Raw genomic sequence first — 72,089 nt, forward strand, 5'->3', positions numbered from 1 at the left:
TCAATTATTGAAAATTACCCATGAGCTATATAATTTTCTATAGCCTAGAGAAATAATACTTCACATCAGGTAAGTAAGAAATTCCATATACAAAGAGTAGATTTCACCATAAAGTATAGTCAAATTTGGATTCTAATAGAACTTGAAAATGCTAACATTCTATCATTGAGACTTTCTTTTCATGAATAACTTCATCCTACCAATTATTTTAGTAATATCATTATAAGTGCTTCTCTATAATTATTGGTACATTGTTTATAAATATGCACACGATTTTCTCTAAATACTTGAAATACTTAAGACATACTAAATATAATCTTTATGACATTACTTTTGTTTTTTTGTGTTTTTTGGGGCGCTGAACTCCGGGCCTAGGCTCTGTCTGTCAACTCTTCAGCTCAAGGTGAGTGCTCTACCACTTAAGCCACAGTGCCACTTCCACCTTTTTTTTTTTTGTTGTTCTGCTTATGTGTGCTGAGGAATCGAACCCAGGGCCTCATGCATACAAGGCAAGCACTGAGCCACCTTCCCAGCCCTATAACATTACTTTTAAATGATTTGTGAATAAAAATGTTTAGTAATAAAACTATTACTTATTCCACACGAAATCATTTTTATTAGTTAATTTATCTGTATTTTGTAATTACTACTCTTATTTGAAAACAATTTGTATATCTTTTGCTTCAATACATTTTTTATGTTATTAATTTTCTAACAATATGTCACCAGCCAGAATCCCTAAAAATGTATCTATTTTCAGAATTGAAGGTAAAATCATGTGACCTTTGACTCACCCTTAGGTACACTTTTAAAGGTAAAACAATTTCTTCTTCTAGTATTTGTCTTTGTTTATTTATTTATTTATTATTTTTATTTTTTTGTTGGTCATGGGGCCTGAACTCTGGGCCTAGGTGCTGTCCCTCAGCTCTTCAGCTCAAGGCTAGCAGTCTACCACATGAGTCACAGCACCACTTCCAGCTTTTTCTGCTTATGTGGTGCTGAGGAATTGAACCCAAGGCCTCATGCATGCAAGGCAAGCACTCTACCGCTGAGCCACCTTCCCAGCCCCATGTCTTTGTCATTGTTTATTTGTAAACCAGAGGAAGATCTTGAATTTATTATAACTTCTGTAGTTATGGAAACTATTTCTCTTTTCTTGGAAAGCAGTACATTGTGTTACGGCACATAAAGCAAATTTGCTGACAATATAGCACCCTAAAGTATATAACAATTTGGAATACAACATGCAAATTTTGTTTGTTGAAACTGCATTGTGTATTAGGAGATTAAAGTTTTCCACATTAAAGAAAATAGTTTGGGGCTGGGTATGTGGCTTATTGTCTAATATACATAAAGCTCTGGGTTTGATTCCTAAGTACCACATAATCAGAAAAAGCCCAAGCCAGAAGTGGTGCGGTGGCTTAAATGGTAGAACACTAGCCTCGAGCATAGAGAGGCTCAGGGACAGAGCCCAAGCCCTGAGTACAAGCCCCAGTACTGGCCAAAAAAAAAAAAAAAAGTTTGGGTTAATCATTCAATATTGTATAAACTGCTTATAAAGTTCATATGTTAAAATTTTAGTCAACATAAAATTGTATGAAACTGCTTAATTATGTATACAGCATTATGCACTGACATATTACCATGTTTCATTTTTTCTTAAGCATTTTTGTATATTGTTTTCCTGTGACTGTAAGTTTTATCTAAATTTTCAAATGGTTTGATGTACATTTATTATCATATATTTATGTATTTTTCTTTATCTAAGAACCCACTTTGAAAATTTTCTTTTTCATTACTTAAAAATATTACCAATTTTGTTTATGTGATAATCAACATTAGTTTTATTAGTCTGCTCTCTGTATATCTGTTTGCTACATACCTCCTGTCATAGCATTTTCTGTCTTCCCACTATTTTTGTGTTTAATTGGTTCATCATTTTCTAGTTTCACATAAATAATAGACAATACTACAACATACACACACTCATATATATATATAAATATATATACATATATATATATGGTGGCGTATATTTTGAATCTAAAGGTAACTAAGCTTCACCCTATAGTAGTTGATAAGACTGTGATTCTATTATCTTTGTACTTTTTGTGTAATCTTTTCTCTATCCTATAGACTAGAGAATTGGTATAAATGTAGGAATTGTTGTTGGTGTCATGTTTCCATTTGTGTTAGTAGAAAATATACCTAATTATACTATATTCTCTTTTTGTAACATAGATACATATATGTATATTTCCAAATACACATATGAAAAATGGTACACTTTCTTATCAATTAAATGTAACAAAAGAAAAATTAAAACCATACCATGTGTTATGAAATTAAGCCAAATATCAATGAAAAACATCTTTGAAAAGGGAAAGTAGTAATTTGATTATAACATGTCATTGCTTATTATCATAAATTCAAGTATTTTTGAAGTTGTGATTAGGATACAATAATATCTTCAGTATTGGTATACTGTAGCTTTTTTGTTTTATGTTCCAAACATCACATTTCTATTTTTAGTATTTTGATAATACTAACCCTCATTATACTAAGTAGGTATGTGCTATATTCTGCTTCTAATATTAACTGTAGTTTATTCTGCTACTCATCCATCTGCTATAACCCTAACCTTACTGTCTCAAGGTTCAGCATAGTCTCAGAATCTGTGGTATTATCACCAGTGCAAACCTATTGATTTCTCTACATATCATTATTCTAAACACATGGGACTAAATTTAATTCATATCATATTTTACCTCATTTGTTCACATGAACTTTCAGAATAGACAGGCATGTAACCTACTAATTAAGGTTATAATGTATATAAACATGCTGTTCATCACAGACATCTCTGTTTGTTAAACCAAATTTTCTGAGCTCTTGTACCATATAAAGTGCTAGGCACAGGCAGATAAGTTTATAAAAGATATAACTTTTGGATCCTGGCTCAGTGATAGAGTGCTTTGCCTTGCATGCATGAGGCCCTGGGTTCAATTCTTCAGCACCACATAAGCAGAAAAAGCTGGCAGTGGCTCAAATGGTAGAGCACTCGCTTTGAGCTGAAAAGCTGAGGGACAGCACCCAGCCCCATGACCAACAAAAAAATACATATATGTATATACATATATATTTTATTTTATAGATATAATTACATAGAAGGTTATTTTTTGCTTCTCTATAATAGTGAGTGTTAAATCCTCAATGTTAATTAGAAATTGTTGGGAAAAAATAGAAAATGCTTCAAAAGAAGAAATGCTCAATGTGTGTAGAAACCAGAATCAAATTATGTAATCCAAAGGAAAGTGTGTTATTGGTAGGGAAATAAAATTGAATAAACAAACTATTGTCTAAAGGAAGGAAAAATTCATTTTATTCTTCATTAATTTTTTTCATTGCTTGCAGCAAGGGGGTTACACAAAAGAGGGAGAGTATGAATTTACCAGTCTGATTGGCAATCTCATTCTCTGGACCAGGGATGCTATCAAAACAACAGGCAGGCATTTGATCCAGCATTACAACTCTGGATTACAACTCTCCAATTAATCACCAAAAGAGCTGGAAGTGGAATAGCAGTTCAAGTGATAGAGTGCTAGCCTTGAGAAAAATTGCTCAGGGACAGCACCCAGGTGTTGAGTTCAAGATCCAGGATCAGTACATACACACAAAGCATATTTAAATTGACATGTGAATATTTAAATGCAACACTTGAGGGCATTGCCTCAGGATGCAGTTGGGTAGAAAACTCACATGATGATGTTGGTTATTTAATGTTAATTATGTTTATATGATTAGGTCAAACTTACCCCTGGAATTCCTGTGGCCCACTGTATCATGTCCTCAGATGTGGAGAATTGTTGACCAGGGGGAACATGTGGGGAAAGCTGCCCTACTTTCACTCTAAGTCTAAGACCTTCTGGAAAATTAAAAAAGTTGAGAATGTGGTACTCTGTTCTCCTGCAGGAGTGTCAAATTGGATGTTCTTCAGAAAAGGATGCATTTAAAAGACATATCATCTAGTGATGAACTGAGCTCCAATATAAAGATGTAAATCCGAATAATTTATCATCCAGGTTTTTTTTTGGGGGGGGGGAGTCCAGTTGTGGGGCCTGAACTCTGGGCATGGGCGCTGTCCCTCAGCTCTTCAGCTCAAGGCTAGCGCTCTACCACTTGAGCCACAGCACCACTTCCGGCTTTTTTTCTTTTTGCTTATGTGGTGCTGGGGAATCAAACCCAGGGCCTCATGCATGCAAGGCAAGCACTCTACCACTGAGCCACCTTCTCAGCTGCTCCTCCAGGTTTTTTGTTTTTTTGTTTTTGTTTTTGCCAGTCCTGGGGCTTGAACTCAGGGCCTGGGCACTGTCTCTGGTGTTATTTTGCTCAAGGCTAGTACTCTACCACTTGAGCCACAGCACCACTTCTGGCTTTTTCTGTTTATGTGGCACTGAGCAATCGAACCCAGGGCTTCATACATGTGAGGCAAGCACTCTACCCCTAAGCCACATTCCCAGCTCCTCATCCTAGGTTTATAATGTGAGTTTAATATAGATGTCCAGTGAAATAGAAGGAATGAATGCCTATGGAGAAATAAAATATTGTGTTCTAATTTGCCAATTTCAAATGGAAATCCTGAAACTCACCTTATTATAAAGTATGTATGTGGGAGTTAGAGTGAATTTAACTATGGAGTCAAAGTTTTCCATATCTGTTTTTCCCATGATTGTTTCTAGAGCATTTTTCCATCAAATCAGGGAATTCACAGCAAATGTGACTGCAGAATTAATTGTCATCATTCATATAGCTATTGAGCTATATGAACAACTACAACTCTTGGGTTTTTTGCTTTAGAAACTTCCCAGGGGAAATATAACTATTTTCTACAGATAACATTATTTAAGCAGGAAGTATATTTTGTTTGAAATACAAAACATTTATCTTCAATAATATCTAGTTTCATAAATGCAAATGGCATCTTACTTCTGTAACAATTTCTATACCTGTCCAGATTTACCTCCTTAGTAAAGAAACTATTACAAAATGCCTTTTGCCATTGGAGAAAGGATTCTAAACTTATTGTATAACACTGGAACCCCTTAAGAAAGTCACCTTGGCAATAAATGCCATTCAATGAAAGGTCATTACCTGCCAGGGAGAAATCACCATTTTTTTTTCTATTTCCCACTGATTGTATTTGTATTTGTTGAAGAAGAAGCTCATGTAGGCTGTGGGCCAAAGTACATACAACTTGTAAATATTATGACTCTCATCCATTATGGCCCTGTCCAAACGATTCCCAGGCAAGGATGCCAGAGAAGCATTGGGTGGACAGTTTTTCAATTGACAGTCAGGATGTGAGAATGAGCAATAGAAAAATATGAACCAAAACACAGAGAGGTAAGTGTCTTCTGGGTACTTAGAGGGATTGACTGTGTTGATAAAACTTTTGAAAGCCCTTCATGATGGTTTGAAAAAAATGAGAATCCCTTCGAAGGAATCAAGTAGGAAATGTTTCCTTCCAGTGGAGGGATGGCATTGTAAATTTGTGAGCGGGACTTTACTTGTCACTAAACATTTCCTTATTTGAAAAGTTCTAGATGATATGGTATCACTATCAGTGTAGATGATAAAAAACATTTGCTGTTGATAGTTCTCTGGTCCCTTCAAGATATGGATTCAGCTTATGTGAATTGAATGTTGTTGAGATCATTGTCACAAATGCTACACAGACCCTGCTTCTGTCCATTACTTTTCTTAAATTTGACAGAAATTGAATTGAGAGGAGGAAACAGGCTCTTGTCACTCAGGATGGGGTTAAAAATACCAAAGGTAAGCTAAGAGAAAAGGAATTTGGAAGCAAGGTAAGGATGATAACTGATACAGAGCTAAGTCTCAGATCTGAACTGTTTAAAGTGACAGTGTAGTAGTAGAAGAAGTTTCTTTATCCCATATTTCCAATAATTTTACTTGGAATGAGCTTTGAAGCAAGTAGACCATCAAGTTCAGAATACAAGGAAACTGTCCTTTTTATCTCTCCCTCCTATGTTGCAAACATAGTAATGCACCACATCTGTGGATGTACCACTGGTGATTAGACACTTTTTTTGTGTGTCATTTGTGGGGCTTGAACTCTGGGCCTAGGAACTGTCCCTCAGCTCTTCAGCTCAAGGCTAGCACTCTACCACAGCATCATGGTTTTCTGGTGACTTATTGGAGATAAAGAGTCTCGCAGACTTTCCTGCATAGGGTAGCTTTGAACCATGATCCTCAGATCTCAGCCTCCTGAATAGCTAGGATTACAGGTATAAGCCACCGACGCCGGGCCATTATACACTTTTATGTACTGAAATAAAGAGCGTCTTACTTTCAGTCTCTTTAGTGACACAAGATTGGCCTAAGTGGAAACAGGAATTCAGTTCTCATCCTATCCCCTCACCTGTGAAAACTTGTAGAGTTCCAGCAGTGTTGCAATCTAAACAAAAGTTGACCAAGATGTTCCAGTTAGTGCTACTATAGACTTGCTCTCTCCCCTTCAGGTGTAATTAGGTATTTCCTCCTGCCCTGTGAGCAAAAGGGGAGAACTGTCCCAAGTTCCCCATTGACTGTGCCAGACATTATGGACTCATATCCAGAGAGATACATTTGGTAAGAGATGAAGGTCCCTTGGCTGGGAATGTGGCCTAGTGGTAGTGTGCTTGCCTAAGCACGCATGAAGCGCCGGGTTTGATTACTCAGTACCACATACACAGAAAAAGCTGGAAGTGGTGCTGTGACTCAAGTGATAGAGTGCTAGCTTTGAGCTGAAGGGCTCAGGGACAGTGCCCAAGCCTAGAGTTCAAGCCCAACAACTGACAAAAAAGAAGAGAGAGAAAAGGGTTTCTGTTGATCTCTTCAATGGCAAAAATGAAGGCCAGAATATACTGATAGGTATTGTTTTTTAACCTGCATAGATAGCAAAGAAAGTCTTAGAAAAGTTACAAAATTCCTAAGTACCTTAAAAATCTTTTGAGGCTGGGTGCTAGTGGCTCATGCTTGTTAATTTTAGCATCTCAGGAAAATAGCAGTTTGAAGCCACACTGGGTAAGAAAGTCTGTGAGACTCTTATCTCCAATTAATCACCAAAATGCAAATGATAGAGTGCTAGTCCTAAGTTTAAGATCTCAGGGACAGTGCAAAGGCTCTGAGTTCAAGCGCGCGCGCGCACACACACACACACACACACACACAAGTCCCTTGAAACCTATGAATGCTTATGTTCACACCGTATTTTGATATTTAAAACCATATAATTTGGTGTGGTAGCTTCAAATCATTTGAAGGAGATAATTAGTATGGGAATAGGTTACAGTGGTAGATTTCTCATTAAAAATTAGGTTAGTGTATTCATTAGAGAGCAGAGAGTGCTTACATTGAAGAGCTAAAGTAACTCCATTTTAAGATCAACCCCCCTGAGCTGTGCTGCCCTCAGAGTAACCCCTAAAGAGAAAAATAGTTCTCAGAGAAACCGCAGGTTGCCACCAACCCTGCCCACCCTTAAGGAACAGAACAGTTGCCTAAGTGTTCTATCAGAAAAGGGGAAGTGCGGTCAGGTGGACTTAAACCCCCTGAACTTGTAAACTTGCTTGTGTAAAAACCCCCTGAACTTGTGAACTTGTTTAATACTATAAAAACTGTGCTGATTTTGTGCTCGGGGCCTCTTAGCGTCACTGGTTACCGAGTGCGCGGAGGACCAAGCTCAAGCTTGCAATAAACGACTCTTTGCTGTTTGCATTGATGGTGGTCTCTGGTGGTCTGTGAGGGGGCACCTGAAAACTGGGTACTTCAACATCATGTTTTTGACAGGTGAGAACAAACATACATGACTATCATTTCTAAAGAATGAAACAGGTGTTCTTTTAATCTTTTTAGTCTTCTTAACTGTAGCCAGGTTGTGATACATTTTATTTTTATGTCTTATCCATAGCTAAGACCATATAAAGGAAATAACCCAGTCAATGTGGTCCATCTTTTTTTGTTTTTGTTTTTGGTCGTGGGGCTTGAACTCTGGGCCTGGGCGCTGTCCCTCAGCTCTTCAGCTCAAGGCTAGCGCTCTACCACTTGAGCCACAGCACCAATTCTGGCTTTTTTTTTGTCGGTCATGGGGCTTGAATTTGGGTACTATCCCTGTGCTCTTCAGCTCAGGCGAGCACTCTACCACTTGAGCCACAGTGCCACTTCCAGTTTTCTGGTGGTTTATTGGAGATGAGTCTCATGGACTTTCCTGTCTGGGCTGGCTTTGAATGGTGATCCTCAGATCTCAGGCTCCTGAGTAGCTAGGGTTACAGGCGTGAGCCACTGGCACCTGGCTCCACTTCTGGCTTTTTCTGTGTATGTGGTGCTGAAGAATTGAACCCTGGGCTGAAAATTCATGCATGCAAGACAAGCGCTCTAGTGAGCCACCTTCCCAGCCCCAGTGTGGTCCATCTAGCTTCTGCTAGGTGCTAGAATTAATATGTGTAGCAAATAATATGAAAGAGTCGAGTAAGAATTTAGACTAGTAGACTTAGTTCCCAGATTTTAAAAAAACGTAGAATGGCAAATTGGTTAAAAAAAAAAAAAAAAAAAGACCCAAACACCTGTTGTTTTCAAGAAACACACCTGTCTGACAAGCAAACAAACCGATTAGGATGAAAGATAAAAAAAGTATATATCAAGGAAATGGACCCCTATCCTTAGATGTGATAATATAGACTTCAAAGTAAAATTAGTCAGAAAAGCAAAGGTCACTTCATATTGATAAAAGAACTTTACATCAAGAAGACTTAACAGGCCTAACTACACTATTTATGCACTGTGCCTTAATGTGAACAAACACTATTGGACTTAAAAACAAAAACTCCAACACAATGAAAGTAGAAGACTGAACCACCCCACTTTCACCATTACATAGGATATCCAGGAAAAACAACAACAACAACACAAAAAAACCAAACCAACAAATTGTAGAAACAACCAAACCAACAAAATGTCCTTGAAATTTCATAGATGGAAATTTGGAGTAGCTGGGAACATAGTTACAGAACTTTAAGGATGTCAATTGGCTCAAGAATCAAGCAGTGCAACTACCATACATTCCTGCTATTTTATTCCAGTGTATATATTAGAGCAGTATTTTCCTTTGAGGGATGTAATCCACTAATCTGTTTAGTAGTTGAGAATAGTTCTTTTTCTTTTTTCTTCCTTTTTTTTTGAAGGAAGTTACTAGCCAGGCGCCGGTAGCTCACCCCTGTAATTCTAACTACTCAGGAGGCTGAGATCTGAGGATCGTGTTAAAAAAAAAAGACGTGGACCGATGGGCTCCATTACACTGTTAGAATTTAAAAACAAGATTATCTACTGTTTTGCTCCTATTAACATTTTTTTGATTGTTCTCACAATACTCCCAGAAGTAAACCAGGATTTCCAAGACGTAGGACTCCTCACTTCCCGAAGAGGGGGAGAAAAAGGTCCCCAAGCAGCCGCAACCGATCTAGCTTATCGATCCAGCGGCCAGTTGGACCCCAGACCCCTGAAGCAAGCCCATTTTCCTCTCGGAGGACGCAGCGACTTCTGGGAAATGTAGTCTTCCGGAACAAAAACCTTCGGATGGACTCTTCCGGGTCCGCACGCAGCGCGCCTTCCCGCCTATTCTTGGAGTTTCCCGCCAGGAATCATACTGGTTCCTGGGGCTTTGACACGCTGCTGGAGAGTTTTTTGTCCTGCAGTTGGCGATGAGGGTGACACCCCCGCTTCTGCTCGGTGTACCTTGGGAGCTAAAACGTAAGTGGATCACCGGCTTGGGAACCGGTGGGAGGGTGCGAACTGAGACGTGGGTGAGGGCACAGGAACCGGTGGGCGGGTGCGAACTGAGACATGGGCGAGGGCACAGGTGCTTGCGTTTTGTGGGTTCCTCTGGTCTGGGGTATTGGGGCTGAGGTTCCTGATTTCTCAGAGTTGATGCTACCAGAAGCCAACATGCCTCCACGTGCAACTCCCAGGCTCTGCCACCAGAAGCCAGTGTGCCTCCACGTGCAACTCATTGGTTCCAGAAGCTCCACAGGTGGGCTGGGTAATTCTCCAGACTAGGAGATAGGAGAGCCAAGGAGGCATGAGGTTTATATGCCACGACGGAGAGATTGTCCTGTTAACTAACCTACGTGACACCACTCACTTTGCCCCACTGTAAGATTGAGTACAGTGACATCTCTAGTGAAATTAAAGTCTGACGGAAGAAGGTTCTGGGAAGATAAATCTTAGTTTTCTAGACTTTCAGATTAGAGTTACTGAGGGGAACTTGTGTAAAAACCCAGTTTTAGATATAGCTTTAAAAAGCCATCTTAGACTCACAGCCCTTTCCCCAAATTAGAAGATGTAGCACGTGGTAAATCCCACCTCTGGCCCTTGAAACTGCAAGTACCTCTAAGCTCCAGCGGCATCGTTGGAATGCTGTCCACCTGGATCTGATAACAACTTTTGACTCCCCTGGGGTTATGTATTATCATCTCTGATGTCCAGAGGCCGCTGCCAAAGGGCCTCTTGCTCCTAATGGCTCCAGGACGTGACCTCATGAAATTGTTTACGAAAATTGCTTATGAAATTGCTTATAAGGCTAACTGCAAAATTCATTTCTGTGAATCAGCTTGTTGCTTGTGAAACCGTCTCACCACCTGTGTATAGTTTTTTGCCTTTATAAATCCTAACTTACTAGGGGTCGAGGCTACTCTGTTTTGAGACCCTGGGGTCCAGGACAGGATTGCCCTGGCCGGCTAATAAACTACTTTGTCATCTTTAACCGTGCCTTTGTGCACTACTTGACTCACGGGGTATTTCACTTGTAGGATCAGAGAAGATACAGGAATTTTAGTTAGTAAATTCTTTCTTTGGGAATTGGTGTCAGTGAATCATAAACACTGCTTTACAATACCTTACTTTAAACATGCTGATCTGATTTTTTTTTCTTTTTTTGGGGGGGGGGGGGTTGGTCCGGTCGTGGGGCCTGAACTCTGGGCCTGGGCGCTGTCCCTAAGCTCTTCAGCTCAAAGCTAGCACTCTACCACTTGAGCCACAGTGCCACTTGCGGCTTTTTTCTTTTGTGGTACTGAGGAATCCAACCCAGGGCCTGTAGCATGCAAGGGAAGTGCTCTACCACTGAGCCACCTTCCCAGCCGCTGATCTGATTTTTATCATCATTTCCTGTGGCTTTTTGTGACTTCGAAGTATTCCTAACATGGATGTTTTCCACTTTATTAATCTGTTTTAGAAAAATTACAATTCTGTAATACAATAGCGAACCTATTTTACATTACTTAAAATGGGTAAGACTGCATATACTAATCTAAACAAATTTCAAAAAATATAAATTAAATACAGTATAATATCCCTTTTGAACTATAGATTTTTATTTCTTTTTTAATTTTTAATTTTTATTTATATATTTTTATTGTGAAAATACTGTATAGAGGGGTTACAATTACATGGGTAAGATAATGAGCACATTTCTTATCAAGCATTGTAGCCTCCTTCTTTGTTTCCCCTTCCCATCCCTTCATATCCTCCCCACGCCCCTCCCCCCACCAAAGTTGTAAAGTTCGTTTTTCGACATAAGACTTGTACATCTCATTGTTGCAATGGGTCCTTCCTGTTAGATTTTTATTTCTAATAAAAAAATCTGAGCCAGGTGCTGGTTGCTCACACTTGTAATCCCAGCTACTCAAGAGGCTGAGATCTGAGGATCACGGTTCAAAGCCAGCCCAGGCAGGAAAGTCCAGGAGACTCTTATCTCCAATAAACCACTAGAAAGCCAGAAGTGGTGCTGTGGCTAGAGTGCTCGCCTTGAGCTGAAGAGCTCAGGCCCAGAGTTCAAGCCCCACGACCTACAAAAAAAAAAAAAAAATCTGAAACTAAAGATTTTAGAGTAAGGATGGTCAGCCATTAATCTCTGTGAAGACAGTTAAAATCCCAAACAAAACAACTGCCCTCACGATGTCTATTCTAAGCATTATGGAGGAGGGACACCCAGACTACAACAAATTTATTTTATGTTTTGTTAAGCTAAGAAAACATTCTTTTGATGTTAAAAAACTTAAAACTATGTGCAAACATTGCTTTTTAATAGTTCATATGGTCTTTACTAGCACCTGCAACCTGTAATCTTGCTGAAGTCCACACAGTTGATGTTCCTGATCATTTTCATTATTTGTACATGTGGCTATAAAGCTCACTTTATTGTATATTAAGAGTTTCTATCCTACATAATTTTGTTACGTAAACATAGAGCAGTAGATTATACCAAAAGCATATTACCATTTTATTTGCTTAAATTTTTTAGACCTACATTTTGGGGTGGGCTCAGCTAGGAATTTTGCATTGATATTGTTTCTTTTGTTGTTTTTTGTTGTTTTGTTTTGGTTTTTTTGTGGCCTTGGCACTGTCCCACGGCATTTCAGCTCAAGGCTAGTGCTCTACCACTTGAGTCACAGCGCCACTTCTGGTTTTCTGAATGGTTTATTGGAGATAAGAGTCTCAGGGCCTTTCCTGCCTGGGTTGGCTCTGAACCTTGATCCTCAGATGTCAGCCTCTAGAGTAGCTAGGATTACAGGCCTGAGCCTCCAGCACCGGACTTGATATTGTTTAATAACAAATAAAGCTTTAATCATTTGGTTAACGGACAGAGGAGAGTTGGTTTAGGATGGTGTCACTCATAAGACCTAGTATTGGTTTATATTATTCAATTATGCTTTAAAGGAATATTTATATTACTAATTCTGTATGTAATATTAATGGAGAAATGAACTGAGTTTTTAATCTCTACCAACTTATTGACTCTGTGGATTCATCTTCACTGGGGACTCATGTCTCTGATTGAGAGATAAAAGTTCTTGTATAGGAAGACTTTTTTTTTTTTTTTTGCAGCATAGGTGTAGTGATTTGATCAGGAACATCTGGAACAAAGCCAGACAGGGTTTTTCCTGACTCCATTTGCCTTCTCTCCCAGAAATAATTCCAGAATCTTCTGTTCATATGTTTTGTTGACCAACAGCAATAGCAAAATGGATGGATCTCTGGTGAGTTGCTTTTTATTTCTCACTTTGTTTCACATTGATTTTATGAACTTAAGAGTGTCCATGAATTAAAATGGAAGTGTCATTCATGGGAAAACTTGACAGATATTTGCTCAATAATAAAGTTTGATCTCTCAGGAACTTTGCTTCTAGCCAACATGTGTGACAGCATCTTCTTAGGAATCTACTGGGAATAAGTAAGACACATTGAACAGTAGTTAATGAGATCATATGCAAAGAATAAAAATGAGATGAGCACATTATACTAATTTGTATCTTTGGATATGTATATTTATGGTTGGTGCTATACGTAGTTTGTGTTTCCAGGTAAAACTGATTTAGCATGTTCTCAAACACATTTTTTTATTGCAACAGATTACTTAAAATCAATAAGATAAGCGAGTACATATATCATTTATATTTCTGACAAAACTCACACAATCCTAGGCTGGCTGGTAATCCTGCCTGAGCATAGGTGTGTTCCACCATTAATGATTCTTTGAGTGTGTGAGTGAGTGTGTACCTGGTGGTTGGGGGGTGGGGGGGGGGGAGAGGGAGTGTGTGAACTCATGTTCTGGGTGCTATCCCTGAGCTTTTTTTCTCAAAGCTAGTGCTCTACCACTTGAACCACAGTTCTACTTCCAGCTTTTTTGGTGTTTAATTGTATGTAAGTGTCTCACAGACTTATCTGCCCTGTCTGGCTTCTATCACAATCCTAAGTTCTCAGCCTCCTGAATAGTTAGGATTATAGATGTGAGCACCCAGTACCCAGATGACCATTGTTAAATGTATAGTTTACTGATATTACCTATGGTCCAATTGTTGTGTGACCATCTATCCCTTCCATCCATCTACAGCACTTTTTCTTTCATGTATGAAGCTGTATAATCATTAAATATATAGCTCCTATTTCTCTCTATCCGTCTCTGTAACTATCATTTGGCTTTTTGTGTCTATGAGTTTGTTGATCCTCAGCAGATCATACTAGGGTTGAACAGTCCTGGTTTATTTTATGTGACTTTTAAAAAAAATTATCTTATTGTGGGGCTGGGAAGGTGGCTCAGTGGTAGAGTGCTTGCCTTGCATGCATAAAGCCCTGGGTTCAATTCCTTAGCACCACATAAGCAGAAAAAGCCAGAAGTGGTGCTGTGGCTCAAGTGGTAGAGTGCTCACCTTGAGCTGAAGAGCTGAGGGACAGCGCCCAGGCCAAGACTGACAAAAAAAACAAAATCAAAAAAATAAATTTACCTTATTGTATTCAAGGTTCATCTATGTTTCAAAATGCATTAGAAATGCTTCTATCTTACAGTTATTTTGAGTAGTTGCTATGAAATGATTCTCTAAATACCTGTGCTTATTGCTTTCTCTTCTTCTGGGTACAAACCTAGAAGAACTGCTGAACTATATTCTTGTGAATTCTATATTTACTTCTTTTTAGAATACACAAGGTTTAACTTGTATGCAGGTAAATCTTGTCTACTTTTGAACATGTGCTTTTGGTGTCTTATCCAAGAAGTAATTATTAGGTCTAAAGTCATGATGCTTTCCTCCTGCCTCCTCTCTTCCCTGCCTTTCCCTCCCTTTCTCACTCCTTTCTTAAGAAAGGAAACCTTTTCTCATTTTTTCCATTGTTTTAATAGTCCCATTTTGGTGTTTTTTTTTTTTTTTTCCGGTGGGTCTTGAACTCTGGGCCTGGGCGCTGCCCCTCAGCGTTTCAGCTCAAGGCTAGAGCTCTACCACTTGAGCCACAGCATCACTTCCAGTTTTCTTTCTTTCTTTCTTTTTTTTTTTTTGTTGATCGTGGAGCCTGAACTCTGGGCCTGGGTGCAATTCAGCTCAAGGCAAGTGCTCTACCACGTGAGCCAGAATGTCACTTCTGGCTTTTTCTGCTTATGTGGTGCTGAGGAATCCAACCCAGGGCCTCTACATGCAAGGCGAGCACTGCCACCTTCCCAGCCCACTTCTGAGTGGTTTATTGGAGATAAGAATCTCACAGACTTTTGTGCTCCTGCTAGCTTTGAACCACGATCCTCAGATCTCAGCCTCCTGAGTAGCTAGGATTACAGGCATGAGCCTGTAATGAGCTTGGCTAGTCCCATTTTTTTTTTTACCCTGCCACTTTGCTCCCCTTCCTTACTTTCCCTACCTACTTCCTCCATCTTCTTTTCTCTTTTATTCTGAATTGGGGACTTGCTGTGTTACCCCAGTTGGTCTCTAACTCATAAGCTCAAGTGGTAATAGACCTTCTACCAGGCCTGATTCTTTCTTCTTTCTTGTACTAGTACTGGGGTCACATTTGGTCAGTTTGCTTACTCACTATCTCTTGTGTCATGGTTCTAGCTTATTAGCTGGTTAATTGGAGTTATTTGCCTAGGCTGGCTTCCAGATTTCAGCTACCTCAGCAGCCTAGACTAGGATACCAGTCTGGAGCGACAGTGCTGATATCCCATATTTTTTTCTTATCTGAACATTTAATGTTCATAGTAAGTTGGATACTATAATAAAATAAGATTATTTTTACTTATGTAGACATTAATATTCAACCTAAACTTAAATAATTAATGTCTCAAATTAAGAGTGTATTTCATCTCTAATAACTTTATAATTAATAGCTTTATTTTTCTTGTTGATTTCCACTTCTTTGTTCAGAGAATATACATTAAGTTTTGTCTTAAGATTCATTTTTAGTGTCAGTATGTCTGCCTTGGTCAGTGTAACATAGTGTTTAACAAGATATTGTCATCTGTGTGTGTGTGCACATGTGTGTATGTATGTGTATGTGTGTATGAGTGTGTGTTTCTGCTGACTTTTTGTCTGTTTGTTCTATCAGCTATTAAGAGGAGTATTGATTGTCCACTTGTAAAGGTGGATATTAAAAAATCCCATTTTGATTCTGTGGCTCTTTTAAACTTATCTTCGGAGGGGCTGGGAAGGTGGCTCAGTGGTAGAGCGCTTGCCTTGCATGCCTAAGGCCCGGGTTCGATTCCTCAGCACCATATAAACAAAAAAAGAAAAAAGCCGGAAATGACGCTGTGGCTCAAGTGGTAGAGTGCTAGCCTTGAGCTGAAGAGCTGAGGGACAGCGCCCACACCCAGAGTTCAGGCCCACGACCGGACCCAAAAAATAAAAAAATAAAAAAATAAACTTATCTTCGGAGCCTTTGTTTTTTTTTTTTTTTTTTGTCGGCCGTGGGGCTTGAACTCTGGGCCTGGGCGCTGTCCCTCAGCTCTTCAGCTCAAGGCGAGCACTCTACCACTTGAGCTACAGCGCCACTTCCGGTTTTCTGGTGGTTTATTGGAGATAGGAGTCTCACGGTCTCTCCTGCCCGGGCTAGCTTTGAACTGCGATCCTCAGATCTCAGCCTCCTGAGTAGCTAGGATTACAGGCGTGAGCCACCTGAGCCACCAGCGCCCGGCTGGAGCCTTTGTTTTTAAGCACATGATAACTTGTTTTATCTTGATTTGTCTGTTGCTATCAGTGGTCTCTCTGTGGTCATACAGTTTGTAATGATGTTTATATTTTTCTCATAGCTTTTCATTATAAGTTTTTGTTTATGGTATTTTTGTATTTATTTATTGTGTATTTATGTTTGGAGTATATCTCTTTGGATAGTGTATTACTGGGGGTGTTTTTTGGTGAAGTAAGACAGTATTACGTATTTACTCCATTTACGTTAAAATAGTAATTGGTTTAATTAGTTAATTAATTTTTTGTGGTTTAATTTTTGACTGCCATTTTGCTACTTATTTTCTGTTTGTCTCATCTGATATTTTTTTTCTATTTCCTTTATTTGGATTAAACAGATATTTCTACCCTACTCATTTGTAGATATCCACAAGGGATAATTCCAAAACCATTACGGATACCAAAATTTGTAGGTGCTCTAGTTACTCATACAAAATGGTTTTGTTTGGAAATAACCTGCACATATCCTTCTGTATACTTTAAATCACCTTGTAATGACCTCTGATACCTACTACAATTTAAATCCTGTGTAAATAGTTCTTATACTGCCTTGTTTAGAGGATATTGTCAGTTGTCTTTTTCTGTAGAGTGGCCATTTAAAAAATTAGTTTGGGCCAGAGCCGATGGCTCATGCCTGAAATCCTAGCTACTCAGGAGGCTGAGAGCTGAGGATCATGGTTCAAAGCCACCATAGGCAGGAAAGTCCTTGAGACTCTTGTCTCCAGTTAACCACTGGAAAACTGGAAATAGCACTGTGGCTCAAGTGGTAGTGTGCTCCCCTTGAGCTGAAGAGCTGAGAGCAGTGCCCTGGCCCAGAGGTCAAGCCTCACAACTGACAATAAATAAATAAACAAACAAATAAATAAGTAGTTTGGATTCATGATTGGTTGAATCTGTGAGACTCACAATACACAAGTCCTATTGTATTCCTTTGAAAAGTTATGTATGAGCCCTAATTTACTCTATTAGTCTGACTCTTTTACTCATCAACAATGAACTGAGGATTTTACACAGACTAATGAATGTTCAGATGGAAACAGTGAGAAGAAGCCAAACCTGTTCTTATGCTTTCATCTCTAGAACTACAAGAAGATATAGTTTCCATCAAGCCTGATTCTTTGTTATGACAGTTGTAGGAAATTACATACTATTAGCAATTCTTTGCATTATTATTAGGGCACTGTCTTACTGCATAATAAAATATAAGTATCTTTCAATTGAATAATTCCATGTATATTTTTAATCTATTATTTGTTTATGTATGTATTTTTGTGCAATTAGGGCTTTGAATTCAGTGTCACACTCTTGCAAGGCAAATGCATTACTGTTTCATCCCTATCCCTAGTTACATTTTTAATACATTTTAATAATAATATTTACATATTGAATCTTTACATTATGAATCATCTATATGGCATTGCAATTTTTGCTTTTAGCTATTATTTTAAATAATATTCTCTTTTTTTTGTCGATTGTGGGGCCTCAACTCAGGGCCTGGGCACTGTCCCTCAGCACTTCAGCTCTTCAGCTCAAGGCTAGCGCTCTCCCAGTTGAGCCACAATGCCACTTCTGGCTTTTTCTGCTTATGTGGTGCTGACGAATCGAACCCAGGGCTTCATGCATGCAAGGCAAGCACTCTACCACTGAGCCACCTTCCCAGCCCTTTAACTAATGTTCTATACATTCTTTTTTTTTTTTTTTTGTCAGTCATGTGGCTTGAACTTTGAGTCTGGGCGCTGTCCCTCAGCTCTTCAGCTCAAGGCTAGCACTCTACCACTTGAGCCACAGTGCCACTTCCAGTTTTCTGGTGGTTAATTAGAGATAAGAATCTCACGGACTTTCCTTCCCAAGGGTGGCTTTGAACAGTGATCCTCAGATCTCAGCCTCCTGAGTAGCCAGGATTACAGGCGTGAGCTACTAGCCTCTTGCTACATTATTTTATACTTAGCTGTACACTATTTTTTAAAATTTTATTTTCTTGTAAAGAGGTTGTACAGAGGTTACAGTTACATCAGAAAGGTAATGAGTATATTTCTTGTTGGGCATTGTTACTCCTCTCGTTTTTCTCCCACTATCCCTTCCCTCTCCTACCTCCCCCACTCCCTGCACACTTAGAATTTCTAAGATCTTGTTTCTATTTGTACTTCTAAGTTTGCATCTTTTGGAAGTGGCACTGTAGCTCAAATGGTAGAGTGCTAGCCTTGAGCTGAATTGCTCAGGGTCAGTGCCCAGGCCCAGAGTTCAAGCCCTAAGACTGCCAAAAAAAAAAAAAAAAATCCAATCTAAGTTTGCATCTTTTGTTATTCTCTTGAGGCAGGATAATTTTTTCTAGCCTCTTAAAATGCAGGTGTGTTGTTAATGAACTCTTTATCTGAAAATACCTTCAATCTACACTATAGAAGAGTTCTCTTGAATCATACATTGTGAATTGAAGGTTATTTTCTTAGGAAACCTGGCATACATAATTCATTTTGTGTCTTGGGGAAGCCAGCATTCATCTTTGGTATTGCCAAGCAGGGAGGCGTGGGGTGGGGCGCTTGAACATTATTCATAGTCATAAATTATTCATTAGTCATAAATTTTCCCGTTCCCTCTGAAGACAGATTCATTCATATTCTGTTCAAAGTTTTTAAATTTTCTTCCATGTTTTTTGTATCACTTCCCTGTTCTTTATTATTACTCTTTCTGTGTCCTGCTGGTGGTGGTGACATCTCACATAATTTTCTTATCCTTGACTGTCTTTTAAGCCTCTTTTCACTTACCTTTTATCCTTCTATAAGGGAGACTGTTAAAGTACAAGTCTAGTCAAGAAATACTTTATTCCCTGCTGATGTATATTTTGATATATAGGCGGGTGGTAATGTTCACAAAAGTTTATGCTAGCAATTCCTTTGTGTTCAGGGAGACATAAAAGAGTACCTATAAACATACTTTAACTTATAGTAATTTAATGACAAAAATGAGCACAAATACTTTATTGGGGGAACTAAGTTAAGCCTTATAAATGACAATCAGTCTATAGTCAGTTTCTTGATTCCTTTTAACAATCTCCTGTACACTGTGCTTCTTTTTGGATCTGCTCATGTGATATGTATTCCTTACAGTCTGTTGAGTGGGTTCTTGCTGTTTATGAGAACACATTTCTATAAAAGATCTAAATAGACTTTGTAGGAATGCACAATATGAAAGTGATTTATTCTAAATTTATATTACAACAAGCTCAGTACACTTTTACAGGTATATACCGGTAGTGTTGTTATGCTAGATCATAGTCCCTCAAAATTTTTTTATCACATCGCTATCACTAGCACCAGTGACATTTTCTGATCTATTTGAGAAACTTAATATTAGTAATTAACAAGTCAGTATAATAACAGGTATTTCTACTTTGATTTGTTTTTCTCTTACTCTGTAGATAACAGAATAATCTCTAACTATCTTATATAAAACAAAAGCATACATATAGAAGAATGAAATTCCAGACTTGGTATTTTCAGGGTTAACTACTTGTTGGAAATATGCCATTACAGAGGATGGTGTCATTTGAGGATGTGGCCATTGATTTCAGCTGGGAAGAGTGGGAATACCTGGATGATGATCAGAAAACAATGTATAGAGATGTAATGCTGGAGACCTATAGCAACCTGGTGTCCTTGGGTGAGCAAAAGTCACATTAACTCACAGGGTCAAGTGCTTTATTTTAGTCAGTATTTGATTTTGTTTTTTTTTGTTTTTTTTTTTTTTTTTGGGTCCGGTTGTGGGGCCTGAACTCTGGGCCTGGGCGCTGTCCCTCAGCTCTTCAGCTCAAGGCTAGCGCTCTACCACTTGAGCCACAGCGCTACTTCCGGCTTTTTTCTTTTTGCTTATATGGTGCTGAGGAATCAAACCCAGGGCCTCAGGCTTGCAAGGCAAGCGCTCTACCACTGAGCCACCTTCCCAGCCCCTTTAGTCAGTATCTGAATACTTGTCAGATTCAGTGCTCTTTAGGTGTGAGATTCTAGTCCATTGGGAGTGTCACCTCTTTCTAAGGAGAATTTCACATTGGCTGTTTGCTTCCTGAAGCTGTTTTATTGTCATCCTTTAAGGAGTTGAGTTAGTGGTCTGGCAGAAGTTCTATGTTACATTCCATTAACAGGGTACTACTGCCTAAAGCTGAAGCCATTATAGGGGAATATGCAATCTAGAATACAGTGTACCTCACTATCGGAGATGTAGTCTTGAAATCAGTAAAGGTGGTACTAGAAAATCCAAAGCTGGTATTTACAGGAAAGGTTAACCACAGAGCTGGTGAGAAATGAGAAAATAGATTTAGGAGAAGCCATGTATTCCAGGATGTCAGCGATCCTCATACCAAAGATGACCCATTGAGTACAAAACTTCTACACTATTTCTTGTTAATAGGGCACTATGTTCCTAAATCTAAAGTGATTGTCAAGCTGGAGCAAGGTGCAGAGCCATGGATGAGAGAAGCCCCGGACAAAAAATTAACAGGTGCGTCTATGCTTTTTTGGCAGTGATGTTTTAAAGAGCAGAGCACAGTTGGTGTGGCTATGATAAGCAATAATGTTCCCAGCTCCTTGTGCCCTTGGTGTGGCAGAGATGTAGGTGGTCCTTAGTCCATGGGAATCAAGATGTAGAGGCATGCTGAGTTCTGTGTGGTAGGAAATTTAAAATTGGCAGTTCTCCTTTTTCTTTGTGGAAATCATTTTATTTTATTTATTTATTTTTATTGTGAAAATACTGTACAGAGGAGTTACAATTACATGGGCAAGATAATGAGTACATTTCTTATCAAGCATTGTAGTCTCCTCCTTTGTTTCCTCTTCCCATCCCTTTCCATCCTCCCCTGCCCGCTGGAAATCATTTTAAAGCAAAAAAGAAAACAAGAAATGTATGGAATATCTCATTTTTTTTATGGAACTGGAACCCTGCACATACCAGGAACTAAGGAGGACCCTAGGGTTGCTGTCCTCAAAAAGCAAAAAGAGGCTTCTCAATAGTGGTGGGCAGTGCCTGGGATTTATATCCAAAGTCTTAGTTTAGGAAGGATGGTGACCAGGAAGGTGGACTGGTGTCTCTTGTCTTCTATTGTTCTGAGGGGCAGGGGATTCAGAAAAGGAATTTTAGATGACACTTTGCCTAAAATGGAGAAGAATGCACTGATGCCTATTTTTAATTATATCTACAGCAGTTTTAGTGAGAAGTTAGAGCTGAACAAATGCAGGTATAAATTCTCACCTTCAGGAGCCACTCCTGCTTAGGTAAAAAGCAAAGAGACCTATTGTAAGGAAACTGAGTCATGAGGGTATCAGAGTAAACAAAGGGCAGAAAGCAAACTCAGTACACTTTATTCAGGAGTGAAGTTTGGGAAGGGTGACCACATCTCCTTTAGCATAGCTGAGGGGGAAATTGCTCACCCCTCTTACAACTAGGACTCTTTAGATATTAAGCAGAAAGAGTGAAGTTGGGGGGGGCAGTCAGAAATGGGGTGAGATGGAGGGGGGTGTGGATGAGCAGTATTTTGGCTCAGGACTTTCAAGGTCTCAATAGCATCTGAATTAAGTCAGGGGCTTCAACATCAGATGTGGCCTTGGTCTCAAGCTCTCTTCCAAGACTGTTGGTGCATTTGTTCATGGGCAGCAAAAGACAGTTCTAAGATATAGTTATCAGGGGGTATGGTGAGTGCTTTAGGTCAAGTTACTTTCCATCATCCTTGACTCTGGAAGAGCATAAGAAACAAGGAGGAGAAAGGGGTGCTGTCTTGTCTGGCTACTTTCTGCTGATGTGAGGTGGTGAGGGGAGTAGGAGTCTTATGCTTTCAGACTCAGGTCTCATTGAGCAGAAAAGATGGCTTTGACATGCTCCTGGGTTGCTGCCTGAGATATATCTGTTATGCAATGGGTCTGGAACTTTTATGTGGATTTTACTTGAATGTTATAGAGGATTAAACTTGCAGTGACAAAAGACTTATGAGTAGTTATCTCAGAAGTTTGAAATAACAACTTTTTAAACAATGTAATTATTTTTATTGCAAACTGATTAAGATTGTCACCTTTGTATATACCACTAGATATTTTGGTTACAATGAATAACATATGGATCCAGGCTTGCTTGGTGTTTTTTCCCAGCTTTGTATCCAAGGCAGTTTATATACTTAGAGAACAGAGATATTAGTAACAATCCTTTCACATCAGTGTATTAATTTTGATCTTAGGAAAAATCTTAGATCAGTTTTTAAATTATAGGCAATGACATGTCAATTTTGTCATTTCATAAGCTCTGTCTTATGAAACTCAACACGTATACCATCTGCTACTTACTTGAATATTCTGTGGTTTATCTTCATTTTTCCCTTTTTCCCTTTTGGAACAAACATTTAAGACAATTCTTTCTTCCCAAATTCTTCCTTATCTAAAGGAAATCATTTTTCTAGTTCCTCAATTCCCTTTCCAAAGTCTTTCTTCATACTGTTTTATAAGCTCTGTTTTATAAAACTCAAGACATACATCTTTTCATTTTCACTTCCTTATCTCATTACTGATTTTTCCTTTAATTTGTATTTGAAAACCTTTCAGAAAACTTAACTGAAAAACATAGTTTTAGAAAATACTCTGTATTTATGGCACCAACAAGCAGAATTTCCACTTTTAAACATGTACAGGAACAGAATAAAACAACTTAGTTATTAGCAAGAGTTTCTGGCTAATACAGCAACTCAGTACAGCCGGTGATAAATCTCATGGTTGTCAGCGACCTTGAGTCAAGTTTGTGATAAACTGCAAAGCTGCCAGCTTTGTAGACTTGAGTGAAGGAGAGATTTTTGCTTTTACTTGAAGTGAGACACTGAGGCTAATGGAGAAATGGAGGTTGTTAGCAAATTAAGATTAATTAGACTTTGCCAGAGAACCACGCAGACATCCAGGTACAGAGAACAAAGAACGGTTTATTGCCGGGAAAGGGGGTCGGCAAGACTCCTTCTCACAAGGGAGGAATGAGAAGAAGCACCGGCTATTGTTTGGGGTGACCTATATAACCTAGGAGGCTTAGGAGGGGCTAGAAGGGGCTAGAAGGCCGAGACCCTGGGGTGGATTTGTGGGCCAGGGGCTTCATCATGGTGGACTAGGTTTTATAGCTCCCATCCAAGTAGTAGATTAGGGTCCTGCAGCTGCCCAGTCCTGAAGGTCACTCTAAAGGACTCTTGTTGCCATATATGGTGGTAGCTTCCCCAGAGACGTGCCAAGATAAAAGGGGCCAAAGTTGATTATTTACTGCCTTTAGTACATGGGCCTAGTGTTGCCTAGGAAGGGAGCATGCATGTGGAAAAGAGAAGGAATGGACTAAGCTATGGGAAGGGATTCATTTCACTAACAAGTAAATTCCAGAAATCTGTAAATTTGACCTTTCAGTAAAAGAGAGACTAGCCCCAGAGTGGACTAGAAAGGATATTTGTTGTCCAGTCACTGTCCAAGTGATCCTAGGTTCCTTACTTAGATATACTACTGGTGAAGACCTTGGTGGGGTCAAAGACTCCAGACTGCTCTATTCTAGTAGATGAGGGCAGGGTAAATCTGGATATGGCTGTACTATGGACAAGGGCTTCACTCCCAGGGGCAGTTAATTTTCCAGTGTCCCTGGCATCACAAAACGGGCAAGGCTGAGAGAAGGGCCTTGGGCTTGGGCAAACTCTTGTCCAATGTCGCTCTTTGCTACAATGGAAATAGGTAAAAAGAAGAGCTAACTGTTGAAGGTTTTTTTTTTTTTTTTTGCAGATGTCTGGAGTGGATTGGTGATAAATTTAATGGGAATAAAAAAATTATCCCTTCAGGGAGGTGGGAGCAGTGGGGAGAGTAGGGAGAATAGGAAGGCTATCAGCAAAGAGAATCTGGAATGCTAAAGCAAGGTAAAGAGAGGAAGTTTACTTAGAATGGACAGTTTCAGCTGAAAGACTATGGACTGCTGAAATAGAAGAATATAGTCAGGAATGAAGAGGGAAAAAGCCTGGGGTATAGGGAACTTACTGTTTTGTTCTGTCTTGAGGCATAGTTTATCCAACTGGTCTTGGGGCCAAATGAGGGCAGAGAGGCTGTAATTATTTTCAAGGCTTTTAGATTTTTGATGAGCCAGCTCAGGGGAGAATCCAAAGAGCCAAACTGTTCTTTAGAGTGTGACCCAATCATAGGATTCAGTTAAGACAAAAGCTAGAATCCTTTGGCAACAAGGGGACATCTCCATTTTATTTCCAAAGGGGAACTTCCACAGGCCCAGACCATCCCTCAGCCAAGGGCATTATCAGATCAACCTCAAGACAGTGGATGGGGTACTGCCCAGTGTGCTCAACTGGGATGACTGGGAACTCTTACTTATTCTAATGAAGGTGAGATGGTCAGTGGAACTCTTACCTACTCTAATGAGGGTGAGATGGTCAGTGGTGTGTGCAAGAGACAAAATAGTGAGAAGCTTTTACCTGGAATTCGTGATGGGAAGGTCAGGTAGTAGAAGGAAGAGTAGAACAATGGTCTTAATGGAGAATAGTTTCTGATCTAGAGGTCTGGAGAAGAGTTTAGTCAGAGTGGGGGAAGAGAAAGAGAAGTTCCCAGTGGTCTTACAACTGCATTTACCAGTCAGGTCCATATAGGTCGTATGGCAGTGAGGCAGTAAGAGCCTAGGGCCCTGGGTCATCATGTCCTAGCCACCATTTAGCCAAAGTAAACATGAGGACTGACTGGCTTTCAGAAAGCCACTGGGGAGGAAGGAAAAAAAAAAGAGCATACAAAGAATGACAGAGGAGGTAGACAGAGTCCTCTATGGGACAGGAGTCCTCTGGGGAACTCCATCCTGGGTTTTGTAAGGAAAATGAGTCATGAAAGTATTAGAATAAAGAAAGGGCAGAAAGTTAGCTCAACAGATAATATTTGGGAGTGAAGCCTGGGAAGGGAGACCAAGTCTCCTTCAGCATAGTTGAAAGGGAAATGGTGCAACCATCTTACGCCTAGATCTCTAAATATTAGGCAGAAAGAGTGAAGTTGGGGTGGGGCAGTTGGAAGTGGGGAGGGATGGAGGTGGGGTTGGTGAGCAATGTAATGTTGACAAGAATTTCAGGGTCTCAACAACATCTGTGTTAAGCCAGAGGTGCCAACATCAGATGTGGCCTTGATCTCAGACTTGCTTCCAAGACTGCTGGTGCATATGTTTAGGGCACAGGGAAGGGAGATGATTCAGCAGAGTTGGCAGTACGAACAGTTCTAAAATATGGTTGTCAGGGGTATGTGAATGCCTTAGGTTAAGTCACTTTCCATCAACTTAAATCCTCTTATAGTCTATGGTACTGGACAATATTTCTGTCTTCTGACCTAATGGTTGAAAAGCAGCACAAAATATAAATTATTTCAAGAATACAAACCAATTGTCCTCCCCATTAAAACACAACAAAATGAAAACAGAACACCAAAGGAATAGTAATGACATAGGGTAAGTACTCAGGTTAAAACTTTAGGCAGTATGAGTTGAGCATTTTGACTAAATGCTTTCTCTGACATTAAAAGAGGAAAAAAAAGATTAAAGAATCACAGAAAAAATATATTTGAATTATAAAAATATCAGTATTAATTTCTTAACTCATTAGGGAAAAAAACATTCTCATAAATCAATTCTTAGTATTGATACTTTAAAATCTTTAGCAGTTAGGATGGAAGGAAATTTCTTTACCCAGAAATGCTTAGATCTCATTCATGTTTTTTTCTTCTTTTCTGTGAATCATTTTAGATGTCCAGGAAATGGATGATGTGATTGTGACATGCCAGGAAAGTCCAGATGAACATCTATGGGAAGTCGCTGTCCCCAATAGCAACACAGTGGAGGAAAGTATTAGATTAGGAAGGACTTTTAATTTGAGGTCAAACTCTATGTCAGAGCTCATTAGGAATAATGGGAACTACTTAGGGATGAGGACTGAGGAGTTCACTGTGTGTCAGAACATACTTCTCCATAGTAAGTCTGCTGAAACCAGGCCTCATGTCTCTTGTATAGTTGAAAAATCCCTCAGACATTTGAAGCATTTTAGTCAACATTATGAGAGTCCAAATGAGCAGAAGTATTTTGAATATGGTGGAGAAGGGAAGGCATTAACCTCAGAGACCACATTCTTTACACAAAATTGGTTTTTTGTGGGTGATCCCTCCTATAAGCATGATAAATATAGGAAAGACTATGAAAAATCTGCTCTCATTGGCCAGGGAATACCTCATATAGGGAGGGAAACACCTGAATGTACTATATGTGGGAAAACATTCTACATAAGTCCTACACTCACTGCACATCAGAAAATACTCACAGGAGAGAATCCCTGCATATGTAGTGAATGTGAGAAATCCTTCAGTGAGGAAATACACCTTTCAAAACATCAAAGCAAATATCCAGAGAAGTCCTTTAAGTATACCAAATATGCCGAATCTATCTTTCAGAAGTCAGACTTGACTTTACAGCCTCAAACTTACAGAGAAGAGAAACGCTGTGAATGTGATGAATGTAAGAAATCTTTTACCCAGATTTCTGCTCTCAGCTGGCATCAGAGAACTCTCACAGAGGAGAAAACTTATGCATGTAACAAATGTGGAACATCTTTCACCCAGAAGCTAGACCTTAGTGTTCATCAGGGAATACACACAGGAGAGAAACCTCATGAATATAACAAATGTGGGAATCATTTCAAACAAATATCAAGTCTCAATGAATATCAGAAATCTTACCTAGGTAGGAACCGTTATGTTTGCAACATATGCAAAAAGTTTTTTAGGCGGATGTCCTATCTCAGATTGCATCAAAGAAGACACACAGGAGAGAGGCCTTATGCATGTAACACATGCGGAAAGGCTTTCACGCGTCGGACAAGTCTCTCATTACATCAGAGAAGACACACAGGAGAGAAGCCTTATGAATGTAACACGTGTGGAAAGGCTTTCATGCAAGAATCAATCCTCAGTGCTCATCAGAGAATACACACAGGAGAGAAACCTTACGCATGTAACACATGTGGAAAGGCTTTCACACGAAAGTCACAACTCAGTGTGCATCAAGCAGCACACACAGGAGAGAAACCATATGAATGTAACAAATGTGGAAGGTCTTTTATGCAAAACTGTGTCCTCAGAGTGCATCAGAGAACACACACAGGAGAGAAGCCTTATGAATGTAACACCTGTGGAAAGGCTTTCATGCAGCGGACAAGTCTCTGTCTGCATCAAAAAAGACACACAGGAGAGAAGCCTTATGAATGTAACACCTGTGGAAAGGCTTTTGTGCAGCGGACAAGTCTCTGTTTGCATCAAAAAAGACACACAGGAGAGAAGCCTTATGAATGTAACACCTGTGGAAAGGCTTTCGTGCTGAAATCAATCCTCAATACTCATCAGAGAACACACACAGGAGAGGAACCTTATGAATGTAAAAAATGCGGAAAGTCTTTTAAGTGGAGCTCATGTCTCAGAACTCATCAAAGAATACACACAGGAGAGAGACCTTACGAATGTAACAAATGTGGAAAGACCTTCAAGCGAAAGTCACATCTCAATGTGCATCAAAGGACACACACAGGAGAGAAACCTTATGAATGTAACACATGTGGAAAGGCTTTTAAGCAAAAATCACATCTCAGTGTGCACCAAACAACACACACAGGAAAGAAACCTTATGAATGTAACACATGTGGAAAGGCATTCACGCGAAAGTCTTATCTCAGCAAGCATCAAAGAACACACTCAGGAGAGAAAGTTTATGAATGTAACACTTGTGGAAAGGCTTTCAAGCAAAAATCACATCTCAGTGTGCACCAAACAACACATACGGGAAAGAAACCTTATGAATGTAACACATGTGGAAAGGCATTTGAGCAAAAGTCATATCTCAGCAAGCATCAGAGAACACACTCAGGAGAGAAAGTTTATGAATGTAACACATGTGGAAAGGCTTTCAAGCAAAAGTCACATCTCAATGTGCACCAAACAACACACACAGGAAAGAAACCTTATGAATGTAATACATGTGGAAAGGCTTTCAAGCGAAAGTCATATCTCAGGAAGCATCAGAGAACACACACACGAGAGAAACCTTATGAATGTAATAAGTGAAAAGGCTTCCAAACAAAAGTCATGTCTTAGTGTGCATCAGAGAAGACACAGGAGTGAAATCTTATGACATTAACAAATGTGGAAAGGCATTTAACCAGAAATTAAATCTAAATATGTATCATACATGCACAAACAAACACATGTAACAAATGTGGCCTTTTAATCATTGAATCAGTCCTCAGTATGCATTAGAGAATGTAAGCAGGAGAGAAACCCTATGAATGTAATAAATGTAGGAAACAGCCAGAAGTCATACCTCTACAGTTATCAGAACTTGACTCATGCCAGAGACTCTGGAAGGTGAACAATATAGAACATCATTCGACCAGAACCCAACCTTCAGTACACTTTAAGAGTACTTATGGAGAGAAACTCTACATAGAAAAATCTTTTTTTTTGTTTTTGGTCCGGTCGTGGGGCCTGAACTCTGGGCCTGGGCACTTTCCCTCAGCTCTTCAGCTCAAGGCTAGCACTCTACCACTTGAGCCACAGCGCCACTTCCGGCTTTTTTCTTTTTGCCTACATGGTGCTGAGGAATCGAACCCAGGGCCTCAGGCATGCAAAGCAAGCACTCTACCACTGAGCCACCTTCCCAGCCCCTAGGAAAATCTTTTGTTACAATCTCTGAAATTATACACAGAAATCCCACAGGGCAGAGATGAACTAGGTATAATCTACAACCATTCTTTTCTATTAGACATTCTCTGAACCAACATTTCTCATACTGTCATCTTGGATGAAATAAACATTATCCAAAGGATTTGGACACAATGATGAACATTGCTTCCAGGCTTGACAACATATGACCATCTCATCTGAATAGGAGAGTGAAGTTATGTATTTCTGACTTTTACAGTACTCAACTGTCAACATAATTGTGTAGTGTCTCAGAAATAATCCCCAAGAGTGAGGAGCAATCGGTGGGAAAGACTAATAATTTGAACCAAAGAAATAAGGGCATTGATTTCTCTACTGATAAAGCTTTCCATTGTATGCATGGTCTATGTATTATAACACAAACTAATATTTACAGTTCAATTTTTGAATGTGCAGGATCTGATGGAAGATACCACTTTATTACAAAATGTACACACAAGTAAAATCTGGGTGATCTCTTCTTGTTCACAGGTCATGGAACATTCAGAGAGCACAGTGGAACACATTTTGGAAGTACTTTGTGTGTATGTGTTGTGTGTGTACATATTTTTGTGTAAAAGTCCTGGTTTTCAAACTATGAGCCTGGGCACTGTCCTTGAGCTTTTGTGCTCATGACTAGTGCTCTATTAATTTTAGGCTCCACTTCTGACTTTTTGGTGGTTAATTGAAGATAAGAATCTCAAAGACTTTTCTGCCCTGGCAGGCTTCAAACTGTATTTCTTAGATTCAGACTTGTAATTAGCTAGAATTAACAGGCATGATGCACTGGTATCTAAAAATTGAAGCAGATACAAGGAAATGGAAAAACCCTCTATGCTCCTGGATTGGAAGGATAAACATTTTAATGCCCAAAGCAATTTACATATTCAATGTAATACCCACCAAAATCCCAACAACATTCTTCAAAGAGATAGAGAAAGCAATTCAGAAATTCATATGGAATAATAAAAGATCCCGAATAGCAAAAACAGACCTTAGAAGGAAGAACAGTGTTGGATGAATATCAATACCAAACTTCAAACTCTATTATAAAGACATAGAAAAACAGCTTGAACTGGGAGAGAGAGAGAAGAGGTGACATGTTCTAAAAAGAAAGGTACTCATTAACTGACTTATGTAACTGTAACCCCTCTGTACATCATCTGTACAATAAAATAAGATGTGTGTGTGTGTGTGTGTGTGTGTGTGTGTGTGTGTGTATATACACACACACACACACACACACACATATATATATATATATATATATATATATATATATATATATATATGTCTATCGTGGGGCTTGAACTCTGGGTTTGGGCACTGTCCCTGCCCTCTTCAGCTCAAGGCGAGCACTCTACTGCTTGAGCCACAGCGCCACTTCCAGTTTTCTAGTGGTTTATTGGAGATAAGAGTCTCACAGACTTTCCAGCCTGGGCTGGGTTTGAACCGCTATCCTCAGATCTCAGCCTCCTGAGTAGCTAGAATTACAGGAGTTAGCTGCCAGTGCCCGGCTAAAATAGTTTATATATATATAATTTTTTGGGGGGGTCCGGTTGTGGGGCCTGAACTCTGAACCTGGGCACTGTCTCTCAGCTCTTTAGCTCAAGGCTTGCACTCTACCACTTGAGCCACAGCACCACTTCATGCTTTTTTTTCTTTTTTGCTTATGTGGTGCTGGAAAATCAAACCCAGTGCCTAAGGCATGCAAGGCAAGTGCTCTATTACTGAGCCACCTTCCCAGCCATATGAATATATATATATATATATATATATATTTTTTTTTAATTTTTTGTCGGTCGTGGGGCTTGAACTCTGGGCCTGGGTGCTGTCCCTCAGCTCTTCAGCTCAAGGCGAGCGCTCTACCACTTGAGCTACAGCGCCACTTCCGGTTTTCTGGTGGTTTATTGGAGATAGGAGTCTCACGGTCTCTCTTGCCCGGGCTGGCCTTGAACCGCAATCCTCAGATCTCAGCCTCCTGAGTAGCTAGGATTACAGGTGTGAGCCACCAGCACCCGGCTTTATATATTTAAAAACAGCTTGATAATGACATAAAAATAGGCCTGAGGTCCAATAGAACAGAAGACCCAGAAATGAACACACAGACTTTGAGCCACCTAATACTTGATAAGGAAGCCAAAAACACATGTTGGAAGAAAGCCTCTTCACCAAATGGTGCTGGCAGAACGAACTATACATATACATTCAGAAAAGTGAAGTTAAGATTATTATATATCACCCTGCACAAGAATCAATTCAAAGTGGATCGTAGCTCTCAGTATAAGGTCAAATACCATGAAAATATTACAGGAAAGCATAGGGTAAACACTAATTATGAGGGCTGGGAAGGTGGCTCAGTGGTAGAGCGCTTGCCTTGCATGCCTGAGGCCCTGGGTTCGATTCCTCAGCACCACATAAGCAAAAAGAAAAAAACCGGAAGTGGCGCTGTGGCTCAAGTGGTAGAGTGCTAGCCTTGAGCTGAAGGGCTCAGGGACAGCGCCCCGGCCCAGAGTTCAGGCCTCACGACCGGACCCAAAAAAAAAAAAAATAATTATGAAAAACTTCCTAAGTAAAGATCCAAAATATCAACAAACCAAAGAAAGAGCAGAAAAAATGGATTGCATTAAACTGAAGAGTTTCTGAGTGGCAAAGCTAGCAAGATAGGTAGCAAGATAAATAGAAATCCACAGAATGGGAGAGGATTTTGACCAGCTATGAATCAGACAAGGCCTCATATCTAAAATATGCTTAAAATAAAAAAAAAAACCTTCCCTCGTGGCTCAGTGGTAGAGCACTTGCCTTGCATGCCTGAGGTCCTGGGTTCCACTCCTCAGCACCACATAAGCAAAACAAAAAGCCGGAAGTGGCGCTGTGGCCCAAGTTGTAGAGTGCTAGCCTTGAGCTGAAGAGCTGAGGGACAGCGCCCAGGCCCAGAGTTCAAGTCCCACGACCGGACCCCCCCAAAAAAACCAAAAAAACCTTCCCTCAATAAACCCCCAAAGAAACAATGACCCAATTAATAAATGGGCTAAAGACTTAGAGACTTATCAGATTCCAACTCATCCCAATTAGAAGGGCCAAGAAAACTAACAACATGCTGGTGAGAATGTGGCCAAAAGAGAACTTTATTACATTGTTGGTGGGAATGTGAGCTTGTTCAACCACTCTGGAAAGCAGTATGGGGATTCTTCAAAAGACTTAATATAGATCTTCCCTATTACCCAGCAATTCCACTCCTGTGCATTTATCCAACTGACCACAAACCGCTTCCACACCAAAGCCACCAGCACAACCATGTTCACTGTGGTATTGTTTATCATAGCCAGGTTATGGAATCAACCCAGATGCCCCTCAGTGGATGAGTGGAACAAGAAAATGTGGTATATATACACAATGGAATTCTATGCTTCCATTAGGAAGAATGATTTTGTACCATGTGTGAGGAAATGGAGAGACTTGGAAAAAATTACATTAAAGTAAGCTAGACCCAAAGAAATGTAGGTTGTACTGTTTCTCTCATTTGTGGTAACTGGAATGTGCCTATAAGTCTACTAAACAGACTGGATTGTTAAAGAGAAAAAAAAATACACTGGAACATGCCAAATTAAACTGGACTGTAGACATTCACACAGCAAGACCAAAGGAGGATATTCTATGGAAAGGATCACAAAGGCTCAAGTTATTTGCATATGATTGTTATAAAATGATGCTTATCAAAATGAACTCCAAGAAATGGAAATGAGGGTTTTTTTCCCCTTTGTTGCTGTTTTTGATTTACCTTTTGTCTCGTTAATCTGTTTGGGGAATGGATGAGGGGAGCACAGAAAGGGTGAGATAAAGGGTGAACAAATGAAACTGGTATTCATTAGATACTATGTTGAAAATGAATTGTACAACTTGTGGGTGGGGATGGGGGAAAAACTGGGAAAGAAAGGGAAGAAGTGACACAGTCCAAAAAGCAATGTACTCATTACCTGATTTATGTAACTAACCCTTCTGTACCTCACCTTTACAATAACAAAGAAGTATATATATACATATATATGAATATATGTTCAGTGTATGTTTACTCACTTCAGATACATATATAAGTAAAGCAAAAAAATGGTGAAATAAGGATATTTTAAACCAAACTTTTGTTCCATTTGCAGTACTACCAGGTAAATGATTCTATCAATATGTAGTGATAACTTCACTCCTTAAAAAAAAGGCCTATATATATTCTTGAGAATCCCTGTCTTATTCGAATTGTTCTTGTTTGTCTTTGATGCTCTAGGAGGCCTCCTTGCCCAGGACTTTCCCTAGGTTTTGGAAAGACTGAGGACAAAGTAGCCAATGTTCCAAACCAGCCACCTGCTTGCTATGGATACCATCATTCCTATAATTGTTGAATTCTTTACAAGATGGCAATGAGGTAATGCCATCTGATCTGAAAGGATGGCGATAGATTACTTCTTTATTAAGTCAAACTTTTAGATTCTAGCAAATGTTTTATTACCCAACAGTTTAACAAATATAGCACTTCTTGGATGAAAATTAGAAGATACCCAACTATCCCACTTTCGGGCATTTACCCAAATGATCACAAACGGGTATACTAAAGCACAACTATGTTTATCACAGCACTATTTACCATAGCTAAGATATGGAACAAATCCAGATGCCCCTCAGTAGATGAATGGATCAAGAAAATGTGATATATATGCATATATATCTATAATGGAATTCTATGCCTCCATCAGAAAGAATAACACCTCCCATTTGTTAGGTAATGGAAAGACTTGGAAAAAACTATATTAAGTAAAGTAAGGCAGGCCCAAAGAAACATAGGTCCCATAACTAGTATATGTCTAGGACAAGCAGAAAAGGTCAAAAGCTATGTACATATGACCATATAAGATGATGAGTGAAATGAACCCCAAGACAAGGACACAAGTGGTTTTTTTCTTTCTTGCTATTGTTTTTACATACTTATAATGTACTATGTGATTTTGTTTTCTTTCTTTTGTATGTTCTTCCTCCATGGTATAACCCGTTTTCACTGTATTTGATTCTGGTGCCCTGAATCTTGTATATACATTTTTCTAATTTGGGGAGGGGAAGGGAAATAACAAAATGCTGAAATAAGGATACAGGTTGACTCATTGTAACAATGATGTGTACATGACACTATGTTGAAAACGGACTTAACAACTTGTGTGGGGGGGAGGAGTTAGGGAGGTGGGGAGGGAAGGGATGGTAGGGGAAAAACAAAGGAAGAGGTAACAATGCTCGATAGGAAATGTACTCATTACCTTACTCATGTAACTGTCACCCCTCTGTACACTATTTTTACAATAAAAACAAAAATATAGAACATACTCTTCATATAATAAGCTAAAAATTTGCATTCAGAATCTCTCCCTACCAGTTGGGACTCAGACTTAAAACACTTAAGGCTGTCTAATGAAAATGTTTTGCAAGGGAGGTGTTTTCTGTAGATCTGAGTTGAAACCATTTGTATGTTAAAGGTTTGTTTCAAGTAGTGGTATCTCATAGTCATTTGGAAAGTCCTTTTCTCTATCACGTGTAAAAGATGTTAAAATATTTATTTCATGATCATTTTCCTTCATTAGGCAGAAAATTCTGTGATTTTTAGTCCAACTTTAAAATTATTGTAGAGGTTATGTATTTTATTATATGCTCTGGACCAAGGCAGGTGAAGTAACATCCATGAGCCCTGCTCTCATCACTGAGCAAGCAGTGCTAAGTGACCCCTAGCTCCCCAGGTATCTTTACCACCAACAGGAAAAGAACATAGTAGCCCAAGTCTGGAGTTGCTATTTTAAGTGTCAATGATTTTCAGTCAGTAGCACCATTTCATGTAACTGCTTTTTGTGATTTATATGTGCAAATCCTTTGTGTCCATTGGGGGGAACTTAATGGTTTGGTATCTCTAGAATTAGCCTTATTTGAGTAAATTTTGTGTTATGGGCTGATGATGGGCACCCCTTTTCCAGGCAGGCAGCTTTTAAGAATTAGTACCTAGGAAGATTCGTGCCTTTGTGGCAGCTAGTGACTAACTTTTTTTTTTTTTTTCTTTTTCATATATAGCCCAGGCTGGTCTCCAACTTATAGGCTTCCCCTCCTAATTGTTGGGATTACATGCGTTTTCCACCCTGTCTGGCTCTAAACTCCCAGTGAAGGCATTGTTTTGCTAACAAAAGAATTAGCTATTTTAAAAAGTTCCCTTTTTCATTTGATAAATTCATTTTGAGACATCTGAGTACATTGCAATGTGTAAGATCGAAAAATGAATATGTACTGCAAGCTTTGTTATATCTCTTAGCTTTGCTAAATGACATTGAATTGGGCTGAAACTGTACTTACTAGGAATTATCTGAACAATTAACTGGAATGAAACATGAAATACTTAGAATGGGCCATGGAAAAATATTCTCAACCATCATTGTTTACTATTTTTATTTTGGAATTTTGTTTTGTTTTGTTTTTGTTGGTCATGAGGCTTGAAATCTGGGCCTAGGTACTATTCCTGAGCTCTTCAGCTCAAGGCGAGCGCTCTGCCACTTGAGCTATAGTACCACTTCTGGTTTTCTGAGGGGTCTATTGGAGACAAGAGTCTCACGGACTTTCCTGCTGGGGATGGCTTGGAACCATGATCCTCAGATCTCAGCCTCCCGAGTAGCTAGGATTACAGGCATAAGCCACCAACACCCAGCTTGGAAATCCTATTCATGTAATTATGTATACAAATTTCAAACCATTTGTATTGAGTATTCAATATTCTATTGTATATGGACTGGCATAGAGTGTTAGTCTAATGAGGTCTTAAGGACTTCTAATATTACAGTTGGAAATGTATTATCTCATAATTTTATCACCTTTACTTAGCCAAATATCCTCTATATGTTTTAGGGTTGTAGTTATAGCAAGAGAAAAATAATAAGTATAGATGTGATGGGTATAGGGGAAAGGAGTTAAGCTTTGGCAGTAATTACCAATGTAATTCTAAAACCCTAGTTACAGGTACAGAAGAATGCAAATGGAATATGCTATGATGATGGGCCTAAAATAAAGTTTTTCAGAGAACCAGTTATTTGAATTGATTAATTATGAAACAGGATTCCCCTGGATTGAGCATAGGCAAAGATAGCTACATGACTGCATCAGGCTGTAGTCACACTACAGCTGTAGTTCTTATTGAATTGAATTTGTGTATGTGATGCCACAGTACCTGTTACAAAATAGCCTACTATGTGCCAAGTATAGTAGGCACATATATGCTGGGTGCTTTCATGTTACACGTATCAATTCTAACAGTATTATAGTGTCTCTATTATAAGATCTCTAATGTTTACTGCTAGCATTAAAGCTAGCATAAATTTAAACTTTGTGGAGGTAGCACTTGTTTTTTGTTGAAAAATGGAATGCAAACTATCTCTTGTCTTCGTAGAAGGGATTTGTATATTATGACAAAAATGAAAATCAGATGATTATATCATTAGTAACCGTGAAGTATTTTATTTCACCTGATGAGCTAATCTTGAGTTACCTAGATTTTCAAAATGTATTGGGAAACTATAACTTAACAGATCTATGTTGGTCCAGTGACACCAAGAACTTAGTCCTCACATCCTCTATGCACCTCTGCTGGATAATAAAGAGGTTAAAAGAGGTATTAAGTAGCAACATATCACACAAAAGACTAGAATTCAGCATTTTAATATCAAAGCTTCACTCTTTTTAATATATATTTTTATTGTAAAGATACTGTACAGAGGGGTTACAGTTACATGAGTAAGGTCTTGAGTACATTTCCTATCAAGCATTGTTATCCCCTCCTTTGTTTTTTGCCACGCCTACTCCGGTGGAGTCTGCTTAGCTTGGGAAACCTGCTTTCAGATCTGAGAATGGGGCTTCAAAGAGGCCTACCTCCTGGAAAAGGCTGGCGAGCCGCTGGAAAAGATGTGTTGCAGTTTTTCTTTTCTTCGCTCTATAGGAGCGCCTATTAATCTTTTACTGTTCCTGCTGCTTATTGTACTTACTCATGCTCAACGTTCCCTTATTCAAGGCTCTTTCTTAAAAGTGTTGACAACTCCAACACCTGATGAGTGTCTTAAGAATATGACTAACTCACCAGAGTTAAGTGCTACCCTAAAAGCCCCTCTTATGGAGGCTAATAGACAAGTCATAAGTAAATATAAAAGTATTGGGGGTTTCATGACGTCACTTCAGCAGAAGGAATTGTTTGTAAGAGATTTACAAGAAGCTGTAGGCATGGCTAGAGCAAAAAGAGTGTCTATTGGAGACTTTCCTTTAATCCTAAAGCATATACAATAGACTGATATAGATATCCTGTAGGTAAGAAAGATATAGAGGGATATTTAGACCAAAAGTAAATAAGATTCCTAAAAGGTTGGTAGATGAAAGGTGGCAATGGCTTATCAGAGGAAAATGGTGGGATCCTCCATTATCTAGAGGACCCCAAAGACTGCCCCCAGATCCATAGCCTTTAACAGGTGTGTATGATAAGGATGGCAATTGCTGGGAAAACTACTTAGGAGAAAGAACTTCCTATTACTCCCTTCCATTTACTGAGAGACTTTCTAGATCTAGGCCTCCTTGGTGCTTACTATTAAAGAAGGAACAAGAAAGATCTTATGAGACAGTTAAGGCCTCTATAGAAAAGAGTAAACGATTATGTGAAAGGGTTACAAAAAAGACACTATGAGCTTAAATTTGATATATGGCCAGATTTATCTAAGTATACTGAATATCATGATTTTTGGCCACAAATTGGGAACCCTCTAAGCACAATTACTTAGAAAAGATTTAAAACGTATAAAGTACAAAACTAAACAAAAGTAACTATGAAGTACTAGAGTTCATGCCTTTCGGTTCAGCACCTTGCCCATATGCTCTGGTTAATGGTTAATAGGTGGTAAACATTGAAACCCATTGTATTTCTTAAAAATAGAGGTAAAGCCGAAAACAAGTGCCTATCGTCATAGCTGGTCATCCAAAAAACAAGATCAGGCTACCAGCTGGTGACCACCTAAGAACAAAGCCTTGCAGCAAGATTGTGTAACCTTTTGCCCTTTCTCATAAAGACTTTTGCTATAAAAGCTTGTTATCCTCTGCATTAAATCGCACTCAGCATCCACTCCTCTTGTGTGTGAGTTGTCTGTTTGCCATCTCCCCACCTATTCCAGTTCCTCCACTAGGTGTCCTCCGTTGTCCCGACAGAGTCGGTCCGCGGCAGTTTTTCCCCTACCATCCCTTCCCCTCCTCCCCCAACCTTCCCAATTCCTCCCTCTTCCTCCTGGCCTCCCTGCAGCCCCGAAGTTGTAAAGTTCATTTTCAATATAGTGTCTTACACCTCATTGTTACAATGGGTCAACCTGTATCCTTATTTCAGCATTTTGTTATTTCCCTTCCCCTCCCCAAATTAGAAAAGTATATATACAAGATTCAGGGCACCGGAATCAAATACAGTAAAAAACAGGGGTTATACCTTGGGAGAAGAACATATAAAAGAAAGGAAAAAAATCACATAGTACATTAAAAAGAACAGCAACAAAGGTAACACCTCTTGTGTCCCTATATTGAGGTTCATTTCACTCAACATCATTTTATATGGTCATATGTACATAGCTTTTGACCTTTTCTGCTTGTCCTAGACATATAATAGTTATTGCAAATGAGGGCAACTATGGGACCTACATTTCTTTGGGCCTGGCTTACTTAATATAGTTTTTCTAAGTCTTTCCATTTCCTAATAAATGGGGAGGTAACATTCTTTCTGATGGAGACATAGAATTCCATTATATATATATATATATGTATATATATGATATATAATATATACATATTATATATATATATATATTATATTTTCTTGATCCATTCATCTACTGAGGGGCATCTGGGTTTGTTCCATATCTTAGCTATGGTGAATAATGCTGTGATAAACATAGTTGTGCTGATACAAAGTCTCACTCATATACGTTGATCTTAGTGTTTAATTCATGGAGTGTCACTTTGAGGTTGATTTCCTTTGCCTACGACATGGACAAAGTATGGTGAAAAGTCCCTAATTTGTGGAAAGCAATTGCTTGAGCAAGAAAAATACTATTCATTTGTATGTCACTCCAAGAAATTCCTAATATTTGTTTTTCAGAGTGACTGTTACAGGATGAACAGTTGCTGAAAGGCTCCAGGATGTCCAACCTTTCTTGCACAGTGACTAAAACAAAAGAAAAATGTGGAGAGTCCATGAGTATGGGCTAGAAGTATATGCCAAATGTTGGGCAGGTTGGGTGGACCCCACCAGAACTTGATTTGATTAACTCAGACCCAACTAAGGCCTCTTGCCTTAGTTCCAACTCTATAACAAACTGTTTGCTATATTTTTAGTCATATCCAACCCAGGCCATAGGGGTGAGAATATGTGAAGTATGGAGTCCTTCTCCTTATATGTAAGCTTGGACCTAACAGAAGTAGCTTTGGCAAACCCAGTCTCCCAACATTAGCTACTCTTTTGCATTGAATTATAGTTAGTGTTTGGGTTATCATTAATGCTGGTACTAAGATAGTTAGTTTTTTTGTTGTTATTTCAGTCCTGGGGCTTGACCTCAGTGTCTGGGCACTGTTCCTGAGCTCTTTTTGCTCAAAGATAGCACTATACAACTTGAGCCATTGCTCCACTTCAGCCTTTTTGTGGTTAATTGGAGATAAAGGTCTTGTGGACATTTCCTGCCCAGCCTGGCTTCAAACCATAATCCTCAGATCTCAGCTTTCTGAATAGCTACAATTACAAGAGTAAGCCACCAGTGCCCATCTTTTCTATGATTTTTTTTTGGTTGAAGTTGGGTTTAGGGTTAGTGCTAAGGTTGAGGATTGAGGGTTGAGATTCAGTGTTAATGTTAGTATTTAGGGCTAGGTTAGGATGAGGGTTTATGTTTGGGTTAAGGTTAAGAATTAGGGTTGGGTTTTAGGACTGAGGTTGGGTCTGAGGTTAGGGTTAGGCATAGGATAGGATTGGAATTAGTGTTACCATTAGTTTAGGGTTGGGGTTATGGCTCGAGTTGGTATTAGAGGTTACCGTTAGTGTAAGATTTAGAGTAGCCTTGTTAGAGTTAGAGTTTGGTTAGGAATGAGGAAGGGACTGTAGTTGCAGTTACAATTAGGGTTAGAGCAAGAGTTAAGGTTAGGAACTCAGATAAGGGTCAGGATAACTGGTGTGCAATATCATACTTTTTAACAAAATTTTTGTTTGTTGTGAACTTAATTCAAGGTCACAGCATTCTACCTCTTGAACTATACCCAAGTCCCCAATTACTTTTATGTAAGTATTTTATGTGTGTGTACTGGCATGGAGCTTGGACTCAGTGTTTTGTCATCTTTTTCACTCAAGGCTGGTGTCCTCTCACTTGAGCCACACCTTCACTTTGTCCTTTTTTTTTTCCTCTCCAGCTGTGGGGCTTGAACTGGGAGCTTGGGTACTGTCCCTAAGCCTTTTCACTCAAAGTTAGTGCTCTACTAGTTTGAGCCACAGCACCATTTCTGTTTTTCTGGTGGTTAACTGGTGATTAATGGACTTTCCTGCCCAAGTGGCTTTGAACCACATTCCTCAAGTCTCAGCCCCCTGAGTAGCTAGGATTACAGGTGTGAGCCAGCAGTACCTGACTCACTTTGTGATGTTTTTGCTGGTTTATTAAAGATAAAAATGTCACGGAGCCAGGCGCTGGTGGCTCACGCCTGTAATCCTACTCAGGAGGCTGAGATCTGAGGATCGCGGTTCAAAGCCAGCCCGGGCAGGAGAGACCTTGAGACTCCGATCTCCAATAAACGACCAGAAAACTGGAAGTGGCGCTGTAGCTCAAGTGGTAGAGCACTCGCCTTGAGCTGAAGAGCTGAGGGACAGCGCCCAGGCCCAGAGTTCAAGCCCCACGGCCAACAACAACAAAAAAAAAATGTCACGGAATTTGTTCCTGGCCTGGCTTTGGACTTAGATCTGATCCTCCTATGTTGCTAGGATTACAGTTGTGAACCATCAGTGCCTAGGTTTTTGTTGAAAATAATTGAGGTTTTTTTTTTTGTAGCTTTTTTTTCCAGGGCTGAGGACCGAACCCAGGGCCTTGTGCGCCGTGCTGGGCGGGCACCCTTCCACTGGGCTAAAACCCCAGCCCCAATAATTGAGTTTTTATTTCAAAAGCCTCCATATTAAAAGACACAATTTATATAAACTGAAGTGCCCTCTAAATATTATTAGTATTTAGGGGTTAAGCTATGCGATATAGATCCCAGTATTAGATTTGCTTCTTCCACATGGCTCCTGAGCTCTTTAAGATTATATACACACCAGTACAAAAGCCATAATCCTCAATGTAAACACATGTTTCTAACTTATCAGAGGAAATTTAAAGATCAGAAGTTTATAGAATGATTGTGAATAGGAGAAATATTAAGCCAGGCATTATTTAATAAAATTCTAGTGCAATTGAGGTAATTCATAAACTTTATCAGCTTCATATCTTTTTTTCCATCTTCTCCAGAACTATCAAACAGACAGATTTTCCAGTACTCAAATCTGTGATTCAAATACTAACTGCAAAAGCACATCAACTACAGGTGTATGTCTTCACCAAAACTCTTCTGAGGTAGTCTAGTCAGTGGCAGTACGTAGCACACAGTGGGCAGCTATTCATATACAGAAAATGTGTATCAGTACCTGCCACAAGAACACATGTCAGGGGCTGGGAAGGTGGCTCAGTGGTAGAGTGCTTGCCTTGCATGCATGAGGCCCTGGGTTCGATTCCTCAGCACCACATAAGCAGAAAAAAAAGCCGGAAGTGGCGCTGTGGTTCAAGTGGTAGAGCGCTAGCCTTGAGCTGAAGAGCTGAGGGACAGCGCCCAGGTCCAGAGTTCAGGCCCCACGACTGGACCCCTCCCCCCAAAAAAAGAACACATGTCACTCATATTTCTACTTTGAAAACGAGTATTACATTTTGGTCTCTAGTATCAGTATGCTGTGCTTGCATTTCCACAGGTATATGGTGAAGGGAAAACCATATAACTATGTAACTTGTTAGCAAGCAATTGGTTCTACAAAGAACAATATGACAAAGTAACCTGAAGAGTTAAGGGTGAAAACTTCCCCAGGCTCTTAGAAATCCTTTTAAAGTTTGATTGTAAGCACTATGGCTCAGGTGTTGCTGGAAATGTTAACTCTGGAGGCAGGTGTCAGTGGTGAGTTCCAATAATTCTAACTATTCAGGAGGCTAAGATCTGGAGAAATATGGTTCAAAGTCAGCCTGGGAAGAAAGTCCTTAGAACTACTGGAGGTGTGCCTCAAAAGGTAAAGTGCAAGCTAAATAACATGAGACAGTGAAACCAAACCCTAGTATAGGGCAAAAAGAAAAAATAGAAGTTACTCTGGGACTTTCCCCTACAAACTGTGTTAGTTGTGAAGAATTCACTACAGATTTTCAATACTATCAATACTATTTAAAAAATTACCTGAATGCATTGCTACTTCTTATATATTATACAGTATGAACAGTGAATTGAAAAAAAATACAAAAGGATGAGGAACAAACAAAACTGCAAAAAACAAACTGCAAAAGCTGTACTACTTATGTCCACTGAAAGGAAAGTATTGTCAGGCTACAACACAACCTGTGAAAGCTCATGCTGCTGCCCCAGGTATCAAAGCATCTTGGGCTAAACACACATCCTTCCCACCGTGAGAGCTAATGCTAGAGTATGATACTTATTGCTGCCTGCTATTGTCTGCTACTACTGCTTACAGAAACCAGCCAAAGGCTCTGGATGGCATTGCTGTCCACATAGCATGTTCTATAGATGCTGTTGTAAATTACATGGTTGAGAATGGATCAATCACTCAGATTGGTAACTACTCACTGAGGACCAACTTTTCTATTGATATTGAGAGTCTGATTGGTCATGGCCAACCTGTGTCAAGTACATTGAATGTAGAAAGAAGGGGGATTCCACACATCTCACTTTGTACCATGTGGTGTTTTTTTGGATTGAAGTAAAGATCTCTTAAGATCCTGTCCTTGGGCTGGGAAGGTAACTCGTTGGTAGAGTGCTTGCCTTGAATGCATGAGGCCCTGGGTTCAATTCCTCAGCACCACACAAGCAGAAAAAGCCAGAAGTGGTGCTGTGGCTCAAGTGATAGAGTGCTTGCCTTGAGCTGAAGAGCTGAGGAACAGTGCCCAGGCCCGGAGTTCAGGCCCCACGACTGACAAAAAAAAAAAAAAAAGATTTTGTCCTTCTGTACTTCTAGCCTATTGATTCTGATGGTCTATCATCTGCACCATGCAGACTTTCCACCAATGCTTATGGGCCACTTATGATGCCACACGTGAATCTACTAGGCCTGGCTAAGGACTCTGTGGGAACCCCAGACTTCGCTAGATGTTTGCAGCTCAGTCAGTTGTCAGCCCTATTTTTCTCTGCCCATCCCTCTAGTGGATGTGGCTCCAGGGACACCTGTGGGGTTAGGCAGACATGGTATCTATGAAGCCACCTCCATATATCACATCCCTGAACTTGCATTCACTTCTGCCTTATGCTCACCTAACATTATCCAGAATTCACCGTGTTCAGGATTCTATTTTACTCACTCAGGATCTTTCCTGGAGTTACTGTAGAAAAGGTACCAGATTAAGGAAGAGCAGCGTGACAATAGAGGTGACCTAATGAGAATGGAAGTAGGTTTGGCTACTGGAGCTTGATGGCAATCCTCTAATACTAGAGACTAGTAAAGACAAGGTATCCATGTGGCTAAGCAGTGGGCAACATGTGCTGCACATGCTAATGTGTGAGTCAATTTGACTTACTACCTTCAACCATGCTAACATGACACATTATAGAGGGAACAAACAAGAGGCAGAGACAGGAAACTGAGTGCATGAGTCCAGCAACCTGAGTAGGATACTCATATCTCAATCCCCACGTTGCTGAAGAAATACAGAATCTCATGGCAGAAAGGCCACAGCTCTTCCCTTGGAAAAATGACGGTGAAAGGAAGGAGCTCAATCTGAGGACAGAGGACTTACAAGGCTTGAACCTGTGGGGAAGAGAAAATGGAAGGGCTGGGGAGGAATTTAGGAAGCTGAGGGCTCTCAGCTCTTCTGCAAGAGGACCAAGTCTTTGCTGATTTGGCTTCTTCCTGATCATTAGCACCTAGATGGGTGCCCACTACAGTACCTTCAGTGGCCATTGCCTATTGGAGCACAAATGCATCTGTGTGTATCACACACTCACCTATATTTCATCTTGTAACACTGTGGACCTTCCCTGGGGATGGTCCAGAAGCTATCTCCTTGCTTAGCATCAAAAGTGCTTAGTGGTAAGGTCAGAATTGACCAAGTTTCTGACAACAATACAGCCCATGAGGAGGGCACTATTGAACATTCCTAGTTTACAGAAAGGAAACTTAAAGCATAGCAAGCATTTGTCAGAGACTATTTGGAGGGAAGTCCTGGGCACCAGTCTAAGCTGTTGGTCACTTGTATACTGCTAATGACACTTGTGTGCTCCTGCCTCCACAGATCCTGAGTCCATGGGGGAATTGATTTGGCCCATGGGGAGACCAGGGTGAATACAGAGTAGAAGTCCTATAGCAGAAGATGTCCAGAAGACACTGGCGTACCACAGCTGACTTGGACATAGTACAACAACCCATCTGGCCCAACAAGAAGATCACAAACAAGGAGAGAGTGTGGCCAGACCTCAAAGCTGCACTTTGTGTTGAAAGCTGAAATAAGATGGAAAATGCCAAAATTATGACTTAGTAGCAATAGTGGTATATAATTATGTAGTGATTTTCTAGAAAGCAAAAAAGAAAATGTTATTAGGTAAAATTTCTTAAAATGTCTTAAGTAAGACCACGAGTATCAAAGCTCATTTCTAACTCATGAATGCATTGAGAAGCTGGACAATATGGTACAAAATGCCCTTGATCTGCTTCATTGACACCCTGGATTGTGCTGCTCCCTGGTGCATAATTCAGCTCTCTTGGCTTGCCTCAACATGATTCACCTTTCAACTATGATTCATGAGCTACGTTATATTTTTCTATTTCTTCAGATAACAAATATCCCCTTTGTAATATAAAAACCAGGACTATGTGTAGAAAAGAAAAGTTGGTTTGTTTTAACTATTCAGTTAAGGCCATGGGTAGAAACTTGGGTTCACTTAATGAGCTAGTGGCCAAAATCAGGCTAGTGGGCCCCCTGAACACCTCTCTGGTTCACAACAACTAGCTGCAGACCAGCACCAGCCATGGACTTGCCAGAACTGTCCACTGCTTGTGGCCTCTAAGTACTTTGGAGGGGAAGTGCCCCTCACTCTCTCTGTAACTTGTGCTGTACTACAGTGTGAGGATAGCAGCCTCATGTTGTTCCACATGTAAGGGATGCGTGTGCTCACAGTTGTCTCTAGGAAAGTAACCCCTGCATGTTTCTTGGCTCAGATCCAGACATAGGTGTTGACAAGGAGGTACCAGAGCTGGTATTTCTCTTCTGTGAAGTTGCTGACTCACATGTTTAGGACATGTCCCATTGTGCCTAGAAGAAAAGGAAGGTCTACTTCTGAACACCCAGCGCTAGTAGAGTGAGCTGCAGTTTTAAGTAGGTAACCTGAAAATTACACATATCTCTGGATGTGTTAAGGTTTTTATTCATAGCAAATAGCATTTTATTTTATTTTATTCATAGCAAATCTCATGCATCAGATACCTGCTGTTCCTCGTGTCTTGTGTTCTTTATCTACTCTGCTTTGGGGACATAGTCTATCTTCCTGCAGCATAACCTAAGGGAGGTAAGATTCCGTTATGAAAGCCAGGAATAAATGGATACAGTGTGTCAGCCTGTTGTCCTTACTCAAGCCTGAAATAAAAAACTCAGTGGCAGATTAAAAATTATTAAGTCCACTGGGCGCTGGTGGCTCACGCCTATAATCCTAGCTACTCAGTAGGCTGAGATCTGAGGATCACAGTTCAAAACCAGCCAGGGCCAGCCGGGGCACATGAGACTTTTATCTCCAATAAACCACTCAGAAAACCGGAAGTGGTACTGAGGCTCAAGTGGTAGAGCACTAGCCTTGAGCTGAAGAGCTGAGAGACAGCGCCCAGGCCCAGAGTTCAAGCCCCACATCGGACAAAAACAAAAACAAAAAAAAAAATTGTTAGGTCCTTCAGGCAGTGATGGAGCCCAAAGCACTGACCACCACCTGACAACCTTCAATGTTCCCTTTTCCATGCCAGTTTCCATATTTCTACTCTAATGGTTACTTCTGTTGAAGTGACAAAGGTGACACCACAGTACCATCCATTAAGTTGTGTTATGGCTTAGATATGAAATGAGTCTTCCGAATGCATACTGAAGGCCTTCTTCCCAGCTCATGGTCCTTTCAGGAAGTGACTGAATCTAGGTGGAACTAATCTCAATTAATGGATCAATCCACTGATGAATTTATTTATTTATTTATTTATTTATTTATTTGGGTCCAGTCGAGGGGCCTGAACTCTGGGCCTGGGTGCTGTCCCTCAGCTCTTCAGCTCAAAGCTAGCGCTCTACCACTTGAGCCACAGTCTACTTCTGGCTTTTTTCTTTTTGCTTATGTGGTGCTGAGGAATTGAACCCGGGGCCTCAGGCATGCAAGGCAAGCACTCTACCACTGAGCCACCATTCCAGCCCCCACTGATGAATTTAAAGCAGAACAGGCTTTAAAGAAAATGGGAGCCAGGCACTGGTGGCTCACAACTGTTAATCCTAGCTACTCAGGAGGCTGAGATCTGATTATCATGGTTCAAAACCAGCCCAGGAAGGAAAGTCCATGAGACTCTTATCTCCAATTAACCATTAGAAAATGGCAAGTGGTACTGTGACTTAAGTAGTAGAAAACTAATCTTGAGCTGAAGAGCTGAGGGACAGAGCCCAGACAGAGTTCAAGCCCCACAACCAACAAGAAAAAAAAAAAAAAAAAAAGAAATTGGGAAAGTTGGTCACTAAGAGCGTGCCTTTGAATAATGTATTTTCTCAATAATGTATTTTCTCCCTGGTTATTTTCTTTTTCTTTCTCTTTCACTATCCTGAGTGAAACACCTTCCTCTGAGGTACCTTTCCGCTACTTCCTGTCTTGACACAGGCCCATAGGAATAGAGCCAGTTTACCATAAACTGAAATAACTAAATAAAATACCTTTTTTTTCTCTTTTTAGTTGTTTATTTCAGGTTTTTTTTTTTTATCACAGAGACAGCTTTGAAATACTAACTTAAAATAGTTAAAGATGAGGGAGCAATTCGTTGTCATTTACTTTTCTGATAATTATTTAGGACACCAAGAGAAAACATGAGCCTTGCTAGACTTTAGAGATGCAAATGTGGACAAAGAGAAATCTGGCCCTAGAGCTATATTGAATGCTAAGACCCAGATTCAGAGCAAAGGACATCTAAAGGGCCCATGATGGGGAAGAATACAGTGGCTGCTTGGATGGAAGCTAGAGTCACTATACACAGTCCCACCAGGCTGTGGGCATTGTACACCATGCAACTACTCATGTCTTCTTTATTGCCCAGGTTATGAATAAAACTGCCAGGTGAAAGCTAAAGAATACCAAAGGACAATATACATGTTGAGAATAAAACCACTTTTTGAAGTAGAACTGAGGAAAAGAACATCAAACCTCCTTTGGAAACTGAGTATTCAACAGTTGACTATCCTTCAGCTGCAGTTCATGTACCTTTTTTCAGACTAAGATGTCTGTGCTCCTCATCCCCCATGACCTGCACTCTTACCATGACCTTGGCTCAAATCCAGGAACTAGCTTTCCAGCTTAGAACAAAGGCATGTGAGCAGATGACACATCTGAATACCAGAGGACAAGATTCTCAGAGACCTGCTGGAGGCTTTCAAACTTCTCCCACAATTTCTTTAGTGTGTGGCCTTTCAGAGCACTGGCAGCATTGCATTGCTGGAGTTCAACCAATCTTTTGACAATTGAAAGATTCCAAAAATATCCCATCCAGATAGCCTACCTGTAGGTCTAGGAGTCAGCCATACATTCCCCAGGAAACCACCACCAATGACCACCCTGGCAAGAGCAGACAAGATTGCACAGAGCAACCTGAAAACAGCAATATCACCCCCACACCTGCCAGTCATAAGGGCTTCAGAGGTACCAGGAGTTCTTACGTGAAGTGTACACTATGATATGAATTTCTGGAAGAACCTAGAATATCAGACAAAATAGCAGAGAAAAAAACACAGGAGATGACAGAGCAACATCTAGTTCAGCTTTCCTGTGGAGCAACTAAGGGGTACTGAGGAGAAGCAGGTGAGGATCTGAGGGGTAAAAGTATACCAGCAGTGTGTATAGATGGCCAGGCCTGGAGCATCTACTTGAACATCTCCTGACTTGCTGTATGTACAGAAAGAATAGCAAAAGACCCAAGGAAAAATTACTTATTTTTGCCTGCCAAAAATGTAGGGCTTATTTTGTGTAGCAAGGAACATCTGCCAGTACTTTATATCACTTTATTGTCACAAGCTAGGAAGCCCGCTGGGCATCAGTGGCTCATGCCTGTAATCCTAGCTACTCAGGAGGCTGAGATCTGAGGATCACAGTTCTAAGCCAGCTTGGGCAGGAAACTCTGTGAGACTCTTATCTCCAATAAATCACTCAGAAAGCCGAAAGTGGCACTGTGATTCAAGTGGTAGAATGCTAGCCTTGAACTAAAGAGCTGAGGGACAGAACCCAAGCCCAGAATTCAAGCCCCATGACTGACAAAAATAAAACAAAAACAAGCTAGGAAGCACAATGGAATAGCTAAAAGATTCATATTTTCAGTATATGGTAACTGAATTTTTTTATTTTTGTTTTTGTTTTGTTTTTGTCAGTCACGGGGCTTGAACTCTGGGCCTGGGCACTGTCCCTCAGCTCTTCAGCTCAAGGCAAGCACTCTACCACTCGAGTCACAGCACCACTTCCGGTAACAGAATTTTTTTTGAGACAAGATTCTCAAAAATACCTTGGTGTGGAGTCCAGGCTTGCCTCAAACTAAGTCTTTTGGTCTCAACTCCCAGTTGCTAGAGTTGGAGGCATGGAACATCACATCTGGCAGTAACACTAATTTATTAAGTTATCAAATCAGTTTAACACTTAAGCCATGTCTACATGACATCCATCTATACCTTCACAACCTCGGTAGTCCTTATTGACATCAACTAGATATTGTATTGGGCCAATTGTACGTTCAGGGAAACTCAGGGCTTTCACCACACCCAAGTACTGCCTTAGTATTAGTACCCAGGTCAAGCAGAATATCTGAATTATTTTCAGTGCAACTTAACACTGTTTCCCTGTAAATGTTTTTCTATTTTAAACTTCTTTTTATTTTTTATTTTTTGGTCCAGTCGTGAGGCCTGAACTCTGGGCCTGGGAGCTGTCCCTCAGCTCTTCAGCTCAAGGCTAGCACTCTACCACTTGAGCCACAACGCCACTTCTGGCTTTTTTCTTTTTGCTTATGTGGTGCTGAGGAATCGAACCCAGGGCCTCATGCATGCAAGGCAAGTGCTCTACCACTGAGCTACCTTCCCAGCCCTATTTTAAACTTCTTGAATCCAGAATCTAGTGGGACAAAAACATTATATACAGACACCATGATCATAAGTCTTGCTTGCTTGCTTGCTTGCTTGCTTTCGTCAGTCTTGGGGCTTGAACTCTGGGCCTGGATCCTGTTCCTCAGCTCTTCAGCTGAAGGCTAGGGCTCTACCACTTGAGCCACAGTGCCACTTCCCATTTTCTTGTGATTTATTGGAGATAGGAGTCTCACAGACTTTCCTGCTTGGGCTGGGTTCAAGCTGCAGTCCTCAGATCTCACCCTCCTGAGTAGCTAGGATTACAGGCATGAGCCGCTGATACCTGGCTACTCATAATTCTTGACATACATGTTAGAGAACATTCCTAATACAGGCAGCATTTTTCTAAGGAGAAGAGATTGCCAGGATTAGGTATAAGATAAAAGTTGACCTGGGAACTCAGCATACACAGATATGTCTGTCATTTGCTTAGCTCAGTGCTCTTTCCACCTCCTTCTCCTACTCATATCATCCCCTTACTGTCTTTTTCTACCATTTTTCCTTGTGCAATACAGGAACACAAAAATTTGATTTGTACAAGCATCCAAACTTCCTGAGCTTGCACTGCATACCAAATACTGTGTTTTGGGCAAGGAACACAGGTTGAGTAAATGGATACAACTCCTGCTGTCTTGAATCCAACAGCATTCCAAAACACAAACACATAAAATCCCACACCTGTGGTCACATGTAATCACATACTGTAAAGAGCACCATCAATGAAAAGTAAATAAGAGTATAGTGAGAAATTTTTGGTAATGGGAACAGATTTTAGATTAAGAGTGTGTAGAAGGCAATGATGGGCTAACCTAAAGAACTAAGGAAAGAACTGATAATATCGTCACTATACATCATGTATAAATATCCTGAAGTGACAAAAACCTGCTCCCACCCCAACTGAGAGTCAGCTGGCTAAGTTTGGCTGGATGTTGTAGAAAGTCTATAGACCTTGTGGGATCAGAATATATTGTGTCAAAATAGGTGTATACAGTGCAGACAAAAGCCTCCTGGGCTATAGGGCTCCATGAATGTTTGTTTCCTCATCCCAGCCAGGTAATTTCCATTCCCCTCTTTGCAGACATTGATTTATTCCTAGGCTGCATTTCTGAAGTAGGAAAACCATCTATGACAAAAAAAAAAGCTGTTGGTGATTTTATTAGAACAAAAGAACACTTTGTTCTAATATGCAAAACTATCAAGCTCAAACATGTTACTTTGGAGGAAAAAAAGCTAACGTAGCATCTGTGCTAGGTCTAGACTGAAGTGCAGCCCCCAGGCCTCACCTGTAATAAAGGTGGCTCCTGGGGCCTGGGCTAAGCATTGGCATATAACTTCCCAGGTCCTTATCACACATGACACCAGCCAGTCTCCAGCTGACAGGGTATCTTCTGCAAGTGTCAATCATGGTACTTCTGTAACTCACAAATTCAAGACAGCAACCTGGTGCATCAGATTAAATATTGCCTCAAGTAATGCTTGGAGAAGATACTTTAATAAAAATGGGTAGTGTTCAGATGACCCTTACAGCTAAAATAAGTCAAAATACCCACCTCTCCACTCATTTAATATAGATTCAGAGAAACAATATTCGTATTACTTTGTGTCAAGGGATTTTGTGAGTGTCCCATTTCTTTAAGTGGCTTATAATACACTGAGGGAGTGACAAAGACAAGTAATTCCAGTAATTCAGAACAGTGTGATCACTGCAAAAGGTCAGGTTGGAAGTGACAAGTAGCCCAGCAGAAACTGAGGGATAGTCACATTGATGATGCCCAAAGTTAATGCTGAACAAGGATGAGGATGAGACTGAATTCAGAATGCTCTGAACTCTCCTTTCTGGCATACACCCATTTCTGACAGAATAACCTGGCCCAGATCTCTTAGTGGCTTCTGAGAAATAGCAGGTGCTACTCCCAAGAGAGCTGTATTCCATGGGTGCATATGTGTGTGTGTGTGTGTGTGTGTGTGTGTGTGTGTGTATGCATATATATTAAAGGGACACGTGTGATACTGCTGTATGATTACTGTGTAATAACAACTCTTACATATGATATGCTAAATTCACTAGTCTACATGGTTCAAAATAAGAAAGTACAGTAGTAAGATCTAAAAAGTTAATTTCATAGTTGTGAATGTGAGCTGGAATTTTCAATTCAATTTCAATTCAAACTCAAGATGTTATCTTGTTCTGTCCAGAAATGTAACCAGCCCAACATCAGTACAAGCCTCCAGGTGAGATAGTGATCCTCAAACACCATTCCACTTGAGGGACCCAAGTATCTTGAAGAAGCTGGTCAAATCCTGAAAGGGAAGAAGGCCACACAGCCAAGAATGCTGCATAGCTAGAGAAGAGCAGAGCCAGCAGAGATCACTCAAGTCTACTTTAAAGGACTCAAAAGTTGGTATCATTAGCCAGATATGTGGCAATTTAATAATAAAAAAGAATAGCATCTAGCCAGGTGCTGGTGGCTCACACTTGAAATCGTAGCTATACAGGAGTATGTGATCTGAGGACCATGATTCAATGCCAGCCCAGGCAGGAAAGTCCATGAGACTCTTATCTCCAATTAACTACAACAGAAACAAACAAAAAATGAAGTCGAACGCCAGCCGGTAGCTGCAGCTGGAGCAGTAGTGTTTGGAAGAGATGCGAAACTGGATGGCTTCTACAGGGAGCCAGGCCTCTGATATAGATGAGATTTTTGGATTCTTTGATGGCGAACCCCCCACCAAAAAGCCCAGGAAGCTGCTTCCAAGCTTAAAAACTAAGAAGCCCCGAGAACTTGTGCTGGTGATTGGAACAGGCATCAGTGCTGCAGTTGCACCTCAGGTTCCAGCCCTGAAATCCTGGAAGGGGTAAATTCAGGCTTTACTGGATGATGCCATTGATTTTGATCTTCTAGAAGATGAGGAGAGCAAAAAGTTTCAGAAGTGTCTCCATGAAGATAAGAACCTCGTCCATGTTGCCCATGACCTTATTCAGAAACTCTCTCCTCGTACCAGTAATGTTCGTTCTACATTTTTCAAAGACTGTGTATATGAAGTATTTGATGACCTGGAGTCAAAGATAGAAGATTCTGGAAAACAGCTACTGCAGTCAGTTCTCCACTTGATGGAAAATGGGGGCCTAGTACTAACTACAAATTTTGATAATCTCTTGGAACTGTATGCAGCAGACCAGGGAAAACAGCTTGAGTCCCTTGACCTAACTGATGAGAAAAAGGTTTTGGAGAGGGCTTAGGAGAAGCGGAAGCTGAGTGTGTTACACATTCATGGTGTCTACACCAACCCTAGTGGCATTGTCCTCCATCCAGCTGGATATCAGAATGTGCTCAGGGACACTGAAGTTATGAGAGAGATTCAGAAACTTTATGAAAACAAGTCTTTTCTTTTCCTGGGTTGTGGCTGGACTGTGGATGACACCACTTTCCAGGCCCTCTTCCTGGAGGCTGTCAAGCATAAATCTGACTTAGAACATTTCATGCTGGTTCGGAGAGGAGATGTTGATGAGTTCAAGAAACTTCGAGAAAACATGCTGGATAAGGGGATTAAGGTCATCTCCTATGGAAATGACTACGCTGATCTTCCAGAATATTTCAAGTGGCTGACAAGTGAGATTTCCACAAGGGGTAGATCAGCAGGGATGGTGACAGAAGGCCAGCTAAATGGTTCATCTGCAGCACACAGTGAAATCAGAGGCTATAGTACATGAGCAGCTAGGCATCATCATTAAACCGTGCTGTAAGGCCTTCCTGTGGACAGTGTTTAACCTGCAAACATCCAAGAACCCAACACAGCTCCCAGGAAGCACCAATACCCAGAGGCTGAAGTTTGGGGGTAGGATGGGGGGAAGGGTTTCACCTTTAACATCATGCCAGCTGGTTCTCTGCTGCCTGGTTCAATTCAAGAATACATACGTGACATCAAGACCCAATGCAGTTCCCACTCACCCCCAGGCTGGACATGCGTGTGTATACCACAGACCAATGTGATGCCTCCAGGCTACACTGCAGCTCTGCAGGAAGGACTTGGGGCGCTGGAAGTCATGGCGTCAAGCAGTCTCTTGTTGCAGTTTTGTACTCGGTTTTTCATTAAGCTTAATCGCTTTTTTATAACATGACTTGAAGTTCTAGCTTTCTAGATCTTTTACAGTGTACAGTATTTTACATAACTGAGCTGTATTAAAAGCTTGTTCATTTACTTGCCAGGGCCCTGGCTCTACTTTGAGAGTCACTGTAGAAAAACAAAACAAAAACAAAACTCCTAACTTGTAAAAAAATAAAAATAAAAATGAAGTCGAACTGAGGCTCAAGTAGTGGAATACTACCCTTGAGCAGAAAAGCTCAGGAACAACACCCAGGCCCTGGGTTCAAGCAGGACTAGGATCAGCACCTCCCACCCTTAAACAGCATCTATAGTGAATGCAAACAAAATCAGTATAAATAAATCCATGACCTCACAATATTACATAAAATCAACAAGCTTGATTGGCTATAATTTGAGGATGATAGTGTACTCATTCACTGAGATGAAACTGATGGATTAAGTAAGAACAATACATCATTTATCTTTTATCTTTATATTTATTTATATTTTATATAAATAATACCAACGGGAAATCAAAAAGCATATGGGATATTTTTCTTTTTAGAATTACTCTGACTGCTATAGATTGAATGTATCACCTAAAATTCACTGGATGGAAATTTAATCTCAAATACACCAGTAATGGAGGAAGTCCCATTTTGCAAATGGTTAATGCTTCTATAAAGGAATGGGACAGAAAGACTTTGTTCTTCTGCCTTTCTCATGTAAGGATATAGTGTTCCTCCTCTCTGAAATACACAGCATTTATGGCAGAAACAGCCCTGACCAGATGATAGCACCTTGACCTTGGACTTCTAATTGGTAAAATTGAGAAATAAATTTATACATACATGGATGTATGTATGTATATTTTTTTTCTGGGTCAGTTGAAGGGCTTGAACTCAGGGCCTGGGTGCTGTCCCTGAGCTCTTTTTGCACTTTGAGCCACAGTTTTACTTCTGGTTTTCTGGTGGCTAATGAGAGATAGGAGTTGTATGGACTTTACTACCCAGACTGACTTTGAACTGTGATCCTCAGATCTTAGCTTCCTGAGTAACTAGGATTTCAAGCATGAGCCACCAGTGCCTAGCTACTAAATAATTTATACTCTTTTTAATTTATTTTTTATGAATTTATGTTTTTATAAATTTGTTAGTCTGTGAGATTTGATTGTAGGAACACAAATGGACAAGCACCCTGGCTAAGAAAAAAGAATTGCAGAATTAAAATACTGTACTATGCAAACTCTATGCATGTACCTAGCTGGTATCAGTGTTTGCTAACATTTCAATAAAGCAGAAATTAGAGATTGTGTACTTCCTCTTAGAAGCAGCTGTGCTTAGACCAGACCAGTCCAGATCAAACTATAACAAGCTATAACAAAATAAACTAGTCTGAACCCAAGCACTCTGTATCTGTTCAAAGCTCTAGGTTAGAGAAGATTCATGGGATGACAGAAGACACCTTAACAGATATTGCAGAGAACAACAGTTAATATTTGAAGGCTGAGTTTGGATGATTACAAGTTTAAGGCCAGACTAGCTACAATGTGAGGGCCAGTTAAAAAAAAAGAAATCAAAGAACAACAACATGATTAAAAAAAAAAAAAAGAATCCAGACTGAGGAAGATTACACAAAATAATCAGTATTCTTTTGTAATATGTAAAAGTAAAGGTGTTGAGGACTTAGCAGTGAACAGAGACTAACACATGATATCCACACATTGAATATGGATCTTATTTGTATCCTAATTCAAACCAATTAAGACAAGTAAAGAGAAAGATGGATATTAGACATCTAAACACTATTTAATGATGTTAGGGAAATAGCGCCATTTCTGAAGTGTTACCAAGGTTATGGGGCAAAGAATGTTTATCATTCACTGGCATGATCCCAAATAATAAAGGAGAAAGTAAATGAAATGAGCATAAGTGGAATAAGATTGACCGTAACAGGACAGTGGCTGTTCAAGTTGACTGGTGACTTTGGGGAGTTAGTATACTGTTTGCCTACCATAAGTCTGAAATGGTACATAATAAAGTGTCTTTTAGCTGGGTGCCGGTGGTTCAGGCGTGAAATCCTAGCTAAGGCTGAGATCTGAGGATCGTGGTTCAAAGCCAACCCTGGCAGGAAAATACATGAGACTCTTATCACTGATAAACCACCAGAAAACTGGAAGTGGTGCTGTGGCTCAAGTGGTAGAATGCTAGCCTTGAGCTGAAGAGCTCAGGGACAGCACCCAGGCCCAGAGTTCAAGCCCCAAGACTGACAAAAAAAAAAAAAAAAAGGAAAAAAAAAAAGCATCTTTTACAAGGTTAAAATATTTGGGCTTGGAATTTATATTTACTTAAAGAATGAGCTTGAGATTCACCAAAACTTCTTTCAGGCTACCTTAATGTACTAACATTACTTATTGAGTGTCCTTTTTACTCTTCACTCATCTGAGATGCCATTGTTGTCATCAAATCCCTTTTATGCGGGGGTCTATTTGGGGATGCTTGATTTTGCTTCTCTGATTGGTCTCAAGTCTGGCCAGAACAGACAATTTTGAAATAACTGTAATTTTGTAATGTAAATGTAAAATAGACTCTTCCACAGGGATGTCAGAAAACTATCTTTTCACTCCTTCACAAACTGTCTCCATTTCTATTGGCCACTCTCACTTTATAAGCAATATTTTACTCACTCAAATAGTATTTATAAATCTTCCACTGAATGTCATTTACTAATCTAAGCTTGAATGACAGAAAAGCAAATATATGAAACAAGTTATAGAGCTTATCTCCTAGTAGAAAGGGAGGAACAACCAGTATACCAGCTCTAGTTTTTGAAGTCCAGGTCATGTTCTCCTCAGACTCCTTGTGCATGGAGTGACCCAAACCTACACTTCCCATTTGACATGTGAGGATTCAAAATGGAGCAGTGGCTCAAGTGATAGGGTAACATCCTTGAGGAGAAAAGCTCAGGAATCATACCTTGGCCCTGAAATCAAGCTCTAGGATTGGCACACCTGCACAAGAAATGTATTATGAAAATTTTAAATAGTTAAGAGGCAATTACTACTTTTAGTTGTATTTTCCAGGCAGAATAGGTTTTCAGTGCTTGAAATATTTCTTATTAGGTAAGCATTTTTGAAATGCTAGATTTGGGGAATCCATTTTTCACTAGAGTACCAAATACTGGATAGAATCAACTTATAAAGAGATATATTTATCTGAGCATACCTGTAATACTAGCTGCTCAGGAGGCTAAGATCTGAGGATCACAGTTCAAGGCATAGAAAGTCTCTGAAGCTCTTATCTCCAATTAACCAGCATAAAACAGAAATACAAATGTGACTCAAGAAGTAGAGTGCTGTCCTTGTGCAAAATATTTGAGTGTGAGGCCCCGAGTTCAAGCTTCAAACCGTCTAACACCACCACAAACACACAACAAAATAAAAGTAAATTAGATGTTTATTTTTATCCCATTTTTAGTTTCAGTCCATGGACCTATATAAGGAATGAAGAGCATTTTGCATAGCAAGGTGCTCAAATCATGGCTGGGATATGAAAGATGAAGGGTATGGGTCTCACTGTCAAAGGCTCATTCCCAAAGACTAAAAACCTCCAGGAGGCCTTGCTCTTAAAGCATCCACTACCTCCCAGTAGTGTCATGGGCTAGGGACCCAACCCAGGTTCAGAAGTAGCATCATGATAAGCTCAACCTAAACTTGAATGGATAAATAGTAACTATGAAATTGCCTTCTGAATCATCGTAGTAACAGGCTGACATACTATATAGATATATAAGACTAAGCTAAAGCAGGTATTATGAACGGGACAATGCCCCTCCTCCACACAGAATTCACATGTTAAAGTCTGGCTGTTAATTCCTCAGAATGTGACTGTATGTGGAATTATGAATTCTAGAGGAAACAATAGCCATCCCTTATCCATGGGAAGTGGAACCATAACACACACACACACACACACACACACACACACACACACACACACACACACACACACACACACACACACACACACACACACATGTTTAAGAAATAGTTTTTTTTCCTTTACTTTTTTTTGTGTTGATCCTTGGTTTTGAACTCAGGGTCTTGGAGCTGTTCCTGGGCTTTTTTTTTCTTTTTGCTGAAAACTATTGCTCTACCACTTGAGCCTTGAGCTGCAGCTCAACTCCCGACTTTTGGCAGTTAATCAGAAATAAGAATCTCATGGGCTTTACTGCCTGTGGTGGCTTCAGATCTCAGCCTGTGCAGTAGTTAGAATTACAGGAATAAACCACCAGCACCCATCTTTAAAACTATTTTATTAGAACACATTAATTATATGAGAGAATTTTTGTGATATTTGCATACGTACATACTATGTACCCAGATCAGACTTGCCACTTCTACCTCCCTCCCTCACTCTCCTTCTTATAGCAATTTCAACAGGTTTGCTTGTTTTATTTTCATATGAACATCTGAAATGCTTCAACTATATTTGTTTACTTTCTTCATTGGCCTCTTATTTCCTTTTGGTACCCATGTCCCCAACATAGCCTATGTTACTTTCCCATGATTCTTTATGTGTACATTAATGACACAAAGGCTTTACTATGGTAATGCATATGTGCATATATTATAGCTTAGTTATGTTAAACTCATGTATTACTTTTTCTTTCCTGGAAGCTTCTGCCTCTCTATTGTTCAATACTTTAACTTAGTTTCCTTATGCTGCCTTCATACATAGAAATTACTGTTTTTAAAATATTTTGGTGGTACTGGGGTAACTCAGGGCTGCAGCCTCACTCATCATGTTTGATCAGCTGGTTCTCTACCCATTGAATCATGCTTCTAGTTCAGCTTTTTGCTAGTTATTTTGGAACACAGTCTAGTTGACATTTTTTGACAAGCTGGTCCCCAACTGTGATTGTCTGAATCTCAGCCTTCAGAATAGCTAGAATTAGGGGCCTGAACCACCAGTACCTGAATGACCTGATATTATTGGTACCCCATCATGCTCTTTCCTTCATTCCACAGAGTACCACAATTATAATATGTTCTATATACATAGATGTATATACATAATTCTATATATATTTATATACACAAATGAACATATGCATATCTTTTAAATCTACATGCCAAAACTGAGGGGAAAACACAATATTTTACTTATTGAGGTTCATTTAAGTTGCTCAACAGGATGATCTCCAGGTCACTCTCATGAAACTGACATAATTTCATTTGTCTTTATGGCAGAATATTATTCATATATATTCATATAATATATGTATATTACATATATCAGTGGTAAGTTTTAGTTTACAAATTAGGCAGAGTAGGAGATTAAGAATGATAATTCATAATCAAATGAGCTACTATAACAATACAGTGTAGTTCAGATTGAGTGAATCTGCTCTCTTAAAACATCTTTACTCATCTGAATGCTGGGGGAATCATGCCTCTGTCTGTCTGTCTCTCTATCTCTCTATCTACCTATCCTTGACTGAAGCACCATTTGCAAATTGAGATTGATTACAGGTCATTTAAGCCATAGAATTTAGAATTGTAGAGAAGTCTGGCATTAAATTAAAAAGAGGCCCTTAACTTCATTCCTAATCCATTTGAATGATGCACTTATGAGATGAGGAGAGTAGGAGAATCAGAAGATCTGAGGGTACCCTTTGCCAGGGAGAAGCCATAGAAGGGGCAACAAGATGTGACCATCTGCAAGTCAAAGATAGGGACCTAATCAATAACCCAGCTAGCTAATACCTTGATATGGACCTCTAGCTTCCAGAGTTTGAAAAAATAAATTTCTGCTGTTTGAGATCCTCTCTATGGTAAGGCCTGGAAAAGAAATTTAGCAGAGATTAAAAAAGATAGTCTGGATAGGGTTGTGATGTACATGATAGGCTTGTGATTGATTTACATGAGCTGCTTTTACTTATTCTTTTGTTCAGGTTCTAGACTTGAACTCAGGTTAGGAGAGCTGGAAGAAAGACCACTAAATTTATTTTCAGTGCTTGCACACACACACACACACACACACACACACACACACACACACACACGCACGCACACATGTACATGCACGCACACGCATGCACATGTACAATCCCCCCCTCCTCTAGATTTCCAAAGTTCATGAGAATAGTGCTGCATCTCCAGGACATATTTCATAGCAACCAGCTCAACTTTGCTCATCTGTTTCAAGTGATTCCTTGGCAATTGGCAAGATCATGCTTACCTGACCTACCCTCAAGTCTCAGTTGAGAATGTTCCTTGCTATATCCACTCTAGGACCATGTACTTCTTCCTTCTGACACTCCACCCACCTAGTCTTCTGCTTATACCAGACAGAGGACTGTGGGAGAGGTTTCATTGGATTCTGCCCATAACAATAGTAAGGTCTTTGGACAATGGATGCTTTTGGTTGCATTGCAAGGGCACCATGTCTTCCCTGGGCTATACTTAAGGCCATGCTGCTCCCTTCAGTGCAAGAAATAAGTTGTTTATCTCAGATTTTTGTTGCAACAATGAGAAATAACTAAGACACTGGCATTGACTTCATTTTGTTAAGAGTTCCATCAAAGATTGGAAGCCAACCTCTAGACTGCTGTCTAGAGTGGTTGTACTAGTTTGCATTCCCACCAACAGTGTAATAGCATTCCTTTCCCCATCCCCCCACCCCAGCCCCCTGCATCCCTGCCAACATTTCGTGTTTGAATTCACAATGTTGGCCAATCTAACTGTAGTGAAATGTAATCTCAGTTTTTTTTTAATTTGCATTTCCTTTATGGCTAGGGATGATGAGCATTTACTCATGTTTTTCTTTGACATTATTACCTCTTCTGAGATGTCCACCTTAGCTTCCTTGCCCATTTAATGAGTGGTTTATTAGCTTTAGGAGGAGTTAGTATCTTGAGTTCCTTGTATATTTTGGATATTAGGCCTTTGTTGGATATATTGCTGGTAGAGTTCTTCTCCCATTCTATTGGCTGTCTTTCTAGTTTAGCAACTATGTCCTTTGCTGTGCGGAAACAACTTATTTATTTATTTATTATGGTAAAGGTGATGTGCAGAGGGCTTTCAGTTATATAGGTTAGGTAATGGGTACAGTTATTTTTGGACAGTGTCAGCTTCCCTCATTTTCTCCCAGATTTTCCCTTCCAAATCCCCTCCCCCACAAGTTGTATAGTTCATTTTCAACATAGTGTCTAGTATCCCTGCTGAATTAGTTCATCCTTTGTCCCATCTTTCTGTGCTTTCCCTATCCTCCTCCAACCCCCCAAAAAAACCTTACATACAAGACAAAAAGTATAGAAATAAAAAACAAAATGACAAAAGGGGAACACACCAGCATTACAAAGAATTCTAAGAGGGGGGACACAACCTGAAGAAAGCAGCCAGGAACTGGGGCCTGCCCCAAACAGGCGTTACTCAAAGTCTAACTGAGCAAGCACAGGAGGAAAGGAAAAAAGAAAAACTTAGGAAAACGGAATGGCAGGGACAACAATGCATCTCTCTATACTTTCTCTTAATATAAATGGGCTGAATTCGCCAATTAAAAGAAAACGAACTGAGGACTGGATAAGAAAACAAGACCCATCCATCTGTTGCCTTCAGGAGACCCACCTCTCAGCCAAACATACAAACAAACTCAGAGTGAAGGGGTGGAAAAGGATCTACCAATCAAACGCCCCCAGTAAGAAAGCAGGTGTAGCTATCCTGATATCTGACAAAATAAACTTTTCATTAAAATCAGTACAGAAAGACAAGGACGGACACTACATATTAATAAAGGGAACAATCCAAGAGGAGGATATAACCATCATCAACTTATATGCCCCAAATATTGGTGCACCCAGATATGTCAAACAAATGCTCTCAAACTTACAGAATAAAATAGATCCCAATACGATAATACTAGGAGACTTTAACACACCACTCTCACCAAAGGACAGGTCTACCAACCAGAGGATTGGCAAAGAAGCTACCGAATTAAGAGAGGCCATACTGCAAGCGGAATTAACTGACATCTACCGAGTATTTCACCCTAAAACAACACAGTACACATTCTTCTCAGCAGCTCATGGAACTTTCTCCAAAATAGACCATATCATAGTTCATGCAAGGAACTTAAGCAAATACAAAGGGATCGACATAATCCCCTGTATCCTATCTGACCACAGTGGAATCAAGCTAGCTCTCAATAACAAAGCATACCGCAGAAATTTCTCCAATACATGGAAATTGAACAGCACACTCCTTAACAATGCCTGGATAACAGAAGAGATCAGAGAAGAAATAAAGCATTTCCTACAACTCAATGAAAATGAAAACACCTCACAAAGAAACTTGTGGGACACAGCAAAAGCAGTCCTGAGGGGCAAATTTATTGCCCTCAGTGCCCACACCAAGAGAATGGAGACAGACCAAGTAAATAATCTCATGTTGCAATTAAAACAGCTAGAAAAACAGGAAAAAATGGGACCTAAAGCTACTAGAAGAAGCCAGATAACCAAATTAAAAGCAGAGATTAACCAATTAGAAAATCAGAAAACCATAACCAAAATAAACCAAACAAAAAGCTGGTTCTTTGAAAAAATAAACAAAATTGATGGCCCATTGGCTAGATTAATTAAAAAAAGAAGAGAGGAAACCCATATTAATAGGATTAGGGATGCCACGGGAAACATCACCACACGTACCCAAGATATCCAAACAATTCTAACAGACTACTTTCAAAAGCTATACTCTCTAAAGGAAGAAAATTGGGCAGAAATGGATGCATTTTTAGAGAAATACAAGTTGCCCAAACTGAGCAAAGAAGAAGTTAACCAATTAAATAAGCCAATATCCTATAATGAGATACAGGAAGCTATCAAAAGTCTTCCAACAAAAAAAAGCCCAGGACCAGATGGATTCACAGCAGAATTCTATAAGACCTTTAAACAAGAACTAATACCCATACTCCTCAAGCTCTTCAGAGAAACAGAGAAGGAAGGAGCTATCCCAAACTCATTCTACGAAGCCAATATCACACTCATCCCCAAACCAGGCAAAGACCCAACCAAAAAGGAGAATTACAGGCCAATCTCCTTGATGAACACAGATGCAAAGATCCTTAACAAGATTCTAGCTAACAGAATCCAGAAACACATAAAAAAAATAATTCACTATGACCAGGTAGGCTTCATCCCAGAGACACAGGGATGGTTTAACATACGTAAGTCAATAAATGTAATCCAACATATCAACAGAGCCAAGGTCAAGAATCACATGATTATCGCTACAGATGCAGAAAAGGCCTTTGACAAAATTCAACATTCATTCATGCTAAAAGCTCTGGAGAAAATAGGAATAGAAGGAACATTTCTAAAAACAATAAAAGCCATTTATGACAGACCAATAGCCAATATTATACTTAATGGGGAAAAGCTACAACCAATTCTCCTAAAATCAGGAACAAGGCAAGGATGCCCACTGTCTCCACTCCTCTTCAATATAGTCCTAGAACCCTTAGCCAGGGCAATAAGGCAAGAAAAAGACATTAAAGGGATCCGCATAGGAAAAGAAGAAGTTAAACTATCCCTTTTTGCAGACGACATGATACTATACCTCCACGATCCCAAAAACTCCATCCCCAAACTCTTAGAAATCATAAATCACTTTGGCAAAATAGCAGGATACAAAATAAACCCACAAAAATCAGTTGCCTTCCTATACACTGATAATGTACAGGAAGAGAGGGAAATAAAGGGAGCAACCCCATTCACAATAACCTCCCGAAAAATAAAATATTTAGGAATTAACCTAACCAAAGATGTAAAAGAACTATTTAATGAGAACTATAAAAAGTTAAAGAAAGAAATTGCAGAAGACACTAGGAAATGGAAAGACCTCCCATGCTCCTGGATAGGCCGACTTAATATAGTAAAGATGGTAATACTTCCAAAACTAATATACAAATTCAATGCAATTCCTATTAAAATCCCAATGACGTACATCACTGAAATACAGAAAACAGTCCAAAAATTCATATGGAACAACAAAAGACCTAGAATAGCCAAAACAATTCTAGGGGATAAAGACAATATGGGAGGGCTATCCATGCCGAACTTCAAACTCTACTACAGAGCTATAATAACAAAGACAGCATGGTACTGGCACAAAAACAGACCCGAAGACCAATGGAACAGAATAGAAGATCCAGAAATAAATCCACAGGCCTACAGCCAGCTGATATTCGACAAAGGAGCCAAAGACATACAATGGAAGAAACACAGCCTCTTCAACCGCTGGTGCTGGGAAAACTGGGCAGCCACATGCAGAAAACTAAAAGTGGACCCCAGCCTATCACCATGCACCAACATCAACTCAAAATGGATTAAAGACCTTAACATTAAACCTGAATCTCTGAAACTACTGCAGGACAGAGTAGGAGAGACACTTGAACTAATAGGCACAGGAAGGAACTTCCTGAACAGAGTCCCAGGGTCACAACAAATTGGAGAGAGACTCGACAAATGGGACTACCTTAAAATAAAAAGCTTCTGCACAGATAAAGCTATCGCAACCAAGCTAGAAAGACAACCAACTAATTGGGAAAAAATATTTACCAGCAATATATCAGACAAGGGGTTAACATCCTGTATATACAGGGAACTCAAGAAACTAATCCCTCCCAAACCCAACACACCAATTACTAAATGGGCAAGGGAACTAAAGAGGGACTTCTCAAATGAAGAAATAAAAATGGCAAAGAAACACATGAGGAAATGTTCATCATCCCTGGTGGTGAAGGAAATGCAAATAAAGACAACCCTGAGATACCACCTTACCCCAGTCAGAATGTCCCACATCCACAAATCAGCCAACGACAAATGCTGGAGGGGATGTGGAGAACGAGGAACGCTATTACACTGCTGGTGGGAATGTACACTCATACAACCACTTTGGAAAGCAGTCTGGAGGGTCCTTAGAAAGCTAAAGATTGACCTCCCTTACGACCCAGTCATACCACTTCTAGGCATCTACCCTGAACAACAGGAACCAATATACAAGGACACGTGCACCTCCATGTTTATTGCAGCACTGTTCGCAATAGCTAGGATATGGAAACAACCTAGATGCCCCACCACAGATGAATGGATCCAAAAATTGTGGTATCTATACACAATGGAATATTATGCAGCCATTAGAAATGACAAAATAATGGCATTTGCAGGGAAATGGATGGAGCTAGAAGGAATCATGTTGAGCGAGGTAAGCCAAGAACGAAGAGACACACAGTACATGGTCTCCCTGATAAGTGGATGATGAATCCAAAATGTTAGGTGATATGACAAAACTAACAGGACTTAAGAAACAAAGAACTCCCACTCATCTGGTTGAACCACTACTAAATATCCCCATGCTGCTGATCACATATATGGTATATAACATATGAGCACCGTTATATATTACAGACTGTGATAGACAATTTGCTCCAGGAAAGTTAGAATGAACTTGTGACTTTAAATGAGCATCATTATTCCACAATACTGTGAATTTCCGGAAATTAAGTAATCACTTAATCACGATCAAAAAAAAAAAAAAAAAAAAAAAGAACCTTGGGGAAAGGAGGGAGGGAGGGGATGGTAGGGGGAAAACAATGGAGGGGGTAACAATGTTCAAGAGGAAGTGGAAGTGTACTCATTACCTCACTCATGTAACTGTAACCCTCTGTATAGTATCTCTACAATAAAAAAAATTTAAAAAAATAAATAAATAAAAAAATAAACAACAAAAAAAAAACAAAAAAAAAGGGGAACACACATGCGTGCGTGTGCACACACACATACACACAGAAAATTAAGAGACAAGTTACACTTTTTTCTACAAAATTGATGCAATATTCTTTTTTCTTATTTTTTAATGGTAGTAAAGTTCAACCCACGGTCTTGTGCTTGCCAAGCAGGCTTTTACCAGTAGAGCCATACCCCTCAGTCACTTTACATTTGATATTTTTCAAATAGGTGTTACTCTTGGCCCCAGCCAGCTTGGACCACAACCCTCCTATTTATGCTTCTCATGAAGTTGGAATGACAAGCACTAGATACAACATCCAGCTTTAATGAGATGAGTCTTGTGAACATTTTGCTTTGGCTGCCCTTAGACCAGGATACTCTCAATATTAGCCTTCTGAGTAGCGAGGATTATAGGTGTGAGCTACTCTGCCTGTGTTAACCAGGCTGACAACAATTGTTTTAAGTAAAAAGGGTTACCATATTAGAAAATTTAAGGCAAAACAGAGTCATAACTTTAATGCTTCAAGAATGTACAGTAAGAAAAAAAGAGCTATGGACAAATTGCCTCAATTAGCTATTAAAAGTAGAAACAAATTATTTAAGATTATTAATATTATCTAATAATAATTAAATGATAATTTAGACTTATTTTATAATTATATTATTAATTAATATATTAATATTATTATTGTTGGCATAGTCACCCCTATTTTCGTTTGACAGCCTTAATCTTGGGTCATTCACAAGCCAGGCCTGGTCACAGTTTGCCTGTTCCCACCCAAATTGCTCCTATGTCCCCCCCACCAAGTTAGCAACATGTTGCTGCAGCAGCCAGGATGCCCTATCCCGGTCCAGGCTATTTCTAGTGTCCAGCTGCAAGATGCCCTGTCTTGGCTATGTGCCCAATATAGTGCCAGCTATAGTATGTTTTCCCTAACTACAAGCCAGTTGTAGAATGTCCTGACCTGGCTATCTGATATCTCCAGTGTCCAGCAACGACTACAAAAATTTCCTGCTCCTAGCCCCTTGGCAATCTTCTTGATATCATATAATTACATCCCCTGAGAGCAGCTTGTTACTCTCTATCCCGTGTGAGTTAGCCTGTCAGCTTTGGCTGATAATAAATGCTTTTTTCTTTTACTTGACTGTGTGTCCGCGTGGTTTTCCGGGCCGGTGCTAACAATTTTTTTTATTATTATTACTATTATTATTATTGGGCTGTCGTGGGGTTTGAACTCTGGGAGCTGTCCTCCAGCTCTTCAGCTCAAGGCTAGTGCTCTACTACTTCAGCCACAGCACACTTCTGGTTTCTGGTGGTTAATTGGAGATAAGAGTCTCATGGACTTTCCTGCGGGAGCTGGCTTTGAACCGTGATCCTCAGATCTCAGCCTCCTGAGTAGCTAGGATGACAGGCTTGAGCCACCGGCGCCCGGCATTACAGTTTTATATTATTGTTGTTTTGTTGTTGTTGTTGTTGTTGTTATCATTATTATATAAATTTCCAGGAAGTACGTGGCTCAGGTGGGATAGTTAAGTCCCCACCCAGCCACAGCAGGCCAAGAACAGGTCTTACTCTGGATAACAATCCTACAGTCCACTTCCTCCTGTATGGCGCAAAGCACAGTGGGAAATGTAGTCTTCCCTAAGGCACAGACCCATTGGCAGGGCTCTTTCAGGCTCTTCCAATGCAGGCGCCTCCCCTCCCACTCACGGCGTTTTCTGCTCAGGAATTCCGGTTCTGCCCGCCTGGGAAGTTTCCGAAGTAGAGTTCAGTGTTCTGAGCGCCGGAGCCGGGGTGGCAAGAGGCCCCGCCGTGCCTGGCGAACTTGGGGACCTGAAATGTGAGTGGATGGCAGGCAGGCAGGAAAACGGGCTGCAGGCGGCAGCTGGAGCCGGGCGGGTAGCCTGGAGGCTCCACGCACTGCCGGTCCCTCCGGTCTGGGTGACTGTGCCTGGGGTCGTGATTGCTTTGTCAGAGTCCGTTCTGCCAGAATCAATGTCCTTCCAGGTGCCGGAACCTAGCTGGCTCGGGAAGGTTCGCGGGCAGGCTAGAAGGTTGTGCAGACTAGGAGAGCTGGGGAGGCCTGCGCTTCTGTTCCACGCCTGATTCTGCTGTGGACCAGTGTGATGACATCATTTGTCCAGCTGAACGATGGACGAGTCACAATTCTAGTGAGGTTGTGAAGGGTGTGCTGGCCGAGTCATGTGCTGTGGCAGTTGGTGGGGTTCTGTGTTGTTTCTTTTCTTTTTTTTTTTTTTTTTTTTTTTTTGTCGGTCGTGGGGCTTGAACTCAAGGCGAGCGGTTACCACTTGAGCTACAGCGCCACTATCGGTTTTCTGGTGGTTTATTGGAGATAGGAGTCTCACGGTCTCTCCTGCCCGGGCTGGCTTTGAACCGCGATCCTCAGATCTCAGCCTCCTGAGTAGCTAGGATTACAGGCGTGAGCCACCAGCGCCCGGCTCTGTGTTGTTTCTTGTAGGGACGTTTCTACTCCCCTCCTGGCCGATGTCCTGGCTCCTGTTCACACATGCTTGTACACGACATTTCTAGAGAAAATTTTATACAAGGTATTGGAGAACTGGTTGATGGACTTGTATTCCCTGGAATTAAGTAATCATAGCAAATTTGAAGGGGGGCAGATTGAAAGTGTGCCTCCTGAAAGAACACTGCGCTTGTGAACTCTCACTAGCCCTAAAGAGCAGAGGCAGAGAAGCACTAGAAGGGCAAGTTCTAGTTATCCTCCTTTTCCCTAGCAATGATTGATTCGACTTTCCAGAGCACAAGATTCACATGGTACAATTTTCTCTCCAACTTTGAGAGAAGTGAACTAGACTGAGGAATAAGCCAGAGCTGAATTATATCAAACGGGATAGCAGGCTATCCCTTGTCACACCTGGAAGAATCTGTCTCTACAAGTACCTTAATCACAGTCACATCCATTCACTCCAACCCCACTATCATTTCTAGAATGCAGGCTTTCACAAACTTATCCTATTATTAAATGTTATATGTAGAGATGTGCTTGGTACTAGCTTTTACCTGATTTACCTACCAATTCAGGAAATTCTTGCTAGGGACCTTATGCTTTAAACAAAAATGACAATTTAAGGTGATGTATATTGCTGGAGGTTGTATGGTTTATAGATGTTAAGTATCCTGAAGTTTTAGCTAGTTACAATCTGCTAAAAGTAGTATTGTTTCACTTTGGAAATATTTTTTGGGGGGAGGGCCTGATTGAGGTCATTGCAGCACAATCATTGCTTCAAAATACTTTGCTTGAAATGTGCTCAGTGTCTTTCTTATCCTCTGCACTTCCTGTGGCTTTTGTGACTTAAAAAAATACTATTAACATGAGTATTTTCTTCTTTAAATATGTTCTTGAAATATTACAAATTCTGTAGTACAATAATTAACTTACTCTACATTACTTAAAATAGGACTGGATAGACTTCTAGTATAAACCAGTTTTACTCTTTTAAATGAAGATTACATTTTTAAACAAATTATTTTTATTTGCTTATTTATTTATTTATTTATTCATTTATTTATTTATCAGTCATGGGACTTGAACTCTGGGCCTGGATGCTGTCCCTGAGCTCTTCAGCTCAAAGCTAGTGCTCTGCCACTTGAGCCTCAGTGCCATTTCTGGTTTTCTGGTGGCTAATTGGAGAGAGTCTCATGGACTTTCCTGCCCCAGATGGCTTTGAACTGCGATCCTTGGAACTCAACCTCCTGAGTAGCTAGGATTACAGGTATGAGCCACCAGCGCCTAGCTTAAACAGAAATTCTGTAATATGAAACTCTTTTTTTTTTTTTTTTGCTTTAGGGCTGTTCCACATTGAAAACAACAACAACAAAATTCCCCCCATGAAATCTATGAAAATCCTATTCCCATAATTTGAGATATTCAGCCTATAACAAATTCATTTTATTTTTCCTAAAGTAAATAAACTTTATTTTGATGCAGAAAAAGTTAAAACTAAAATGCATACATTGCCTTTTTTGTAGAGCTTGTACTCTGGGCCTGGAAGCTGTCCCTTAACTCTTCTGTTTGAGGCTAGTGCTCTACCACTTGAGCCACAGCACCCACTTCTGGCCTTTTCAGTGTATGTGGTACTGAGGAATCAAACCCAGGGCTTCATGCATGTGAGGCAAGCACTCTACCACTGAGCCACCTTCCCAGCCCCATACATTGCTTTTTAACGATTCATTTAGTCTTTACTAGCAGCAGCAACCTCATTGAATTCCCCATAATTGACCTTCATGATGATTTACATCATTCCTCCATTTGGTTGAAAAGTACATTGCATTTTATTCCAGAAGTTTGTCTCCTAAATAATTTTGTTAAAAACCACAAAACTGTGGCTGGTACCAGCATTTCCTATGTAGTAAATCAACTAACACATGGTACAAAAACATGCAGCCATTTCATGTGTTTTAAGTTTTATGGAGCTACATTTGGAGCTGGGCTCGTCATTGAATTTCTGTTAGTATTGTTCAATAGATGAGGCTTTACACATGTGATAGTTGGTTTAGAATGGTATTATTCCTATGACTATAATTTATCCTGATTCTTGACTAAGCCCTGTATATCCAGCAGAAAAGCCAAGGATCTTCACAGTGTAATTGTGTTAAGGGAGGCAGGCACTAAGGAATATTCAAACATTTTTTCACATCGTGTTCACTGATGTTCCTTTGGCCAAAGTTGATTAAATAGTGAAATCCACATCAGTGCTTCAGGCTATTCTGGGTAGAGGAAGATGTGCCAACTGGGATCCATTATTGGAACAGGAAACCACAGAAATATATATTCCATACATTCTTCCTCTATAATTCTGAGTGAAAAATACTGAACTGTAACAAACAAACATTCTATGATGCTTAAATATTGCAAAACAGGAGGTATATTGAAATACTCAGTGGAGTCTTCTATCATATCTTTACATTAACAGGAAAACTGTTCAAACATTCCTGTATATTTTTCTTTCTTTTTTTCCCCCGTCAGTTGTGGGGCTTGAACTCTGAGCCTGGGAGCTATCCCTTAGCTCTTCAGATCAAGGAGAGCGTTCTATCACTTGAGCCACCGGTTTTCTGAATGGTTTATTGGAGATAAGAGTATCACAGACATACCTGTCTGGGCTGGCTTTGAACCGCAATCCTCAGATCTTAGCCTCCTATAAGTAGCTAGGATTACAAGCGTGAGCCACCAACGCCCAGCTTCCTGTGTATTTCTGTAATTACTAATTTTGGTAAAAACATCATATGTTTTTCCTTAGTTTACATTAGTCAATTATTTTTGAGGGAACATTTGTTATTCCCTCACCTAGAAATGAATTTACATTTATAATATCTACCAATTAATGTACTGTGGATACATCTTTATTTATTTATTTATTTATTGCCAGTCTTGGGGCTTGAATTCAGGGCACTGTCCCTAAACTTCTTTTGCTCAAGGCTAGCAGTCTACCACTTCAGGCACAGCACCACTACAAACCAGCCTTTTTGTGTTTATGTGGTGCTGAGGAATCGAAGCCAGGGCTTCATGCGTGCTACCCAAGCACTGTACCACGGAGTCACATTCCCAGCCCTGAATACATCATTAGTGGAGAACATAATGTGTCTACTTGAGACATGAAAGGGTCTTCTCTCAAAGAAAGGGTTTTTTGCTTTTGTTTTTGTTTTCTTGGCTCCAGTGGCTCACGCCTGTAATCCTAGCTACTCAAGGGGCTGAGATCTGAGGATAGGGTTCAAAGCCAGCCTAGGCAGGAAAGTCCTTGAGTGATCTCCAATAAACCACCAGAAAAAGGAAGTGGCGCTGTGGCTCAAGTGGTAGAGTGCTCACCCTGAGCTGAAGAGCTGAGGGACAGCACCCAGGCCCAGAGTTCAAGCGCCAAGACCGTCAAAAAAAAAAAAAAATATATATATATATATGTATATATATATGTATGTATGTATGTATGTATGTATAGTGTCTTGAGCAGGAAAGTCCGGGACAAAGCCACATTGGCTCTTTCCTGACTCCATTTCATTTGCCTTCTCTTCCAGCTATGCCTTCAGAATCTTCTCTGCATTGCCAACAGCAACAAAAAAATGAATGGATCTTTGGTGAGTTTCATTTCCTTCTTTGTTTTTTTTTTTTATAAACTTTTTATAAAGTTTAATGGGGTCCAAGAGTTAAAATGAAAAAGTGAAAAATATATATAGCCTCAGAAAAATGTTCATAAATAAG

General features: G+C 40.0%; 2 protein-coding genes and 1 pseudogene across 2 annotated transcripts in view; all 3 read left to right on the forward strand.

The window, feature by feature from the left end:
• Positions 1-7,721: 7,721 nt before the first annotated feature.
• LOC138821799 (zinc finger protein 420-like) lies at positions 7,722-29,122 on the forward strand. Its single transcript, XM_070014234.1, has 7 exons — positions 7,722-7,848; positions 9,432-9,804; positions 12,937-13,088; positions 20,081-20,207; positions 20,952-20,996; positions 23,443-23,491; positions 27,391-29,122. The coding sequence occupies exons 3-7, from the start codon at positions 13,074-13,076 to the stop codon at positions 28,670-28,672; spliced, it is 1,518 nt and encodes a 505-aa protein (XP_069870335.1). The 5' UTR covers positions 7,722-7,848; positions 9,432-9,804; positions 12,937-13,073; the 3' UTR covers positions 28,673-29,122.
• A 2,103-nt stretch (positions 29,123-31,225) lies between these two features.
• LOC138821798 (protein FAM118B pseudogene) lies at positions 31,226-54,376 on the forward strand (annotated as a pseudogene).
• Positions 54,377-67,563: 13,187 nt separating this feature from the next.
• LOC138821794 (zinc finger protein 39-like) overlaps positions 67,564-72,089 on the forward strand; it is an 18,521-nt gene continuing 13,995 nt past the window's right edge. The window contains exons 1-2 of the mRNA XM_070014229.1: positions 67,564-67,700; positions 71,906-71,965. Of these exons, the coding sequence (XP_069870330.1) occupies positions 71,951-71,965 (15 nt within the window). The 5' untranslated portion in view covers positions 67,564-67,700; positions 71,906-71,950. The remainder of the gene's footprint in view (positions 67,701-71,905; positions 71,966-72,089) is intronic.

Source organism: Dipodomys merriami, unplaced genomic scaffold (genome assembly GCF_024711535.1).
Source record: "Dipodomys merriami isolate MVZ:Mamm:240054 unplaced genomic scaffold, mDipMer1.0.p SCAF_94, whole genome shotgun sequence".
Classification (NCBI taxonomy): Eukaryota; Metazoa; Chordata; class Mammalia; order Rodentia; family Heteromyidae; genus Dipodomys; species Dipodomys merriami.

What these genes read in the sequence shown, in the direction of transcription:
- LOC138821799 (XM_070014234.1), top strand. An exon ending in TAGCAACCTGGTGTCCTTGG is followed by an intron (nt 20,208 to 20,951) that starts GTGAGCAAAAGT and finishes TCTTGTTAATAG; the next exon opens with GGCACTATGTTCCTAAATCT. An exon ending in GATTGTCAAGCTGGAGCAAG is followed by an intron (nt 20,997 to 23,442) that starts GTGCAGAGCCAT and finishes AAGATTAATTAG; the next exon opens with ACTTTGCCAGAGAACCACGC.